Below are 72089 nucleotides of genomic sequence, written 5' to 3' on the forward strand. Positions count from 1 at the left end.
TCCCATTGGAGTGTGTGAGAGTAGCACCATAAGGGGTTGTTCACATAGGCATAGGATGGAAGTAGGTTTAAACTGTAACAATTGGTGTATTGGGCTCTCACCCTATTGGCGAGGGTTCAAATCATGATTGTGAGGGGATGGGGCATCTTGAGATTAAGGCCACATCTTGGCATTATTTTTTCCTGCACTAATCTGGAGATATCAAGGTTAGTTTTTACACATCGATGTCCAAAATACAGCGACAACTTTGATTTGATTATGGGCCATCGATCCCATTGTTTGCACCTTGTGGCACTTAAAGGGGAGAAGGGGAGTTTCAACCCCCCGGGCCCCAAGGTTCCAAGGTTGCATGCAACTTCTTGCCAGGCATATAGTGGGTGAAAAAATACACTGAAATGCAAGGAAATTGGAAAAATTTCAATGCCAGGGTGTTGGACCGACAAAAATTAGCTATGAAATGTTGCATGAAGTTACTGATCACATGGTTTAGCCTATTTGGAGTGTGGGGACTCATTGCCCTCAAGGAGAAGACTACCAAGTATTAATACAAAGAGTAGAACTTTGAAAACAAGAGCACATTGCTCTTGGACTTCAACCCTGTGCATAAGAAGGTGTATGTGCTCATCCACAATTACAACCCCATATGTGAGTCCTCCATCATTGTGCAATTCATTGATGAAACCTATCCTTTGTTGGATGACAAAGCATTTATTTTATCGAACCCATACAAGCATGCCTCGTTCAGAATACAATGAGCCTATGAGTTGCCGCACATTATAGATGCCATGGATTTAAAAGTTGGGTTGGCTGCTACTCCCTCTCTCTACCCCACCATCGCTAACCTTCCCCCTCATGTTGTTCCTCTCCCCCTCTCAACACCCCCGCCCCCCCGCTCATGCTGCTACAACCCCCCTCCTTCCTTTTTGTGTTGCCTACGCAATCCCTCTCCCTGCTTCACACTACCCCCATCATTAAAGATGAAGTTTATTGAGGGCCTACAAGATGTGTTGAAGTTTTAAGTGAAGGGTGTAGTTTGTGTTGATTATTTAGATGTTGTGGCAAAGGCAAAAAATTATGAGAAGTGTGATAAATTTAACCAAGGTTCATAACAATCAAGGGTGGCGCAATCGCCAATTTTTTTACCATTGAATCTTTGGCGAGCCCAACAACAAAAAATTGGTGATTGTGGCACCCTTGAGCGATGAGAGGCAATGAATGGCCATGAAACTTTGCAAGAGCGGGGGACGTACACTAATCCCTACCCTTGCAAAGTTTCATGAAATCAAAATCGATGGCGACGGTCAAAAAATATGATAATCAAGGGTGGCACAATCGCTAATTTTTTTTACCATTGAGTCCTTGGTGAGCCCAACAACAAAAAATTGGTGATAGTGACACCCTTGAGTGATGAGACGGCAATGAATGGCCATGAAACTTTGCAAGAGAGGGGGACGTATGCTAATCCCTACCCTTGCAAAGTTTCATGACCATCAAAATCAGTCTCGACGGTCAAAGATAACACGATTTCCAAATTTTTTGCCGTTGGGTCCATGGCGAGCCCAAAGGCAAAAAAAATTAGCAATTGTACCGCGCATGATCGACGAGACAACAACATATGGCCTTGAAAATTTATAGGGGTAGGAAAATCAAACTCCTCTCCATTGTTGCAAAGTTTCATGGCCATTGCAATTCGTCTTGATGGTCAAGGGTGGCACACTTGCTAATTCCTTGGCGAGTCCAATGACAAAAAATTGGCAATTGTGCCATCCTTGAGCAATGAGATGGCAATAGGTGGCCCTAAAACTTTGCAAGGGTAGGGAAAGCACACCAATCTCTACTCTTGCAAAGTTTCATGACCATCGCAATCCGTTTTGATGGTCAAGGGTGACACGATCACCACTTTTTTGCTGTTGGACCCTAGGCAAGCCCAACAACAAAACATTGGCAATTGTGTTGCGCATGATTGACGAGACGGCAATGTATGGCTTTGAAACTTTCCAGGAATAGGTAAAGCACATTCCTTCCTGCCTGTGCAAAGTTTCATGACCATCGCAATCCGTCTCGATGCAAGGAGGGCACAATCGCCTTTTTTTGCCATTGGACCCTTGGCAAGCCCAACGACAAAAAAATGGCTATTGTGTCTTCCTTGAGTGATGAGACGACAACGGATGTCCATGACTCTTTATAGAGTTGGGGGACGCATACTAATAGCCACTCCTACAAAGTTTCATAGCCATATAAATCCATTCAACGATCACAGATGTAACAATTGCCAAATTTTTTACCACTGGGTCCTTGGCGAGCCAAAGGCAAAAAATTGGCAATTGTGTTGTGCATGTTTGATGAGACGACAATTTATGGCCTTGAAACTTTGCAAGAGCAAGGAAAGCACATTCCTCCTACCCGTGCAAAGTTTCATGGCCATCGAAATCCGTCTCGATGCGGCACAATCACCAATTTTTTTATCGTCGAGCCCAACGAAAAAAATAGGCAATTTTACGGTCCTTGACCAATGAGACGACAACGGATGGCTATGAAACTTTGCAAAGGTAAAGAAAGCACACTAATATCTACCCCTACAAATCGCAATCCGTCTTGATGGTCAAGGGCGACACAATCATCAATTTTTTGTCATTGTACCCTTGGCGTCTAACAATTTTTTTTTGGAGATTGTGCCACTCTTGATCGAAGAGGCTATAACCGTTGGCCTTGAAACTTTGCAAGGAAAAAAAAAGCACACTAATGTCCACCCTTGCACAGTTTCATGGACTCCCAATCCATTTCGATTGTCAAGGACTTCACAATTGTTAATTTATTGTAAAAATTGGTGATTGTGTCATGCATGACCCATGAGACAACAACAGATAGTCATGAAACTTTGGTAGGATGGGAGAAGCGCATTCCTACCTGTCCCTGTAAATTTTCATGGCCATCCAAATCTGTCTTGACGGTCAAGGACGACACAATCTCACCAATTTTTTGTCGTTGGATCTTTGGCGAGTCCAACAACAAAAAATTAACAATTGTGTTGCCCTTGACCATTGAGACCTATTGCGATGGCCATGCAAGGGCGAAAAAAAGTACACTAATCCATACTCCCATAAAGTTTCATGGCCATCGTAATCCGTCTCAATGGTCAAGGACGACACAATTGCCAATTTTCTTGTTGTTAGGCCCTTAACAAGCCCAAAGGTGAAACATTTGCAATTGTGACGTGCATGACCGATGAGATAGAAACGGATGGCGATGAAATTTTGCAAGGGTAGGGAAAGCATACTTTTTCCTACCATCACAATTCGTGTAGACGGTTAGGGGCGTCACAAATGCCAATTTTTTTGCCGTTGGGAGGCCCAAAGGCAAAAAATTAACTATTGTGCCACACATGATTCGACAAGACGGCAATGGATGGCCTTGAAACTTTTGTAGGGGTGGAGAAAGAACAATCCTCCCTGTCTTTGCAAAGTTTCATGAACATGGCAATCCTTCTTGATGGTCAAGTGCGGCACAATCGCCATTTTGTTATTGTTGGGACCCTTGGCAAGCCCAACGTTTAGAAATTGGTGATTGTGCAGTCCTTGACCAATGAGACGGAAATCGATGGACATGAAACTTTGCAAGGGCAAGGAAAGTGTACTAATCCTCATCCCTGCAAATTTTCATAACCATCGCAATCCGTTTCGATGGTCAAGGACGTCACAATTGCCAATTTTTTGGTTGTTGGACCCTTGGCGACCCCAAAGGCAAAAAATTGGCGACTGTGCCGTGCATGACTGATGAGACGGCAATGAATAGCCATGAAACATTGCAGGCGTGGGAAAAGCACACTCTTCTCTACCTCTACAAAGTTTCATGGCCATTGCAATAAGTCTCGATGGTCAAGGACGGCACAATTCCCAATCTTTTGCCGTTGGCCCAATGGTTAAAAAAAAACAATTATGCCACCCTTGACCCCGATGAGATGGCAATGGATGACCTTGGAATTTTGCAGGAATGAGAAAAGTACACTAATCCTTGCCCTTACAAAGTTTCATGGCCATCGCAATCTGTTTCGGCAATAAAAGCACACACCTCCCCGTCTCTACAAAGTTTCATGGCCATTGCAATCCATTTCGATGGTCAAGACGACACAATTGCCAATTTTTGGCTGTTGGGTCCTTGGTAAGCCCAACGGCAAAAAATGACGATTGTGTCGTCCTTGATCAATGAGACGGCAATGGATGTTCATGAAACTTTGCAGGGGTAAGGGTAGTGGACTAATCCCCACTCCTGCAAAGTTTCATGACCATCGTAAACGGTCAAAGACGTCATAATTGTCAATTTATTTTTCCATTGGGTCTTTGGCGAGCCCATAGGCAAAAAATTGACGATTGTGCCGCGTATGACAGACAAGACCGCAATGGATGGTCATGAAACTTTGCAAGGGAAAGGAAAGAGAACTTTTGCATCACAATCCATCTTGATGGTCAAGGACGACACAATCACCAATTTTTTATCTTTGGATCCTTGAGGAGCCCCACGAAAAAAATTTGGCAATCGTGCGACGCATGATCCATGAGACGGCAGTGGATGGCCTTGAAACTTCCATTGTGTCTAACGTTGAAACTCAAGGTTGGTCTTTCTAGGATATCAATGCACTAATATTTTAAATGACAAGCTTACTTTTCATGTCTAGCCCTATTAATTGATTCACTAATGAAATTTTTACATGAAGTTCTCCATTGATTTTACCATTTTGGTCGACCAACCTCTTTGTACCTTGCTTATTACCCATTCGATGATCAAATTTCATTAAATGGAAAAAAAGCCCACGTCCTTTTTCATTACCCATTCTTGATGATCAAATATTATTGAATGGAAAAAAGCCAATGTCCTTTTTCCCTCTCTGCACCTTTCTTACTCCAATATTTGATAGCAAATGATCTCACCTTGGCGTCCTTTTGATCGAGTCAAGATGAATCTATTATGTCAAGAATTCAACCATCTAAAATTGCCCTCAATTCTACATGATAAATATAATTTTAAGTTCAACCATTATTTTTATTCATAAATAATATTCTATTTTGATCATTTTAATAGTTTTTTCATGCATTCTTACTTAGGCATATACAACATGTGTGTAAGTGTGTATATGTAAGGTCATAATAGGTTTATGCGTACACATCCATATTAGCCTTTGTTTTGTACACATATGTGTGTGTATATGATGTGGATACATTTCTACACTAGCACAAACACATGCATCAATATGCATCATGTTGGAAGTGCATCTACAAAGATAGGACAAGCTCAAGAGCACACAACACACGAAGCAATATTATTGAGTGTACTAATGAAAAGAGAAGACTTGCACAAGCAAGCTAGGAAAAAAATGTTATAGCAAGGGGAAAAAGTGTTCCTAGGCCCTAAATGTGTTCACACAAATCATTACTATTATATGGTAACAAGTATCCCATGGGAGTGATGCCATGAACATGCACTCATGTATCAGGAAGTGTCAAGATCAACAGAGTTGTCCTTTGTAGGCATATAAGCCAAGCTGCCTCTCATGCAGAGAGTCTCTCCCTGTCGTAATAATAATGCACCTTGATATGCTTTGTACTGAATTGGAATATTCAATTCCTTACAACCAACAAAGAAATCTATCAGTGAAGATTGTAGTCGCATATTGTTGTCCAATGCCCAAGTCAATCAAAATGCATATGAGCCATACGCATGCAATAGTAGTTGTGAAAGCTACCCTGCATTCAGCGTGACAAGTAGAAATGGCCTTGGTAGGATGCTTCTTGCTCAACCAAGGTCTGCATGAGCTACCAAGCAAACGGCGGCAATGATGTCCCTTGGGATGAAACAATATAAAGATGTATGGTACCACTCAAGTAGCAAAGATCTACTTAACTATCTTCCAATGTGTAGACCTTGGGCTATGCAAACATTTGCTCACCTACGAGACTACTTACTAAGCGTTTGGCCTTGTAATGTCTACATAAATGAGAGAACCAACATCCTATTGATGGAGATCGAGATCAAAGTAGTCTTTGGCATCAAGAAGACGAAGCTTCAAACTTGTCTCCATAAGCCATGTCAATGTACTTTCTTTTACACAAACGAAAACCTCCATCAACTTGCTTAAATTGTATGTCCAAATAATGATGCAAACGCCCCCAAATCTAACATTTCAGAAAAGGCATTCAAATCCATCCAATGAGCATGAGATGAGATGTCCTCTATGCATGAGATGTCCATGGCTGTTTACGTTGTCATAGATGCAAATCACGTCAATGTGGATGAATATAGGCTCTCAGTCAAACTCAACAAAGATCATGAGCCAAAGGAGGAGCAGATCTTTTGCGACCTACATGGAACTTGAGGAGACCGATCATCGTAATCTCACAAGACGCTCGTTGTGCAAGCTTCGACAACTACAGGTTAAGAGGAGCTTCAACATCCACCATTTGTCGTAGCGGTAGAGCATCGGCACAGGCACCTAAGACGTACGTGCATCAAGGTTCAGCTAGTGCCTCTACTGCAACGACCACCACTTCTTTCTAGGCCTAAAGAGCCTGAGTTTGATAATGAAGGAAACATCCTAAGTGGGAGATTATGGCCTTGCATTTACTCAAGCTGATTTTTGCAGTCAAAGCTCAAGCCCAAATAACAACCCCGGTTTGAGAGCGGTATGAAAACTTAAGTCTCTCTTTGTTTACATCTGAAGTCGATTCAAGAGTCAATTTTGGTCCTTGCCATTTGTCGGTAGCAACATGGCCCTTGGAGGTGGTGGTCCTTTTTGTTTTGCTCCCATGGCCATGGATTATCTTTCAAGAGTTATTATTTTTTGTGTCATCTTTACTCGCGTAATGCAATCATGATCTGAGGACACCCTTTACAAGTCTCCGGCTCACATAAATAACATCTAACAGAAGTTTCAATTACACCCACAAACAACAAGTGTCCAGTGTGCCCCTCTTACAAGAAATTAAAAGAAACAAAATAAGCCATCATAAACTTGCCACGTGGCACTAATCGACAAGCTTTATCCAACAGTCCACAAACGCTCCCAACAGTTTCATGCTTTTCCAAGGCCTCATGTAAGCCAAAAACAACTGCAGTACCTTTCTAACATACCTAAGATTGATGTCATTGTGTACCATAGAAGACAGACCCAAATATAAAACAGGATTCATGATTAGAATGGGGAAGAAATTGGCCCAAGCTTCCATCATTTAAAAATTTACATACAGGATACATGTTGACAAAAGCTTCTCCAGCTTTTCACAATTATACAAGCAGAATTTATCTGCGATAAGAGCGAACACTGCTTACTTTTCCCGAGCAGGCTAGGGCTAAAAGCTGTCTGCTTCATCTAATTCTGAATGGGCCATAATGCCCATGTTCATCCACTTTCAACCCTCAATTGGGAAAAAAGACAAGACTTTTTGAATCGTAATTTGCACGAGGAAGTGTATGTAGACCATCACAATTCTCTAACTCTCCAACTCCATCTGGTTGTGACCCTCTGTACTGGAGTTTATACCACCAATTCTGCTAACAATTCACACGTGGTTATCATCACAGAGCCTGAATTGTGTTGTTCAAGACCCACTTGAAATCGAGGCACAACACACTGGCTGAAGAGTGAAGAAGCCTTCATAGGATGCTTGCATAAAACACACCTTCCAGTGCAACCAATACCTGGTCCCAGGTTCCACAGAGGAAATAACATCTAATTCTCCATGCTCCACAAAGTCCAACTCGCTCTCTGCTGGATCCCTTTTAGAAGACTAAAGATGTTCCCACCAATGCCTATTTAGTAATAGCCTGTAGACCATGGTGCTAATGATATAAAAGGGGGTTCAGTGAGGCCATAACCTTGAACCTCGGAAACCCCTCTTCCAATCAGCGGCCATAATATCCTCTGTATCATGCCAAACAAATTCCATCTGAAAACACAAGGAAAACAATAAGAAAAAGCAATAGCAGGAGACTTAAATTTATGGACTTATGAGGTAACCAAATGCACCTGCCCAACGATCACTGTATCCCCCTCCGCAACCCCTCGTTCCTTCAAAGCTTTGTTTACTCCACTAGCAGTAAGAACGTGCTGAAACCGAGTGAGAGCCTCAAAATACCTGAGCAGCAGCAAGCTATTAGAAAAGCAGCAAGGATTGAACTAAACAAAATAGTCATGTGCCCTCAAAGTACTCACTCCCAGTTGGTCATTTGTGTGAACCGCTGAAGACCAGCTCCCTGCACTTGCCATGTTTTGGAAGCTTTGTCCTCGATGATCTCAAACTCTTCGATTGGTGCACTGCGCTGTCTTCTTATTTTCTCTGCAATTCCAAACTCACCAGAACCCTCTTTATCTGCAAGAACATGTGAAGGCCATAAGTGAGCAGATTTAAAATTAGAAGCTTCCTCACACTGTCCAGGAGTACATAATATGCAGTACAGAAACTACAGGCACACAAACGTACATAGGTGTCTGTAATTACTAGTTATATTTCCAGTCCATGGTCTCATATGCAGTATCCAGTGTGAGACCACAGTCTAATATACACAGTTTTTTGGTGCGACACCATACCTTGTGATACTGTACCACAATAGGCTAACATATTTGTCACTCAAAAAACAAAAGACCAGCTCTCAGATACATGATCAGAACTGTGGATTCCCAATTCTTCTGACCTGCGTCGTCTTCATAAGAGGAGCTTGGAAGCGATTGTAGAAGGGAGTATGCTTTGTTCACCACATCAGTTACACCCGCCTTTGTTACTGCACTTATGCAGATGGGTTCAATTCCTTTCTGCCTTAAATAGTCACGAAAATTCGGCCATCTTTCTGCCGCTTCAGGAATGTCCATCTTATTGAATGCCACAATGTATGGCTTTTCAGAGAGCAAAGGGTTGAAGAGCTGAAGCTCCAATCTTACTGCCTCGTATTCCTGCTCTGGCTGTTGGCTCATGCCATCTATCATATGCACCTGCATATAAAATCATAGATAATACGCATATCATGACAAAGAAGATACTCAAATTGAATATAGGTAAAGACCAGAACTCAGACTTAAGTCTTACAAGTTAGAACATTAAAGATTTGGCCATGGACATTGGAAACGGCAATGTTCAAAAAAAGAAGATCATGATTGCATTCGATTTCATTTCATAAGTAGAGAGTCGAGGCTCGAGAGATACAAGTGACAAACAGTAGTACAAAAAAGTAGTGCAACATTTCATAGTCTCATGGCCCATGGGTGCAAACTTCAAAGCATAAAGAGAGAGTCCTAAGTGCTCATATCACTCTCATCACCGGAGTTGTGGTCCGAGCTTGAGCTTGCCGTAGTTGCATCATCCTCATAGCTACTTGAAATTGTAGCTGATCTCTTCAAATAGCCGATTCCAGTATTAGAATTTACAGCTACTGATAAGTCGTCAGTTCAATCAGTGAAACTGAAATAGGTGGAAACTGGACTGAAATAGTTAACTGAACTGAAATAGTATACTGAAATGAGAAACAGACTAGATGACTGGAAAAGTGTTTACAGTTTCAGATTCAGATTCATAGTTTATGAATAACTAGTACAAGGTATAACAGACTGAAGCTCAATTGACTACATGATTACAAAGTGGAGTTACAGGCGAAGAGATTGTAGCTCAGGAACTGCTTAGGAGGCTAAAACCAAGAGAACCAAGAGTAAGAAGTCAAAAGACAAGCAGCCCAATTACAATGTAATGGGTTCTATTTATAGCCTCTAGAAGTTACTGTAATAACTGCCGTGTAATTACTACTGTGTGACCAATCCACTGTTCGACTTTCCGAGAGACAGTTTCCGCCCGCTAGAGCCGTCTTCGCCTTCTACATCCTTCCCTCCTTTCTTGAATTTTGGTATAACTCCAAAATTTCTGGGGAAAAAAAAAAATCCATCGTTTGATTCTTCTTTGGTGTTGAGGAACCCATTTGCCCGTTTGCTGAGTCGGCTGATGTTCCTCGGGAGTTGGCCGATGTTCCTCATGATAAAACTCCTCTGGAGGGGCTAGCTCTTCTGGTATTGCTAGCTTTATGCCATACTTCATGCTTGTTTAGTGCTTCACACCCCTACAATTGTGATTCCAAGGGTGCCCAGCCAAAGAAATTCCAGCGCCTTACTGGGAAAATCCACCATCTGATTCTGAGATGGAACTACGCAATATCCTTCCACTGAACCTGCTTCCTCTTGCCCTTCGTCTGTGTTGGTGTTTCAGAAGTCCCAATGCCAGCATTGTCCTTCTGGATAAGTCTGTAAATGGCCTCCTACTCAAGCTGATCCCGCCTTTCTGTGGTCATCTCCAATTCATAAGGCGTGAGAGAATGGTAGGTTTTGGTGTCGGGATCATACAGCATGCATTTTCCCTTTGTCAGACGGGTTCTGGCCAATTTATGACAATCCGAGGCTGTGTGGATCCATCCTTCTGAAAAAGGCTGATTTGTTTTAATCCTAGCTTCAAAGAGTATCTCAACCATTTCTCTGTACTGTGGTCCCAGACCTGGTTTAGCCGTAATATCCTTTTCAGGAATCTTAGAGGACTCCACAATAAGTTGCAACAGCCGATTTGTGATCTTGGTGAGACCTTTGAGCTGAATTTTCCATTGTCCCATACAGAGCTTGATCCTTTGCATTTCACCTTTCAGTTCCAAAACATCATTTAACTGGAGAGCATCATTGATCGACGATATACCTAGATGAATCCAGGATAAGCCCAGATTCACCCTTGAAGAAAAGTGCAAGGTATAGACCCATGGTAGTCACCCACAAGACGATATAACCATCAGCATCATTGATCAACGATTGCTAGGTTTTCCATTCTACAATGGATCGCTCATACCAATCTTGAAGATCATCAGTGATGTTATAGTATGTAAGCCGATTCACTGGTTTTGGATGTTGAGGATACAAAGCCGGAAAAACCTGGGCAGCTCAGTCTCTCTAGCAGGCAAGGCATACAGGAGAACTGGAGAATCAGGTATAAATTCTAAAAAATTTAGAACAGTCTGGTTCTCCTGCTGTATCATCTTCCTGGTGACTCTAACCAACTGAAACAATCTTCGAAGAGCAGTGGCCTGTTCCCCCTACTGTCATTCGAGTTTGCGGTCCCTTACTGCTGGAAGTCTGATCTTCAAGAATAGCTTGTACACTCTGGTCCAGGACTCCTCTGGCAATTTGCATTTGCAGTAGGACTTCTTTCAATTGATTCTGACCTCTTTCATACATTTATATGTAGGCATGTTCCCAAGCAGGAGCTCTAATTCAATAGCTAGGAAATGACAGTCTACAGTAGACTGCCGCTGCCAGTGTGCATTGACCAGCTTATCATCAAAGGTTAGTGCCCATTCAGGTACTCTCTCTAGCAACTGACTTCTGCTAGGATGCTCAGGCAGTTGGCACACCTCCTGATCATGGAAAACAGCTGATTTCCAATGTTGGACCATTTCTCTGGCGCCGACATATAGTCTTTGAAAGCGTTCCAAATCAGAAAGAAGAGCATCATTCTCCAGATACATCCTGGTTATCGGAGCTTGCTGATGTCTTAGCCTCTTGTTTAGTGTGATGAGCTCCAATGAATGTTGCTCATCACCTTTCAAAGTTTCAGTCACTGCTTTAGCTTTCCCTTTCACGTCTGTACTGTGCTATGACTGGTGTACTCGGGAGTCTTCAGTGTTGCCTGTTTGCTGATTCTCAGCCCCTTGATCTCCCGCCTGTTGATCCTTATACTAGTCTGGCTGGTCCGTGTTGGGCTGATTGCCTCCTGTGCAATGATCCACCAACACCAGATCTTGAAGGCGGAGATGGAGGAGAATCATCATCATCATCATGTTTATCTGCTGGTTCCTCCTCTCTCTCTTCATCCTTCTCTTCTTCTTTCTCACAATCCTCCCTGAGGTCATTCTGCTTATCAATATATTCCATAATAGCTTGATTTGCTAAAGCACTGTTATACTCAAAAATCTTATCCTGCAAATCACTCTGCATGGTTTCTATGAGCGCCTTCAGATTATCTATGTTGAAAATAGCATTGCCTGCTGGATCCAAAATATCAGCCAAATTATTGTATATGTATCTCTTTGTCAAAGAGGCTTTTAATGCAACGTGGCTGGTCAGCAGGGCATTAAAATCAACTCTCTTCATTCTCAACATAGTTTTAAATCTGTCAGCAGCTCTCTGAGCCTCAGCCTTTTCTTCACTCAATTGCATCATCTCAAACTCCATCTTTGACAGCTTACTTTCCAACGTCTGAATTGTCCAGGCTGAATGATTTTCAAGAATACTATGCCTCAAGGACTGTGCTCCTATATCCTGTTTTAACTTCACGACTTGTTGCTCACTGTATTGGGACAAATGATGGATGCCTCAGCTTCCACTAATGAAGTTCAAGTTGTAATTTGGTCACTTCATCAGTGGACACTGAGGCATCCATCATTTGTCCCAAGGCATGGACAATCGTATTCCAGGATGACTCGATTAGCATTGAGCAACCATCATTGACCGTTGCTGGGTCAGAAGCAACTGGCTCATAAACTATAACAGGAGCCATATATGGTAGTGTGGTATAGGTTTGTACAGGAGTAATCATCCTTTGAGAAGATGAGTTTGTAGTTGTTGTAATCTGCCCTTTTTGGTTAAGGCCAAAGCCATTTCACTGAAAGGGACAGTAGAATTACCTAGTGGACTAGCAGGTACCGGATCTTTTCCCTTATCAGTGTGGGTTGCCAACTGCTGAGCACTGGTCTTGTCAGGCTGGTCTTTTTCAGCACTCGTGGCTGCTGAACTCTGCTCAATTTGTTGGCTAGTCCCAACAGCAATCTTCACTATAGACTGGTCTGTTTGGCCAGTGAAGTCTGGTCTACTGGAGATTTTTCAATAGACACGGTGTTGACCTCACGTTCTAGCTGCTTTAAGAGAGCACTGCTCTTGGCCAATGTAGTTTTTGGTCTCTTAGAGCTGCTAGCTTCCTCCTGCGTGACCTTCCTCTGAGTAACAGGGAACAGGCGGAACAGGCCCCTCACGTTCCTGGAATGCGTTCCCGAAGGGGTCGGGCACTCGAAACGGAAACGCTGCCAATTCGGAACGCCAGCCCGAATGGTCACCGGAACGGCAGCCGGAACGGGCGGCCTGGCAGAACGTTTTTTTTCAAAAAAATCTGTCCGTTGGACAGAATTAAAAAAAAACAGACGGTTGAGTTTTTTGAACGCCTTGCAAGTTACATGGGTTTTGGGGGGAGATCTTCCCTATATAATAAGCCAAGGCCCTCAAGTCTCAAGGCAGTGAAGCAAGCCCCTCAACTTACCTTTCCTCTCTCAAGAGTCAAGGGCCAAGGCATTGGGCAAGGCACTCTCTCTCTCTCTCTCCCAAGGCGCTCTCTCTCCCTCCCTTGGGCCTCAAGGCTCAAGCTTTTGACACTTGCAAGTTGCCGCTCCACTTCTCCCTCAAGCTCCACCTCTCCATCTCTCCATCTCTCTCAACTCTAGACTCTCGAGTCATGATTCACTCATTCATCACCTCTCTCCCTCTCCCTTGGGCCTCAAGGCTCAAGCTTGAGATTCAAGACTCCACCTCTCCATCACTCTCCACCGCGCCATCATCCCCTCTCTCTCTCTCTCTCTCTCTCTCTCTCTCTCTCTCTCTCTCTCTCAAGATTCCTTCCTCTCTGGAGTCTCATCACTTATGGCGCAAACTTCCGCATCAAGTAAACGTGATCCCTTGGGTGCCAAGAAGAAGAAGGATGAAGCATCATGGTGGGATGAAGTGCATTCCCGAGTGTTGGGAAAGTCCGATGGTGCACGCGCATGGAAGTGCAAACTATGCGGCTTCGAAAGGCAATCCGGTACAACCAAAGTCCGTGCTCACCTCCTTAAGCTAGAGGGACAACAAGTAGCAATATGCAAGGAACGAGCAACAGTTGAAGGAATTTGAAGCCAAGGATGCCACCATCAAAGCCAACAAAGAAGAGAAAGAAGCGGCAAGGCCTAAACGTCCCGCAATTGACCCCAACAACTTGGTTTTTCCCTCTACTACACCTTCTTCAACGGTTGGTGGTGATAGCAATGCGACAACGACGGAGACGACGGCGACATCATTTCGATCGGCATTTTCAACGCCTAATACTACTTCGGTCTCCACCCCAAATCTCACCAACGTACCCTACATACCACTTGGGATCCAAAAAGGAAGGAGGATGTGGATGCAAGTGTTGCCCGCTTTTTCTATCACGATCACATCCCCTTCATAAAGGCTCGGTAAGACTTACTATCATTTTCAATTTTTCATACAATCAATCATCTCGATTCTCAATTCTCAATTAAATAGTAAATACTAATACCTTTGTGTGCAATGTCTAGGTCGGAGTACTTCAAGACCATGTGCATGAGGATAAGAGAGTATGGGGCATGCTACATGCCACCCTCTTCCGAGGCCCTCTGCACTACTCTACTCGATAGAGAGAAGGCCGTTGTGGAGATGGCAACCCTCAACATGAAGAGGCAATGGACGAAGTATGGCGTGACCCTCATTGTGGATGGATGGAGCGACACTAGGAGGAGGTCCATCCATGGCATTGTTGCCTATTCCAAAGGGGAGATGTATTTTGCCCACTCCCATGACGCCACGGAGACAGGAAAATCAGCAGATGTCCTTACGGGTGAGTGGGCCTCCGTCGGACCTTGTGATAGGTCTGGTCACCGATGGGGAGGCATCAAACACGGCCGTCGGAGCTATTTTGGAAGGCACTTATCCTCACATCACGGTGTCTTTTTGCATGGCACATTGCCTTGAAGGATTTCGGCAAACTACCTTGGATAGAGCCTCTCATTGCATCCACGTCCAAGGTGGTTGCTTTTATCAACAACCACAACATACTTCGAGCCGAGTTCTTGAAGCGGTCGGGGGGCAAAGTGCTTCTAAAGTATTGTGAGACCAGCTTCGCCTACAACTATCTAATGGTGAGCCGCTTTGTAGAGTGTCAAAGTGCAGTGCGGCAGCTCTTCATTAGTACAGAGTTTGCTCAGACTACCCATGCAAGTACAGTCGCAGGGATCATTTGTACAAGGAAGGTGGAGGATCCTGAGTTCTGGGAGTCCCTAAAGAGTATTGACAAAATGGTGAAACCAGTGATCCACTTGCTTAGAGTGATGGATGGTATGCAACTTTGCATTGGCAAGGTCTATGAAGCAATGGATCGCATGGTCGAGGCCCTTGAAGAGTATGAGCAGGACCCAGATAGGCTCAAAGAAATCAAAGAGCTTTGCAATAACAGGTGGAATGCCTATAGTTCACCTCTTCATGGTGCAGCTTTTGTGTTGGACCCAAAGTTCCAGGGTGCAGGGCAGGAGCATGATTCGGAGGTAAATACACATTGGAACACCATCTTGAAGAAGCTTCACCCTGAACGTGACATGCAACGCAAGATGAAGGATCGGCTTGTATTTTACAGGGATATGCGAGGATCATTTGAGACAGCCGATGCCCAAATTGATCGCACCAAGATTTCCTCCGTCTTGTGGTGGCAAGAAAATGGTTCAGATGGTCCCGACCTTTAGCGACTTACCGTCCGCATTCTCAGCCAAACGGTTAGCTCCTCTTGCTTAGAGCAATTGTGGAGTGTAAATAGCCATATTGCATCTAGAAAGAGGAACCGACTTGGAGTGGAGAAAGCAAATGACCTTGTTTTTGTCAGTGCAAACTTAAGAATCCTTTGTAAATCAGCATCCAAAGTGACAGATCCCTTTCTACAGTGGGAGATGGAGGTAGAGGCAGAGGTGCTTGGAGAGGCAGGAGGATCTACGCACGAGGATGAGCCTATGCAGGAGGATTGGGATGATATTCACGACGTCCAGGACTCCACTGCAAATTGGGAGGGGGGATGCTCTTCTGTCCCTACCTAGAGGTGAACTTCAGGCATGAGTCATGACTCATTGCTCATTGGTTTTTGATATTTGTTTCCTTTGTGGCCGCCGGCTTTTCCGTCTTTTTGTATTGCACTACCATATGAGTGATTGAGTCTTGACATGTCACCTATTGACTCTTACAATTGTTATTTAGCACTCTTAGCCTCTACATGTCTTTTTGTAGCGCCTTGGCTGGCCTTGTAAGCCATCTTTATAATCTATGATCTATCATCTTTTTCCTCCAAGCTTTTGTGTAGAGTATGGACTCTAGATTCTATTCTTCAACTCTGAGTTAATATTCTTTCTATGAAGAATCAAGATGCTTTTGTCAAGGATGATCCCAATACATGTATTGTGTGTGAAGAATGATCCCAATTCATGTATTGTATACTATTGCGCAATCGCGTGTAAGCCTTGGCCCTTAAAGACTAAAGAATCATTGCAGAGCATGCCTAAATAGGATTCTACTTGGACTAATGGGTGTGTGTGGCTCTCTACTAACATATAGGTTAAATCCAACCTAATTCAAGCATATTTTCAACTTACCGTTCCGGCCCCCGTTCCTGTTCCGCCCTTTTTTTTTTTTGGGGGGGGGGGGGGGGGGGGGGGGGGGCGTGTTCCAAAAACGTTCCGGAGGCCCCCGTTCCCGTTCCCGTTCCGGGTAACTTTGCTTCCTCTTCTAACCAGTAAGAGCCAACTAAGTGCTTGGGGTTTCTTCATCAGAGGATAAGTCAACATTGTTAGTCGCTGGGATCATTTTCTGACTCCACGCCATCTGTACTTGATGATGAGCATCTGGGGAAGTTGCCCACATCCAACCCTATGTGTCCGTGGACAAGCTACAGCACGACAAGGGTTCAGTCAGTCAAGTCACTCTAGATTAGAAGTGATCTGGCACTTTTGTGAGTCTATTCGTAGACCGTGCATGCCCAAACACTTAGTGTAGATGCATATCCTCTAGTTGCACATAGCATGATCATAAGCATTCCCATCAAAATCCTTCAGGGGAATTTAGCCTATTTTACCTATTTTTGACATTTTTCACTTGTTATTTTTAAGTGACTTTTGTTGGAAAGTAGGTAGGGCAATTTTGCTAAGTTTCTATATAAGCAAACCTAGACTAGCACTAATTGGTAGAAGAAGCAACAGGAGCCAAGCTCAGCAGGTAACTTCTCAACAAGAACTTGGTGGTATCCCCTCCAAGCAAAGGACTCAGCACCTTGGCATTTCCATCAAGGTGGTCATCGCCATACCTCCCAGATCCTAGCGTTTTGCATCAGCATCCTCGCCAATGAAGCAGCATCCCCTAGCGTTTTCACTCAGCATCAAAGTCCAATTGAACTTGCTGGTCTTCTTTGTGAGTTTATACAAAGGTAATGCCTGGGAAGCAAACTTGTGCACAAATCTTCTATAAAAATTGATATATCCCAAGAAAGAACTTAACTCTGATGCATTGCGAGGCGCTTTGGCCTGTTGGACACACTGAATCTTGTCGTTGGCCATTTCTATACCATTCCTGGACACTACATGTCCCAATAGCTGTCCTTTCCATACCAAAAATACAGATTTGAATGGGTTCAAACAGATCCGCTTTTCCTGACAGCACTGGAAAACCATTTCCAGAAAAAGTAAATGTTTTTCTTCTGTTGAATATACAGTGAAGTCATCCATAAATATGGCAAAGAATCGATGAAGAAATTCACTGAATATTTCCATCATACATCGTTGGAAAGTGACTGGTGCATTGTAGAGACCAAATGGCATAACCAGATACATAAATGCTCCCCACTCGGTAATAAAAGTGGTTTTACTCCGGTCCTCAGGAGCAATCTGTAATTGGTTATAGCCATTATAACCATCCATAAAGCTATACATCTCATAACCTGCAATTTCATCAAGCAACATGTCCGTGAAGGGTAATGGAAAGGGATCCTTAATGGTTTGAGCGTTCAGCTTCCTATAATCCACACATACTCTAAGCTTTCCATTCTTCTTGAGTACCACCACAATAGGAAATAACCAATCACTACTGGCTACTTCAATAATGAACCCAGACTTTAGAAGGTTATCAATCTCTTCCTTGACCTTCTTAGCATAATTTGGATTCATTCAGTATCGTTGCAGCCACACTGGTCTAGCATCTTGTTTCAATGGTATTCGATACTGACATACCTCTGGATCTACTTCTTTGAGATCAGTATGCTCCCATGCGACACATCTTTGTACTGCTCGAACATACGTCGGGCCTTCTCTTTCATCTCAGGATTCAGATGTTTATTGACCTTGATCAATCTAGGGTTTTCCTCAGAACCTAGATTCCATTCCTCTATTTCTTGATCATCCGGAAGCAACCAGATAGACCCACCACCCTTTCTTTTGGTTGACTCCTCAACATAATCCCAAGACAGTGCCTTGAGCTCTGAACTGTTATTCTGACTTTCAGTAACTTCTTCAGAGTGTGCTTGTTCAGAAACCACTGGTGTACTGGAATCAACTGGTTCTTCTGGCCTTCCAATCAGCTTAACTGGCCGTTCTCCAGAGTTTTGTTTAGTGAACTGGTCTGGAAATTGCTTCTTTTGCTTTCAGCCTGATCCTTGTCCAATAACACTGCGTTGAGATCTATCTCGGTTAATGAAAAAATATTCATTGCCGCTAGCATCCTCTCAATTTTCTTCACCTTATACTTCTGGCAAAGCTCTTCTAGTCGCCACTCCTTTCTCCAACTCCTAGAGTTGTTCGTCTGAATCTAAATTCTGCGACTGGCACCTTGTATTGTCAAAGTCTGGTTAGCATAGTCGTGAATAGCCTGTGTCGTTCGCAACCATGGGCGCCCCAGTAGCATCCCATATGCACCTTGCACATCTAATACTAGGAAGCTAGTTTTGAACTTTTCTTTGCCCACTCTTATCTGCATACTCTCTATCATACCAGTTGCTCGCACCACTCGATAGTCCGCCATTCGAACTTTGAAAGGTGCTGGTTTCAGATTTGTAATTCCTATCCTTTGCTGAAGATGTGCCCCCAAGATATTTACTCTTGCTCCTCCATCCAGTATGACACCAGATAGTGGCTCCCACTGTTTTCTAACCTTGTAATCTACCTGGATCACCGGCACTTCATCATCTCTGACAACAATCAAGTCAACTGCTTTGGCTTCCGCCTTAGCCTTCCTTCGCTGTCTGATGAATTTCACTGCTTCAGGCAAAGTTTTTCTAATGTCATCTAGCTCAACTGTGAGTTTCTGAATTCTGTCACAAATCTTGACATGAATTTCCTTCCTCTCATGATCAGAGTTGTTATCAGAACTTGAAGAATCATAACTTTCTGCAAAAAACCATTCCTTTGTTCTAGTGCCTTCAACTCCTCTATCAGTCCCTAATTCTTCCATCAGTCTCTGAACTGCAGTCAACATGGTCTCAGGAATCCCAAATCTTGACTAATCTGGTTGAGCTTTCTCAGAAGACTGAGCTGGTATCTTCTGAATGCCCTGAGCATAAGAAATCTCTGGCTGCTCTGGCAGCTTCTTGGCTAAATCCTCTGTGATTTTCGCCGCCAATTCTCTCTGCTCCTACCATTCATCAAAAACCTTTTCTTTACCCTTGGCCTTCCACACCTCTCTCTGCTGAGCCCATTTGCTACTTTCAGGACTGACAGGTTTCGCCGGCTTATTTGGGATTTCCTCAATGACCACCCCTTTGCTGCACGTAACTGCTCGTACAGGAACTGACTCTGGAGCTTTCGCCTTAGTAGCCGCAATAACATGTGTTTCTGGTCACCGAGCCGCAAAATGCCCATACTTATCATAAGTATAACAGTTCAGGCTTCAGTATTGGAAGTTACCACAACCTCGGCCCCGGCCAGTACCCGCTTGGTACCTACCGCGCCTAGTACCAGTACCACTAGTACCTGATTTCTCTTCTTGGGGTACATTGGTAGTCTCCACTCTAACTGGTTCAGCATTGGTAAATGCCACCACAGACAGATCTTTTTCCTTCTTGAAATGATGAATACGAATACCACAGTTGTTCCATAAATGGCCATAGGCTTTGCAGTAAGTACACTGTGGACATTCATTGGAAACATGATCTTTGGATTTACACTTTGAACACCAGGTTTCCATTCTTCTTATTGGTTGTCTGGTTTGGCTGATTTCAGCAATCTGCCGGGCCATCTCATCAATCTTTCTAGACCAAGACCCCTTCTTGGCTTTGTCTTTGCTCTTTTCATCTGAGCTACTTTCCGAGCTACTAGAGGTCTTACTGGAATCAGAATTCTCAGTAGAAGTACTGCTATTATTGGACCTCCTCTGCTTGTGACTCCTTTCCTTCTTTGCCTGTTGTTCCAGCTTCAAGGCTCGCTGCACCAAATCATTAAATTTCTTTGTTGGTGCGGGCACCTCCTATTCCCTAAGCTTTTTACTGTAGAAACCATTTAAAAACCATGCTCGCAACCTCTTTTCTGATAGTGGTTCCTGCAACTGCCTCGTCAGCTCCTTGATTTTCTCAACATAACTTCTGACTGATAATTTTCCTTGCTTTATCTTATCCAGTTGACAGAGGATATCCTCATCTCCTCTGTTATCCGAATATTCCAATCGGAAAGCTTTGAGCAGTTTGTTGTATAATCTGAGTTGGCAAGCTTGGTAATGGTAGTACCATTTCCTTGCTGCATCCTTTAGTGTCTGAGGAAAGTATTCCCCCCAGTCATCTTCATCAATGTTTTTCAACTCAGCATACTGTTCAAAGGCTTGGATATGAACATCCGGATCATCTTTCTTTGCACCTTTGAACACTGGAAAAGAAATTTTCAATGAAGAGGTGTAATCGTGTCGATCAGCATCGTTTCTGCCTCTTCTGACCTTAGGAACCTGACTCCTCCTTGAAGATTTCTTGTGATGGTCTGCATCTGCATCCCAATCAATTTCTTCATCAATCTGTCTCCTCCCTGACTTTTCTACTGGAACTGTGGCGACTATCTTTACTGCCTTTGGCTCCTTCATCCCTATGTGTGGTCCGAGAACTCCTAGCCTTGTGTTCTTCCCTCTTAGCCCTTCTTCTTCTGGACTGATTGGAGTGTTGAGAGTCCTTGGCCTCATCAGCATGACTGTGCTCCTCCTGAGCCTTAGTCTCAGTCACCGGTTCATTCTTAGGATCAAAATCTCTTTCTAATTCCTTAGGGATAGGGTCAACACGGTAGGTTGGTTTACAACCACGACTGGTTTTGGGTGCCATCACTTCAGCTGAAAATTCAAACTGGGAGAAGAGTTTTCCGGTCAACGAGCAAACAGCTCTAACAACCGTGATCGCCAAAATGGAATTGGAGCCGATCTCTTCAGATAGTTGATTCCAGTGTTCAAATTTACAGCTACTGGTAAGTCGTCAGTTCAGTCAGTGAAACTAAAATAGAAGGTGGAAACTGGACTGAAATAGTTAACTGAACTGAAATAGTATACTGGAATGAGAAACAGACTGGATGACTGGAAAAGTGTTTACAATTTCAGAGTCAGATTCATAGTTTATGAATAACCAATACAAGGTATAACAAACTGAAGCTCAATTGACTACAGTAGTAATGATTACAAAGTGGAGTTACAAGCGAAGAGATTGTATCTCAGGAACTGCTTAGGAGGCTAAAACCAAGAGAACTAAGAGTAAGAAGTCAAAAGACAAGCAACCCAATTACAATGTAATGGGTCCTATTTATAGCCTCTAGAAGTTACTGTAGTAACTACCGTGTAATTATTGTTGTGTGACCAATCCACTGTTCGACTTTCCAGGAGACAATTTCTGCCTGTTGGAGCCGTCTTCGCCTTCTACACTACTTGAATCAGATGCACTAGATGCAAGACCATAATCTCCCTCACTAAGGATGTTGCCCTCATCATCAAACTCTAGCTCTCTAGGATCCGTAGGCCTAGAAATAGGCACATTCTTCAAAGTGGTGTCCACCATAGTAGATCCGCTAGATATTAATGATGCCCCTCTTCTTGCGATCACTCCATCCATCGGTGAGAACAGAGCATCCATACTTTTCCCATCCGACACGCACGGGGTCAAGAGACTTGTCGATTCGCACTCTCTCTTCATCAAGCTTCTTGGTGCGCATGTCATGGTATGACACTCCTGTCCACCCCTCCCATGGACCAACCGCGGCAATAGCCTCACCATGCGTTCCCAACAGTCCGTGCGAAGAATACGGAAAGAGAGATTGCACTCAATGATGGTGCATGCAATCTCTATCTCTGCTTGCCGTTGCCTCTCTTTGAGGAAAGACAAAGGACCGGAAGTTACACCCACCGCTTGTGCAAGAGTAGCTTGCTTTGGAGGCCGCCCACCACGCTACCTCCGTTGGTGGAGGCCATGGGAACGGCGCCGGATGCAACGAACATTGATGGAGAAGCATCCTCTCCCAAATCCGAGACATCATGGTCGGGCGGCACCACCTCTTCTGATGCCTTTGCAACCCCCTTCGCGTCTTCAAGGGGAGATACTTTGCTTTGCACTCTTGGAGAATGTCCTCGGGGATATTCGGAAAAGGGCCCACTTGCCCTCCCCATCTTAGTCAAGTGGATGATAAGGCGGGTGGCGCTTGAGGTCATGGTCTTGAAGCAATGTTTGCAATACCATTTGCAAACATTTTGCTTACTCTTCACCCTTTCAAAGTAGCGGCAATGCTTCGCGAAGGCTTCATGAAGAGCGGACGGTATTATGGAGAGCTTTGAAGTTGAGAGTGATGGAGAGGGCTTGAAGGAGAAGAAGGTAGAGTGATGGAGAATAGAGATGAAGGGAGCTTGAAGGAATAATGGAGAGCTTGAGATGAAGGGAGCTTGAACCCTTGATGGAGTATGGGGCTTGAAGCCTTGGCCCTTGATGAATGGAGAGAACTTGAGTAGGGGGTTTGATGAATGAGAGAGCTTGAGGGAGATACCGAGAAGAAGAGAGGGTGGGCAACCTTATATAGGTTTTAAGGGGAGAGGGAGAGGAGGGTTAAAGAGAGATGTATCATGTGGAGAGAGAGAGAGAGAGAGAGAGAGAGAGAGAGAGAGAGAGAGAGAGAGAGAGAGATCATGTGCCATGGCCATGTGGCTTTGTGTGTGTGTGTGTTTGAGGGGGGGGGGATGTGGGGGGACGAGAGAGAGAGAGAGAGAGAGAGAGAGAGAGGCTTTGCATATGCATAATGCACTATGGGCCTATGATGCCCCAAGCCCCAATGTTCATAAACTGCAGCCTGTTTGGCGCTCAAAGTTCAAATGGTTTAAAAATTCCTCCAACGGTCAATTTTTTTCGAACAGACGGGTCTCCCAGAGGACGTACGAAACGTTCCTTACGTGGTAGGAAGACAACCCTGCTCCCTAATGTCTACATCCAGCAGACATGGGTTGTACTCTTGTGCAATCAGAGGGTATATAACTACTCTAAAGTGCCTGGACATGCACCTCCTACGTACAGGCTCACAAGGGTGCGAGAACACTTCCTAGGCTGTCCTAAACCCTAGAAACAGGAGTTATAGTTTTTCCACATGCACATAGGGTTAGATGTGCACATGACATTCCCCCCTTTTCAAGGTGAGGTACTAGTACCGAGCTACATGGCTTCCTTGTAGCCTACCAACAACTCAAGATAAGCTGTGAAGAAATCTTTGTTGACCCCCTCTGCTGTGTACGTGCCGCGGTACTTGAACTTCAAAAAAGGACTGCACTTTGGACCGCCCTCAAAACGATGCAGAATAATCTGCTTCAGTCCATGTCTTCAACTTCGTCTACGATCTCAGGTTCATCTTCAAGAATCTCCGGCCAGATATCTCCCTAAAACAACTGTAACCACAATTTCATAGACATGTCTGTTATTTTTCTGGTGATTGGAAAAGGACTATGCTTCCTAAATAATTGTGGATGGAATGCAGATGAAAAATGTGACAGAGTGCCAAGCCTTTCAATGAATACATGCTAAAACTGTCATCTAGACTTGACTTTTCTTCCTAAAACTATCGACTTTGGCAAACTATAAAACGAATACAAATGCTTGATGGGCAATCGTGCTAATGCTCTTGCGGTGATTGTGTCTTGCCAAGCAATGAGCATGCAAACTTTAGTGACACGATCTATAATGGTGAAACGTTGTATATTCTTTGAATGAAAACTTTCTATCCTTTCTAGAGTGCGGTTCATGCTTCTGCGCTCATCCGTGAGTGAATCATGTGCATCGTGCAATATGATTTTCTTATGAGAAGGTAAACACACAAAGACGGTGACAAAAATACAAGAGATCATGAGACTCCAAAAATGCATACGGACTCTTCATGTGAACAAAAGATACTTCCTGATCCTGAATGAGTATTATGGATCTCAACTCAAAAGCCAAGATCTCTCCTTTGTGACTAATTGTATATGCAATTGGGTTAGGTTTACTAGGAACATAGTCAATCAAACCGCCAAATTGCTCACAAGACTAGAACCATCTCGCTTGACGGTCACTTCAAGGTGTACTCGTTACATAGTGTAGCCACTTGAAGGCTTGATGATCCTTACTAAAAATGGTATCTCTATCATGCAAAAAATGCTTCTCAGATTGTAGAGAATGAATGACAAAGAGAAGTTTTGTTTCATGCAATGACTGATTCTTTTCTGAACTGTGGGATTGTGTAAAGAGAAGTTCGTTTCATGCAATGATTGATTCTTTTCTGAACTGTGGGATTGTGTACTGAGCCCTGAGCTTGTCTTAGAGGTCGACCCAACTGAAAGAGGGGTACGCCAGCCGAGGCATGCTCAAGATGCTCCGCCAAATGTGCCTCTTGCCAAGCTTGATACCAATTAATGGCATCGTTTGAGAGATACAGGTAGCTGTAAAAACTTTATTGTTATTGTTTTTCTTGTTAGTCGCAAAATAATCATTAAATTGACGCAACCAAGAATGAATCACAGAAGCATCCATCTTACCATCATACTTACTGAAAGTCAACTTCTCAATGACTGGAGTCGTTGTCTCTACCTGCGCTACGTGATGACTTGCCGGCCTCCTTGTGTTACGTGACACATCCAACCCTATGTGTCCGTGGACCAGCTACATCATGATCAGGGTTCAGTTATTCAAGTCAGTCTAGAATAGGAAGTGATCTGGCACTTTTGTGAGTCTATTCGTAGACCGTGCATGCCCAGTCACTTACTGTAGATGCATATCCTCTGGTTGCACACAGCATGATCATAAGCATTCCCATTAGAATCCATCAAAATCCTTCGGGGGAATTTTCCAGTGCATTTAGCCTATTTTACCTATTTTTGACATTTTTCACTTATTATTTTTAAGTGACTTTTGTTGGAAAGTAGGTAGGGCAAATTGAGTAAGTTTGTATATAAGCAAACCTAGGCTAGCACTGATTGGCAGAAGAGGCAGCAAGAGCACCTTGCTCAACAGGCAACTTCTCAGTAGAACCCAAGAGGCCTAGCGTTTTTGCTCCACAGCAACCACCTAGCGTTTTTGGACTAGATCAGCCAGCGTTTTTGCACTTGCAGATTCCGGCGACAGCAGAACATCAGATCAGCCTAGCGTTTTGCATTTGCAGGACAATCGGCTGCAGCAGAGCAGATTTTCAGCCCTAGCGTTTTTGGTTTGCAGATCAGCCCCGGCGTTTTGCAGATTCTCCGCGACCAAACCTCAAGAAACCCCAGCGTTTACAGTTTTCAGCCCTTAGACATCGCAGAAGAAGTCTCGAACCTCGCAAATCTCACCTTCCCGCAGCAGTTCCTCACCGCACGGTCAGTTTCCGTAAGGTTTACAGTTTCGGCCCGGAAAACGCAAATTTCAGCATCTGCGTTTTCTGCGCGTCGTCCTCGCATCGTCGCCATCGACATCGTCACCGACATAGAGTCAGAATTCAGTAGATAAAGATTTGCAGATTTCAGCCAATTGCGTTTTTGGACAGCAGTACAAAAGCAGCAGATTTCAGCCAATTGCGTTTTTGGACAGCAGTACAAAAGCATCAGATTTCAGCCCTTAGATCGGTCTCGTCATCCCCGTCATCGTCATCAATCTAGCCTAGACTTGCATCAGTCACATGCATCCACTTTGTACTAGTTTGTGCAATCAATAGTAGACCACTCTCGCCGACGAGAGTGGGGCCTTCGGAGGAGGGTTTACAACGTCTCTGGCATAGTATTCTCTTCTCTCTCTATCTCTCAGTCTCATACACTTTCACGCACAGTGTCCATTCACTTTGTTTGTGTTTATTGCACTCTCTCATTAAGAACGGAAGGCTCTCCCTTCCATAAGAACAAAAGGAACCTTGAGCACAGTTCAGAGCACTCATCTTGAGCAAAGTTCAACATTTATTCCGCTGCACCTTACATTGGTATCAGAGCTTTGGCAGTGTTCTATATCACTCAAGGAAAGAACCACAAGAACCATAGAATTTTTTTTTGCTTGTTGAGGTCGCACGAACCCAAGTTCACTTGGGCGTGTCGATTCCTGATCGTGTTTTTGAAGAGTGACAGGAAACCCAAGAAAGAAGAGCTTGTCCAACCTCCCCTTGTGCCTCTTTTCACTCATTGAGAGCGGACCGTGCACTTAGCGGCTGGCCAATTGACGTGAGGTGGGAAAAAGCAACCTTGGTGTGAGCGCAAGGCCGCCAAGGGGTGCGCCCGCGGAAAAGAGCAGAACTCGGGTGAAGAGAAGATCCTTTTCAAACACAGATTGCAAGCAAAAGAAGAACCTCAAGACCCGCCGCAAGAATTTCAAGAACTCAAGAACCCCAAGAACCCAAGTTCCTCGTGAACTTAAGAACCCGAGACCACAAGAACCCACTACTTCAGAATAGTCGTCACTCAAAGCGGAATGGATACTTCGCTTAGAGGTGATGAGCATGAGAGAGGCGAAGAAGAATTTTCCCCAACAGGAGGTTTTTCCAACCCTCCCCCTTCCTCATCTACGTCAAGGATTCAGCTAACTCCTATGGAGGCTTTGGACCAGATGTTTATGGAAAGAAAGTTAGAACGCGAAGCAAGAAGAGCAGAAAGAAAAGCAAAAATGGAGCACGAATACCAAGAAAGAATGGCAGCCATAGCGCGTGAGAGCGAGCAAGCACGCTTGGAAGCCAAAGAAAGACAAGCCAAATTTGATCGCGAGAAGAAAGCAAGAAAGGCAATGAACGACCGACACATGGAAGAGATGTTGTGACTTTCTCAAGTACAGGCGTACTTTGCACAGAATCACGAAAAGACTCAAGTACAGACGTACTTTGTCATGATGAGTTGCATGAAGATGATGTGATTGCTCACAAGGATGATGTGTTAGTTGATACTCTCTCTAGTGAAGCTAACCTAATTGCAGATTCGATCAATCACGAAGAACCGATCTTGGCTCTTGAGCCTAGATCCAAAGAACCCCCTCAAGAGGAACCAATCTTGGCTCTCGAGCCTAGGTTCAAAGAACCCTTACAAGAAGTATTATGTGTTCGCATAATTAGTACGCATGCATTATACGAGTGTTTCATTCGTGATCATTTACTGTATTTTCGCCATCATTTTTATGTGATCCCTTTTCCTAGGCATGACATATTGTACGTTGAGCACGTTTCACTCATGAATGAGCACGAATGTATGCGGATTGTTCAAGAAAAGCTGATAAGTATGCATTTAAGAAAGTCACATCACTGTAACAGGGAACCGGGGGAACACAACCCAAACGTTCCGAAACGGCGTTCTGGACAAGTCCCGTTCCCGAAACGGAGATGGGAACGGAACGCTGTTCCCGAACGGAGTGTAACCGGAACGGTGTTCCGGAATGGGCGGAACATGAGGCGGAATGGTGAAACGGGTAAAAGGAGACATTTGGGTGAAAAAAAGTGGGCTTTTGGGGATAGATTTGGGGTTGTTCGGGAAACATATTTGGTGCAGTTTGAGCGCAGGTTAGGGGACAGTTTTGGGGTTGTTTAGGAGTTTATTTGGGACTAAGCTTAATGGAGGTAATTCAATCCTTACTCTAGGTTGACCGTTCCAGCCCCGTTCCCGTTCCGGCCCCCCCTCCTCCTCCTCGTTCTCGTCCCGTTCCTAACCCTCCCGTTTCCGTTCCACGTTCCCGTTCCGGGTAACTATGAGTCACATTCCATGTCTCTTCCTTGGCACGACAGAGTTGTAGAAAGAGCACATGAAAGTATCAGCACCAAGCATAGGCATTTCCGTTGTGAATTGCCACAGTTGATTGCTTTAGATCAGAAGAGAGAGATTCGATCTCATTGTTTGCATGTATGTGGTGAACGATTTGGCACTCCGTCTATTGGTTCATCTACATTGCATGCCCAATCTATTAGGAATAGGTATGTTCATGGTTTTGCGTTGGAAATGGTTTCAGGAATTTTCAGCCATGGAGATTCTTGAAGAAGAAAGAAGCATGACTCTCGACAAAGTTGAAGCATTGAAGGAGCCACAGAAGACTGTGTCGCTTTTGGCGCGGCCCAAAGAAGCAAGCGTTGCAGACCTTTATGAAGTTCAAGTACCGCATGACCCACACATCAGAGTGGGCCGACGAAGAGTCCCTTCCAGGTTTCTAGATGCTATTGGCGATCTCCCTCGATGCCATACAGTTCGGTACCAGTACCTCACTTTGAAAAGGAGGGGATGTCACGTGACACATCCAACCCTATATGTCCGTGGACAAGCTACAACATGATCAGGGTTCAGTTAGTCAAGTCAGTCTAAAATAGGAAGTGATCTGGCACTTTTGTGAGTCTATTTGTAGACCGTGCATGCCCAGTCACTTAGTGTAGATGCATATTGTCACCAGCGTGTGACTACTATCTATCCTTTTTGTTGATTTCTTTCTTATTATCTATTTACTTTCACTTTTTGGAAACACCCCTCGGGAAATCTAACTGCCCTGCATTACATAGCTAGTGTGGAACTGTCCAGAGGGAGTCCAGGCCTGAGGGCAAGAGAGCACTAAGGTTGGACAAGGACTATGGTTAGCCAAGTGGGGTCATTGACTAGCCAAAGTGGAATCCTTTGCTACAGAGGCTACATTTCAGTTCTGGATGTGGCCGCAGTGTACAAAGAGGGTCGGATGACCTAGAAAGATACAATGGCAGCATCTCCTAAAATTTAGGGAACTGCTATTTTGGGACCTGAAAATGTGTTGACGTCATTGCCTCCGGAATGACAAGGGGAACATTTTCTTACTCTGCCGTGAAGTCAACTGGGCAACCGATTGGGATATTTTTAGACGGCAACCCCGAAACGGGAAAATGCTTATAAATGTGCCAAGTGGCACCTTCTGGTGCACTTGCCTCATGCAACAAGAAGTGGCGCTGAATTTGAAGGAGGGAGAGCCTCATTTTTCAGATTTGTCACAGGTTAAGAGCTATGGAGTGCTTGCTTTCCCTCTTATGCACAGTGCGGTGCCAGGAGTGATGCCCTACACGCTACGCACTGCCCTCTCTCTCCCCTTTGGCAGTATGTTATGCCCCTCTAGTGGGCTCCTCATTTGCCCAATGTACAGTTGTGTGGGTTCATGCGCGATTGCCGAGGCAAGAGCCTCTTGTACAGGTACTCGATTAGCTAGCGGCTAATCCCCCCGCAGGTACAGGTGAATTCGGAGAGGTTTCACGCCAGAAATCTCGTCCGATTCAAAGGGCAAGTAGCCCTACAGGTGCGGGAGCTCGAGGACTTGCTACGGATGCGACCGACACGCGAAACGGAGCCCGAAACAGTAAATTACAGCCTGCTGTGTATTTTTGCAGGTTTAGGGTTTTGGCCCTAAACGGACCCTAATACCCCCAGGAAGTTCGGGGACGCAAGGGGACCGCTGTACAGGTGATCTGGCGCATTTTCAGGGCTGAAAACAGAGAATTCAGCGTGCTGCAGATTCTTGCCAGGTTTTGCAAAGTGCCCGTATGCGTCGGGAAAGTCGGCCAATGCGTGGAAATACTGACTGTGAAGGGTTCTAGTACACTTATGCTGCCGAAATCGGGCGGGAACAGTGGAAATTCAGCCGAGTTTGTGCGGGGCAGCTTGTAGGGAACCTCAGCGTTTATTCCCTCTTTTGAACAATAAAGAAATACCGAAAGGGGCGCCTAAGTTAGGGGCCAATCTGGTGTCTGTCTACTCATACAGGTGCAATCTAGCAGCCTATATCCCTCTCCCCTTTGTTGTGTCTTGAAAGTACAGGTAAAATAGACGACTAATAATGGGTGAAAGCTAAATCAAGGTTTGAAGTAAAGTCTACCGCCCTTTTTGGATTGAACAGGCCGGTTTCACATATCCTCTGGTTGCACACAGCATGATCATAAGCATTCCCATCAGAATCCATCAAAATCCTTTAGGGAAATTTTCTAGTGCATTTAGCCTATTTTACCTATTTTTGACATTTTTCACTTATTATTTTTAAGTGACTTTTGTTGGAAAGTAGGTAGGGCAAATTGAGTAAGTTTGTATATAAGCAAACCTAAACTAGCACTAATTGGCAAAAGAGGCAGCAAGAGCACCTTGCTCAACAGGCAACTTCTCAGTAAAACCCAAGAGGCCTAGCGTTTTCGCTCCACAGCAACCACCTAGCTTTTTTGGACCAGATCAGCCAGCGTTTTTGCACTTGCAGATTCCGGCAATAGCAGAACATCAGATCAGCCTAGCATTTTGCATTTGAAGGACAACCGGCTGCAGCAGAGCAGATTTTCAGCCCTAGCGTTTTGGTTTGCAGATCAGCCCCAGCGTTTTGCAGATTCTCCGCGACGAAACCCCAGCCTTTTCAGTTTTCAGCCCTTAGCCATCGCAGAAGAAGTCCCGAACCTCGCAGATCTCACCTTCCCGTAGCAGTTCCTCGCCGCACGGTCAGTTTCTGCAAGGTTTACAATTTCGGCCCGGAAAACGCAGACTTCAGCATCTACGTTTTCAACGCGTCGTGGTCGCCATCGACATCGTCACCGACATAGAGTCAGAATTCAGCAGATAAAGATTTGCAGATTTCAGCCAATTGCGTTTTTGGACAGCAGTACAAAAGCAGCAGATTTCAGCCAATTGCGTTTTTGGACAGCAGTACAAAAGCATCAGATTTCAGCCCTTAGATCGGTCTCATCATCCCCATCGTCGTCATCAATCTAGCCTAGACTTGCATCAGTCACATGCATCCACTTTGTACCAGTTTGTGCAATCAATAGTAGACCACTCTCGCCAACGAGAGTGGGGCCTTCGGAGGAGGGTTTACGTCTCTGGTGTTGTATTCTCTTCTCTCTCTATCTCTCAGTCTCATACACTTTCACGCACAGTGTCCATTCACTTTGTTTGTGTTCATTGCACTCTCTCATTAAGAACGGAAGGCTCTCCCTTCCATAAGAACAAAAGGAACCTTGAGCACAGTTCAGAGCACTCATCTTGAGCAAAGTTCAACATTTATTCCGCTGCACCTAACACCTTGAGTGGCTCACTCTGCGGGGGGTACCCGTAGGATCAACTCTTTCATGCATTGGTCCCAATGCGCCTCTCGCTCTAGCTCCATAACCGCCCGCTGCTCTTCAGTTGCTATGCGTTGAGCTTCGCGTGCTTGCTCACGCTCTAGCTCCATAGTTGCCCTCTTTTCTTCAGCAGCTATGCGTTGAGCTTCGCATGCTTGCTCACACTCGAGCTCCATAGCTACCCTCCATTCTTCACATTCTTTGTCCATGGCGGTGCGCTAAGCCTCTTGTTGTAGCATCATCTCCATCATAGACTTGATCAAAGTCTCTGTAGGAGTTGGTTCATTCCGTGGCGTAGATGGGAATGGAGGAGGATCTGGAAACGGACCTTCTGGTGTAGGGACTTCTTCTCCTCCAATTCCACTCTCATCACCTTCACGCAAAGTATCCATTCCGCTTCTGGTGATGACCATGCACTGAGTACTTGGGTACTTGGAAACCTTGAGGTACTTCGGTACTTGGGGTTCTTGGGGTACTTGGGATTCTTGGTACTTAGTATTGCTTGCAATCTGCGTTTAAAAAGGCTTTTCTCTTACCCAAGCTCAACTCCTTCCTCCGCGTGCACCCCTTGGCGGCCTTGCGCTCGTTCCCACCTCACGTCGATTGGCCTCCCGCAATGTGCAAGGTCCGCTCTCAATGAGTGGAAAAGAGGAATGAGGGGAGGCTGGACAAGCCCTTCTTTCCTGGGTTACCTGTCACTCTTCAAAAACACAAATTAGAAAGATCAAGACCCCCACGTGATCCATCTCAACGTCCAAGGCAACAAGCATGGCTCTGATACCACTTGATGCACTCACAATGCGTGAGCGGAGAGCAGCAACTCCTGACCCATGTGCAAACATTACAGCTTCCACCCCAAATACAACTGCATCTAGATTAAGAACCCAAGCCATGTTTTGGGAGCTTGGCCTTGCAGCAGGGTGTGGATCACCACTTTGCCTTCATATTCATACTAATTACCGGTTTGGTTTATGCTGGCAAAAAGGAGCATTGGAATGGTGTTACATTTAGATAAATGGAACAAAAGGAAAATTGAATACAAAGGTGAAGAAAATTCAGTGTCAAGGCTGCCTCTTCAGGGGTATGTCAAATTCAAATTTTATGGGAGCATTCCCCTTGAAGAAAGAGGAAGCCTTCCTAATCTTGAAGGCCTCTATGAGATTCCCCCCAGAAAAGCTATGTAAAATTGTTGTATGAAGGCTAAGGGCTTCTGTTTATCCTGGGACTGTGAAAGGCGTCACCTTGAGAGTCCAGCCATTGATGGATATGGAATCAGAATACACAATTCATAACATGACACAACAGAAAAAGAGAAAACTCAACTCATACACAACATAATAGAGAAAGAAAGAATGAGGTAGAATGAGAGGGGGAATGATGAGAAATATACAGACAGAGTTCATCTCACAAAGCACTGGCCCCTCAATAGGCGCAACTGGCAGTATTTCTTTTTGTAGTAAATATTCAGCATAAATACAATGAACCTCTCATGAAGAGATGGCGCCTGCACCCGCAAAGCTGAGAATGGGGAAGGAGTTCAAACCATCTACTCACTACTTTTTATATGCAAAAGAAGATTCACACCCTCTATGATTTCCTCTACCTCTTACTTGGTTTCATATTTGAGATAGCCAAGGAGTGCTTGATGTTGACCTGACATCCTTGTTTGAGGTGAGGCTTTATGAGTTAGAACCCTTTGTGGGATATGGCTGCCTTCATCAGTCACAAAATCAAGTCACGACCAAATGTTTTAAGTTCAAACCCGAAAAGACCTTGTTGCCATTCCCCGTGTAAATAATGTAGCACTAAGCTTGCAATACATCGGTAAACGAATGAAAGGTCCAATTTTCCCCGAATAAGCAGTATGTTATCATTCAATATTCATTAAAAGTTCATATAAACTTGCAAAAAGCCAATGAAAGCAGAATGTGTCTGAGACTACTCAAAGAAAAGGTGTGGAAGACCACAATCTAGGGACCATAGTTACTCTAACCAAATTTTTAAAAACCTATTGCACACGCATAAGAAATGGCTAAGAAAGAAAGTATCTGCATGCATGGCTGACGGCAAGCAGTGCATTGACCAGCACAGAAAAGCATACCAAGACTCGACATCGCTCTGTGTGACGCAAGAATTCATGGCCAAGACCAATGCCTAAGTGTGCACCTTCAAGTAGTCCAGGCAAATCAGCAACCACCATTGTCGATTCAAATCCTATAGGTACAACTCCCAAGTTAGGCAGAAGCGTAGTGAATGGATAAGCACCAATTGCAGGTTGTGCTGCACTAATCACACTCAAAAGAGTGCTTTTTCCAGCATTGGGAACTCCGATAATCCCTACATCTGCAACAAGTTTCAGTTCTAGCTCCAGCCACCTACAAGAAGGTACTGATTTTTCAGAAAGATTAAGTGATTATTGATCCCAATTTAAAGCAAGCAACAAATACATCTCAGTGGTTGGTTACAAAGAGAAATTGCAGCCTGGAGCATAAACACTTGAGATAGTTAGAGTAGACACAGAGAAAACTAGCAGCCTACAAAAGCCATCCTTGTTCATTCCCACTAAGCAAAAATCAGTGCATGCACCATTTAACGGACACTTACCACTTGTTGAGCTGATACAATGGATATGCGAATGATGACAGACATACATACCATACCTTCAGGAGTACTAACCACTTCAAGTGCTCAAACCGCTACATGGCATGCCAAACATAGTGAAAACAGGCTAACTCATGCGAAGTTTTTTGTTTAAGCCCACAAAACTGGTAATGATAAGAATTAACGCAGACTTGCGAGCTTATACTTTAAAACCCCTTAACCACATCATGCACTCTACAGCCTCCCTTTTTTTCACATATCTAGCAGCTATAAATATACACAAGGTGCTTTCTTCTAGCTTACCTGGGACAAGCAAGCCTAAGTTCGTCCAAAGTTTCAACACAAAGGTGAGTTCCAAGAGCAAAATTGACAAACAGATGCCCAATGGATGTAAACACGAGACCTTTCACCATTGCAAGGCTCCCTATGCCAACGGTCAACCACCCACACAAGCATTTCCTATACCATTTTCTCATTTTTCCAGCCACAATACTGTCACATTAGCACACTGTGGTTATTACAAGCCTAAAACAATGTCAATTTCCAGAAGAACAAGTTCCCAAAATATAAATATAATTATTTTTTTTTAAAGTGTATTTTTTTATAAAAAAACTAGCAATGCTTACATTTCTGCACCCTCCTCTCCATTCTCTGCAAGCTGAGGAGTCTTATTGCGACCAGTCTTAAAGGCAGTGTTGCCCCTGCCTCCTCGACCACCTGAAAGAAGTAATTCACACTGACCAGGCCTTGTTAGCTCAAGCAGAACCTCTCCTGGACCAGAGATACCATCACCCGCCTCCCTTATAACAGTGCCTAGGGGAACATCAATGATACAATCTGTACCAGCTGCTCCATCTTGGCTTTTGCCCATTCCATGGCTGCCTCTTCCTGCACGAAAGTGTACAGACTTTCTGAAGCAAAGAAGAGAATTCAAAGAGGGGTCTGATCTGACATACACATGGCCACCTCTACCACCACTTCCCCCAGAGGGGCCCCCAAAAGGCACATACTTCTCTCTTCTGAATGCGACAACTCCATTGCCTCCATTGCCTGCCTTGACATATACCTTTGCCTTGTCAAAAGATCTCATCACAGCAGGAATCCCTCTTTTCGGCTGTTTTTTCTCGTCTTCTTCATCATATTCATCAAGCATATTGTGCCTTCTATTGCCTGATTTCCTAGATATAAATGCAACCTCATCTTCATCGTTATCTGATACATCTTCAGTGTCATCCTCTGATAGCAAGGATCCATTCAAGGAAATTCTCTTTACAGAGACTGACTTCCTCTTGGCTTCTTTTTCAAAGTGTGCAAGTGCTGCATCTGCTTCCAAATAAGCTTCATCATATTCATCTATGTCACTGTCATCCGCACTTAACACTTCCACTTCTTCATCCACGTCCTCGTCATCACTATCCTCACGAAGGTCAGAGCTCAAAGCATTGACTTCAACCCACTCAAATTCTGCATCGGAGGCAGCATCATCCTTCTCTTCAACAGTGTCATTCTCCCCTTCATCATCTTCCAGCTCATAAGAAGCAGCATCCGACACAAGAGGAGCATCATAGGTAGAGTCCACATCAGCATCTGGGTCAGCTTCCTCTTCTGGCATAACAATTTGAGGCTCATATGCAGCCAAGGTGAACCATGATAGTGGGTCTGTAGTTGGCTGTGCAGACGGGTTAAAGGAAGGTTTCTGAGTAACCTTTTGTTGGGAGAGCTGAAGCTCAAGCTTCTGCTTTTGCTCAATTAGTGTATCTTGCTCATCAGTAAGAGGCTGGAGGGCTGTGAGGGTGGAAGCACCACCCCCTATACCCAGTGAAAAATCATCTTCGGGAATATCCCGCCTCGTGGGCTTGGCGGGGGTTATAACTTTGGGCTTTGCGGAGGCCTTCTTCTTGCGCTTGCTGCTGCAGGAGATGGAGAAAAGGAAGCGGGCGGAGCTTGTCAATGCTGGGCGAGAAGCTGCAGTTGGCAACGAGACAAGGGAATGCGGCGTGGACATTGCCATCCTGCTCCGGAGTCCTGGCACTTGATAGGACTTTGAATTCGGTGAAATATCTTATCAAATAACTGGTTGACCCAAAGTAGTCTTTTATTAGCAGTTGCTAACCTCGGCACTATTTGACACGGGGTCTTAATGATCCCAAAGCTGTGGCATGCGCTATCGAGGTGCGGAGGAAGGGTGTAAACAAAACTCAATGGCGACGGCGGCCAAAGATTCAAACCCATCACCTTGAGGTTGGCAGCCTAATGAGCTAACCACGTAGGTGCATGAAGCTTGTTGACACCCATGTGAATTCACATTATTATAAAGTTGGTCATTGTTTACCCCCCTCATGCCTTTGTTTACTTTTTATGCCCGTGTTTATTTTTTATGTCCTTGTTTACTTTTTTCACAACCGACGTTTGTGCGCGTCTCTAGTTTCGTGCCCGCACTTCTCTGCCATTGATCCCACAGCCTTGGCTTCAATAATATCATGAGTTAGATAGTGCTACGAGGAGTTGCTAATGCAATGTTTCTATGTTTTGCTATAAGAATGTGGCCATGAATTTCGATCACAAATAAAAATTAAGAAAATTTACCAAAATATCCCTCTAATTTGTCTTGAAGGTGATGACGTAGTGCTCAGGTGGCACATGTCTGTTTGTGTCATTGATCCAAGAGACTCTATTGGGCTCGATGGTGATTGGTTGGAGGATGTCACTGAGCTTGGCGATTGCATCTTCTAGTGTGTCCTCGGCAGTGCACCAAGGTGATAAAAGTCCCTCAATTCTCACTTTGAGGCTGAAAGATTCTCGTACTTGGCGTTCTTGAAAGGCACCTGTATTACGGTGTAGATCTTCTTTGTGATTCCATGCGTTACCTTGTGGAATTTCTTTTGAACAATTGTGACCTCGGCGAGGAAGGCTTCAACCTCTTGTGCCTTTGCAAGCAGGGTTTTGACTCTCCGCTTCTTGTGAGCTCTTGAGCTTGTGTAGTCGTTGCTTGAGGGCTGCGTTCTCCTGTTTGCGGACTTGGATCTGAGTCTCAAGAGCCTTGACTCTTGCTTCTTGGTGGACGGAGGGATTCTTTCGAGGGGGGCAACGGCCACAATAAGGAAGCTCGGTGGGCAAGATGCTAGTGTGCCAAAGGTAGACATGCCACTTGTTGTCAGTTGTGGGGCTTGTTGAGGGCGTGTTGCAATTCTGTTGTGTGTGTGTGTGTGTGTGTGTGTGTGTGTGTGTGTGTGTGTGTGTGTGTGTGTGTGTGAGAGAGAGAGAGAGAGAGAACAATCTTCTAGATTTCCAATTTGGGAAGAGCATGGCCTCCACACGTCGCGTGCTTTCCCCATTTTCTCCTCTAAATCTCTCCGAGCATCTGCTCATGATTCCCTCATTTAGAATAAACTTCAGTCGGTACCCCTACTGGCAGGAGAGAAATGAAACGAGGGCTTTTCTCTTGCCGTGCCTGTAAGGTATGGGCTTTGTCCTAGAGTCACTAGAGTGTGAGTGAATGAGAGAAGAGGTGGAATTATCCCACATGTAAAGGTGTGAGGTTGTAGAGCTCCTTAAAGCTCCTTTCATGAACAAACAACCATTCTAAGTTTTGCATTACATGTCTCTTGTCTCTTGATGAGCTTGTGATGGGTTAGCCAACTACTCAAGATTGTATTTATGAGTCCAAGTTAATCTATTTTGGCACCTAATTTTCTTGAGTAACAATATAGCATACACACACTCACTTGGGTGCATAATGTTTGTCTGTAGACTATCATCCACCTTAGCTAGCATGATCACATTCCCATCAAGTTGGTATTAGAGCTATGGTATGCTAGCTAGGTTTATTGATATGCATTTGCGCGCTACTGTCATTAGAATCTCCATTAGAGCGATTAGTATTTCTTAATCATTGTTACGATCCATTGGCATTTTCCAATGTATCTCTGACTAATTAGGCCCTAATCTAGCTATGTGTGGGCATGTCCTTGGCACACCCAAGAGGCCACTACCCTCCATGGCTAGGCTTGATTAGGGAGAGGATTAGTATTCGTTTTTGCGTTTGCATTTAGAACATACTTTGGTGTCAATTTTGTCATAAAATCTAATATCTAACCAACCCAAATGATTTTCTCATATTAAAGTGATCATTTAATGTGGGAGAATAAACGAGAACAAGTGTTAGAATATAGACACGTGCTTATGGATCTATCTCAACATGGGGCCAAGGTTAAAGGGGTCCAAATGAGAGATGGTCTGTCAAAGAGCAAGGCTAGCTAATGGAGCTTAAAGACCTTAGGATTAGCTTCATTAAAGACCTCCAAAGGTTAGTATTACAAGTCCTTTGACCTTAGGCAAGCTAGGGATGTGCTTGTGGGTGGGAACCCATCCCAAGCTTGAGGTGCTTGTCATGTTTGCTGACTAAGGTGCTTGAGGTGCTTGTCGTGCTTGTTGACTAAGGTGCTTGAGATGCTTGTTGTGCTTGAGGTGGGAACCTTCCCCAAGCTTGAGGGGCTTAAGGTGTTTCAAAGGTCAACAAGGATCCCTACATGAGAGGGGGCGAGCCCTACAAGTAGGGGCAAGAGAGAGAACACACACACCCTCACACAAGGCAAGCCTAGTCCAAAGAGGCAACAAGGACACATGTCAAGTTCCTCTTCATGTTTCCCTCATAAGGTGCCTAAAGCCTATTGGTTGGCCTCTCAAGGGGTCCAATGATAATTTAGCTAATTTAATTAATTGTTTATGCATTTATCAAGTCCTCTCTCTTAAAGGTTAAAGGGGGACACTTGTCCTAAGGCTAGCATGGTTGCTTGATATGCACTCTGCATGTGATTGGCTAGGCTTGTAGGGGTCCAATCAACTTCCAGCATGAGCTTCAAGGGGGGGTCGACCAAGGAAGCTAGGGGCTAGCTTGGGGGGTATACTCTTCCACACACACACACACACACACACACACACACACACACACACACACACACATTGTATGAAATGCAAAGTGCAAGAGCTCCATCTCCTTCTCCAAGCTTGTTGAGAAGTTGAGAGCCTACACCAACACTCTTGGTTATGGAATGCAAATCCAACCAAGAGCCATGCTTCAATGCTTAAGCTTTCCATCTTCTTCATTATCATTATTATGCTATTATGCTATGCTATGCAAGAATAGTGATGATAAGTGAGGAACTATCTCTTTCTCGTATGTTACTTCTTCTTCCTCTTCCCTACCCTCATTCCCTGCTAGCTCTCCACCTTCAAAGGTGTTTGAGGCCTTGGGACTGAGGCCGGGAATGGTTAATGCTTTTACAAAGTTTATGTTATGCTCGTGATGCATGAATCTTTCCATATTCATTGCATCACCTAGGTCACAAGGAACACAAAGATTGTATTGTACCAAGTCTCTCTTGATGGGAGCCCGTTCCACATAAATATGTTCCTCAATTGTTTTCAGTTTCTCTAATTATCTCTCTTGCAAAAGTATTGTTTATGCCAAGTTAATTAAGTATAATGGTTATATTGCTACCACTAATTAAGTTCACCTTCTATGTTCTCAAAGTAGTCTCATAGAAATGCTCACTCTAATTCTCTTAGTTCCGCTATTCTCAAAGTTCATAGGCCATTTCCATTACAGATTTCCTAGTAATTTGCATTTTCAATTAATCCATCTATTTGCTCATTATTCCAAATCATTGCTTGTGTGTGGGACTCGACGAGAGCTCTTCGTAGAGCCTTCAAGCTTTGTAGTCTGAGCTCGAGAGCTCCTTCAATCCTATCACCATTTTTTGTTGTTATGAGGTGTGTGTGTGTGTGTGTGTGTGTATGGAGCTCTGTTAAGTCGAGTCTCTATTCGCTATTTTTAGCTTTCATCACACAAGAAAGCCTTGAGGCCTTGTGGCTCAGAGCATTGACCCTAATTCGGGGTAGGGGACGTGGTCCTGTGCTCAAGTTGGGTAATCTAAGTTAAGACAAGGTGGGCGGACCTGAGCCGGCAATTAAATCGGGCTTTTTTTAAGAATGGCGGGTCCGTAAGCGTTCCTTCTCTCGGAGAGCGCACATCACCAAACCGAACATAAGGCGATATAAAATCTGCCTTTGGGCTTGCTTTCGGGTCTGTAAAGAACTATTTTCCCATAGTATGTGCTCTGGTACTCTGGAGCCACACCTTCCCCCCACCCAAGGCGAGAGATCCCATGCTCTTCCCCTCTTACTCCTCTTAAAACCTCATAATAAGGGTGCATTCTCGAGAGCTGAAGAGCTCGAAATTGCTCACTGTTTAGGAAGAGTATCCACAGGTAGCAAGGCATCAAAAGTTTACAAAGCATTTGAAAGCTTTTTAACGAGCTTCGACAAGGCAAGCATCCATCAAGTGAAGAAGAAGTGCCCTCATCATTCCATTTGTGAAGAGGGGCTTCACTGTCGGTGAAGAGGAGCTTCACAAAAGGAATTCTCCCTCTCTCTCTCTCTCTCTCTCTCTCTCTCTCTCTCTCTCTCCATCAACTCTATTTTTTTTGCAGCCAAGCACCATTTGCAATATATGTCATAATCTACATTTATGGAGATTATTTTCTAGTTGTGCTCATGTAAAGAGGTAGCCACTGGCTATGAGAGTCTCCTCCTCTATTGGCACAATGAGTGAGAAGGGTGTAGAGATATTTAATGGGGAAGGGTTTCATTATGGGGAGTGGTCAAAGTGCCACTAGATGATCAAGAGGGAGTGCATACTAGGGCATTTAGTGCACAAGCTATAGAAAAGGATGAACAAGCACTTGGGATCATCATCATTGCACTTTGACAACTACGTCCACTTCATTGATGAATGTACAAGTGCACATAAAGCATGGGTTGTTCTTGAAGAAAACTTTTGGGCTAGAGCTAAAAGAAGTAAAGTAAGCCTTAAAAGTAAACTTTACAAAACCACAATGTATGTAGAGGACATAAACTCGCATAAGAAGTGTGTAAAATATAGTTTACTTATTTAGAAGTGGAAAGATATAGTACAAATGTGTAATATCGATGTATTTTACCACAAGGGACAGCCCAAATCAGCTCCTACAAAGAGGGGTCGACCCGTGAATCTAGGAGAGTGGGTTGGAGCCTTGTACAGCTCATTTGGATGCTTGTACACCTCATTCACCTCGCATGGTAGTCACATATAAAGTGCCACAGAGGCTAATGACTAGACTATAGAAGATACACACCATATGTTAGCTCATATGTCAAAGACCACATACCCAACAAACCTCCCCTTGGAATTTGGACTAGTGAACATACTACGTAGAAATATCTCTCCTCTCAAACAATGAATCACCTAAAACCAAGCGATCTAACTATTTAAAAAAGACTCAATGATGAGGCCAAGGATCGCTCATATGCTCCACAGTACATCAATATCATTGTAATGGCTTTGCATGGTGTGAACATGAAGATTGATCATCACTTTCTCATTATCTTAGTCATCTTCTACAAGGTTAACTTGTTCTTTCTTTAACTTATTGTTGCTACTACTGTTGTGACCTCACTTTGAAACTTGGACAATGGATGTCCCTTCTTTCCATAATGCATACAATTTTGTTTTCTTTTTTTTGTAGCAATCTTTGGAGAAGTATCTAGGTCTACCACACTTGTAGCACTTAATTTTATTAGTTAAACTAGAATGATGAAGATGTAGATGAATATGCAACTAAAGCTGCTCCACTTGAACTTGAATTCTTCAATTGCTTTCTCTCTTCCTCATGCAACAAGAAAACAACATGTTGCAAAGTTGGTGTAGGGTCCTTCTCTTTCAAAATTGACATATATGGTCAAATGATGGAGGTAATCCTTCTTCAAGAACCTCACAATCAATGTATCTAAGGTGAGTGATAATACTCATTAGTCCTTAAAAAAGACTAGAAAAATCCTCCCTTTTGAAGGGCTGAAAGAAGATATTGGTGGTACAAAATGTGGTGTCCTTGACACAACAAACCTTTTGTGAATCTGTTGTTGAAAAAAAATGAATTATTGTGTAATCAATTTCCTTTTATTTTATATGTTTTATATGTATAACAAAGTAGTGGTCTTTTACTTCATGGCAACAAGAAAACTACCAGGTGGGGTCATTGGAGATATAGGGTGCTTTTTTGGAGGGGGGAGGGTGGGGAAGTGCAGGAAGCAGGCAAAAAACATACCTCTACCTGTGTGTGTGTGTGTGTGTGTGTGTGTGTGTGTGTGTGTGTGTGTGTGTGTGTGTGTGTGCACACCCATGGATTGTATGCCAATGGAAATATACATTAGAGACACCGTGCTCCTTGTCCTGGCAGTGCTAGCCATGGTCTGAGCAGCCTAAACCATAGCCATAGTACTCTCTCTCTCTCTCTCTCTCTCTCTCTCTCTCTCTCTCTCTCTCTCTCTGCGTGCGAGCTGCACATAGTTTTGCACACACCAATGGAGATAACGGTTTTAGAGATATTTTCATCTTTTGATGCCTACTACGAGCCAAGAATTGAACACAAAATGGATACTAATCCAAAATGAGCATTCCAGTCACTTCATCTCTCACAAACCTCGCTTACATGAGAGATTATTGGGCTGCAAAGAAGTGTCAAAAAAGAAGTAAGGAAAGGGTTCGCAACATCATTGGGAGAGCTTCAACATGAAAGTCAAGGAAGAATATTTGCCCAGCAGTGGCTTGATGTTGGCGCAACCAAACACGAGGTCTTTCGGCTAGCAAGAAAAAGGAGATCTTCCAAGAACTACTCCAGTATAATACATTTTCAAAGCTCCAGGTCACCGATGTTGAATTCGGTCTTGTGTTTGGCATCCACAATACACTTACACAGCTCAAAGTCCCTCATTTTGCAAACAAATTTTTAGTCAAGAAAACCTCTTTGAGCATGGTTTTAAATATTGCAACAACTGGCTCAACAATGAATCAGTCTAAAATTGCAACACTATTAGGTGCTCATCGTAGGAACATTGCAACGGCAATTTCTCGGCTACACATGAAAGATGAGGATGAAATGTTACCATCGTTTGCCTGTCAAAGATCGCTTCGTCGCACGACCCATGTAAATTTTTTAACAAGGGATATAGTCTATGCCTTTTGATCATCGGAGACTAGGGTCTCTCCTAATAAAAAGGACATTTGTAAATTCAAAATTGAAGAGAAGAGTGTTGTGAAACATCTAGTTCGTTTTCTAGATGACTGTCATGTACATCATATCAATTTTTGTTAATGTTGCCTCTTACTTGGGTTATGTATATCGTGAATAGGTTTGAATTTGGTATTATGCAGCCATGTACATAGTTTCAAGGGGAGAAATTCTACTTCTTATGGCAATATTCTTTGAGGCCAAGGAAGGTAGTAATCATTCCAAAGCTTTATTGAGGTCTAGGTATTGTTTGTTACATACCATACCCAATTGACATTTCAAAAAGACCTTCATTTCACAATGCCAGAAGTTTATCACCTAGGTACTTTTCAAAATCTAGAACCAAATAATGAGGAACTTTGCCTCAGCTAATAACCCTTTTGTATAGTACCCATAGCATCAATCTTGGTATTTTAGGATGGCTTGGTTACTATCCGCACAATACCAAGTCTCTTGGATTGGTATTATCATGTCTCTTTGTATGTTTATCAACTTTAGAGTGCCGAGAGTTCCCATCTTGACACTTTACAATGTTGTTGCTAGTATTTGCACAGTAACAAGTCACTGAGACTTGGAACTTTGGTACCTCATCAAATGATTCTTTGAAAATTAGAGCTGAACAACACTCAAAGCACCAGTATTGGTAGTGTAGGATGGCTTGAGTACTATCTCCTAGTACCAAGTCCATGGGACTGATATTATCATGTCTCTTTGTAGTATTCTTTGTTTGGTTATCTTAACTTTAGAGTGCCGAGAGTTCCCAACTTGACAATTTACAATGTTGTTGCTAGTATTTGCATAGTACCAAGTCATTGAGACTTTGGAACTTTGGTACTTCATCAAATGATTCTTCAAAACTAAGAGTTGAACAACACCCAAAGCACCAGTCTTGGTAGTGTAGGATAGCTTGAGTACTATCTCTTAGTACCAAGTCTGTGGGACTGGGGGTATTCTCGTGGTATTATCATGTCTCTTTGTAGTATTCTTTGTTTGGTTATCTTAACTTTAGAGTGCTGAGAGTTCCCAACTTGGCACTTTACAATGTTGTTGCTAGTATTTTCATAGTACCAAGTCATTTAGACTTAGAACTTTGGTAGTTCATCAAATGAATCTTTGAAACTTAGAGCTGAACAACCCCCAAAGCACCAATCTTGGTACTTTAGGATGGCTTGAGTACTATCTCTTAGTACGAAATGGGACCATGGATTTCATTGACGTGATCATGATTGTGTGATTACGTTAATAACTCTAGTAATTACACAAGAAAAAGACGTGATCACGCTAATTTTTAACGTGACCTTGATGATCTACAAAAACCCATAGAGCCGGTTAGCCCACCGGGTAAAAACATATTCCCTCAGGGCCAGCCGGGTTTTTTTATTTTCCCACCGGGCTCGCCGGGGGAAAGACATTGCCCGACAGGACCGCAGGGAAAATAAGAAAACCCGATGGGCGTAATTATATAAAGTAAACCTCATGCTTACCGTGGTGCTTGACTAGGAAAATCCATGGGGAGTGTATCCGAGCATCAGGTATAGTCATCTCCTTGTGAATTGACCTAAGGTTACAGAGTCGCATGTCCTTTTTTTGGGCCAAACGTGATTCTTAATTCTAACCACTTCTAAAAATATTTAGATCCTTCACCGAGCATAAAGGTACAAAACCAAAACAATTGAGAATTTGGAGAGTCATGCTCATTGCGACGAAGCCATTGGTCCATATGAGGGTTGAAGTTGATTTTAGAAGATTAGCATATGTAAACGATGAGTCAATAGTCAAGGGTCGGATGCCCTGTACTAGTGTATTGGGTATATAAAGATCCTTGAAGTCTTGCATTTTTCATCATCATACATTTGAGTTGATATACATTGTCATTGCACAATATAAGAGCTATAATCGTGAATTGGGTGAAAATAGCTTTTTTATATTGAATTGGATGCATAAGGGGACTACAATCCTTGACTGGGTACAATAATCCTCAATTGTGTGATTTTATTGAAGATTTCTTTTGTGTTGTTTCATGCATTGGTTCATACAGAGAGTGCATTATGTATTATGAAACATTGTTAGTGCATGACATGACCAATCATAGATATTATTTCTTTCGTGTGTGTTTTGCAAATAATTGACATAGTTTCAATGTAAAAGTTGATTATTCTTTGTAGCATTTGAAAATAGATGTGTCTTATTGTTTGCATATCGAAGAGGATATATAGATAATCATCATAATAATAGTTACATTGAAAAATTCATAGCATTGTCGTATTTATAATGCCATGCAGAGAGTGAATTGCAATGTGTATGTTTGCTCAGAACATATGTGATCGAAATGTGCATTGCAAATCTCATATTATGCAGATTTGAATACTTTCTTAGTGATTGGTTTTTTAATATAGATTGGAAAGAAGAAAAATGTTTTAAAATTGAACATCTAGTTATTATGCCTTCAGTTTTAAATTGAAAGCAATGGAGCAAAATGTTGGCACAAGTGGTACAAAGAAGCCAAAGGAAAAAAAAATCCTCTAGCAAAGAGTGGGATTATGATCACAACGTATGCGGTCGATATATGGAGTGGCAATGTAAATTTTTCTTCGCAACAAAATCAAGCGGTGCACCACGTATTAGGGACCATTTTTTGGGTAGCGTTAAAAAGAATTGTAGGAAATGTGAACATCCTCAGACACCTGCAATTGCAAAGCGTTTGAAAGAAGAGCTCGCCAAAAAGGGTGGCAAGACACATTAGATACATAGCTTTGTTATGGATGCAATTTAAGAGCAATCATAGCCAAATATTAACTCTGCTGATCTTGTGGTGACATCAACTAACCTTGGAGAACAGCCTGCGTAGAGAGAGGAAATGTCAAGCAGCGTTCCTTTTAAGTGTCACAATGAAGGTAGACTAGGGCAAATGAATCAAAAATCATTGCATCAAAGCTTTTGAATGCAATCTCTAGAAGAAGCACAAACTGCACTCGCCAAAGTGATTTTTTTCACTGGAAGTGCTCTGGTTATGGTAGACAACAATCATTGGAAGGTCGCTTGGAAAAAAATCGGTGAGTTTGGCCTAGGATTTTCAACTCCTTCTTATCCCACGATACAAAATGTTCTCTTGGACAAATGTTACATCGAAGTCAAAGAGCGTGTTGCCAAAATAATACTTGGGAACCTTTCACTTTCAAGATGCAGAATTGTGAGTGATGGTTGTTCAAATATTCAAAGAAGACCATTGATCAATGTAATGCTAGTTTGTCCAAGGGAAGAAACATTCATAAAGGCAATTGATAGTTTTGGTGCAATTAAAAGTGGCAAATACATTTATGAGGTCTTGATTAATGTAATTAAAGAAATCGAAGCTGAACATGTCGTTCAAATAGTCACGACAATGCAAAGAGCTGTAAAAATGCTAGCAAATTAATAAAGAACTGCTTTCCACACATTTTTGCCAATGGTTGTAATATGTATAGCTTAAACTTGGTGCTGAAGGATTGATACACTAGTGAAAAAACCACATGGTTCACCAAAATAATTGACACAGCATGCCAAGTTGTGAAATTAATCTTGAAACGACAAAGAGTACTCGATTTGTACAGAACGTGCATGTCAATGATGTTGAAACTTCCTGTTGAAATTCGATTTTGCGCACATTTTTATACATTGATCCTCAATAAGTGCGCTGTGATTGACACTTTTAATTGCACTGACTTTGACGAATGGCAGCTTTTGCAGAAAGAAAAAGTTAAAAAGAAAATTACATGTCTACGTGGCTCTACAAACAAGGCTGCTTGGTGGAGGAGTGTAATGGATGCATACCATGTAATGATGCCTGTTATGTTCGTGATTCGCAACCTTGATCAGAAGGCGCCAAAATATGGACAAAGTGTGGATAACATTGTGGTCAGTCCAAAAGAGTCTGTTACCATATACATGTGGTAGTGATGTGTGTGAACACACTAGGACGGCCAGGGCATTTTTTCCCTCTTTAGGAGGTTTTTTTCCCCATGCATTGTATATACGCCCATCACTCTAGGGCTATCTATCTTTCCATTACACACTAAGTAACACACTCTCTATTATGCACCTTGAGCTTCCTTCGTCTTCTCCAAGCTGTTTGCATTTCTCTGCAACCCTAATTCCAACAATTGGTATCAGAGCAGGTTGCATCCTCCTGGGCTTAGTCGCCAGCTGCTCCAACACACGGCTGCTTACTTTCTCCGATTTTAGTGAGCTTTGGCAAGCGTTCGCAGGTCGACAAAAATTTCAGGCTCATTTTGGCCTCCGTTTCCACTTCAGGCAGTACTACACATGCTATTTCATCATTTTGTGCACAATTTTTGTCAGTGTTGTTTTTTGCACAACAGGTGCCTTACAGTATTCTACGGTTTGTGCTATATAGCACTTGTTTTTCCCGCTTTGTTTCTCCTTTTTTTGGGCAGTTTTCACATCAAGTGCAACATTTACCATGGCTGACAACAACATAGATGTGTTCAAGGTGTTTGCTGTTGAGGACAGGTTGGATGGGGACAATTAACCTATGTGGGCTTACATGATGCAACAAGTTCTTGTGTCAAAGGGCGCCTAGAATATCGTGTAGGGCATGATGTACGTCCTGGTTCTGAGGATGTAGGCGATGTTGAGGATGTGGCAAGGCTTGCTGCTATTAGAGTTGTTTTGCCTACGGCAGAATAATCTCGTTGGATGTAAAGGATGCGCAAGCTCATGCATTGATTGTGTTGTCTGTGAAGCGCACCGTTGTTCCTCACATTCATTCAGCAAAATCTGCAAAACAGTCTTGGGATATATTGGCTGATCTTTATGCAAGTCGCAATGAGGCTAAAATGCTTTGCTGCGTAAAGAGCTTGAGTCGAAGATTATGCATGAGGAAGATGATATGGACATTTTCCTTGCTAGTGTCAAGGATATCAATGAGCAACTTATTTCTGCAGGTGAAGTCATTTTAGACAGTTCCCTTGTGTAGACTGTTCTTGATGCCTTACCAGATTCATACCAGACTTTTGCTAGTACTTGGAGACCGATGACCCAAGGAAATCCTAAAGTTGTCAAGTTTGATGCATTATGCACATTGCTGTTGCAAGAGTCACTTTCCAAAAAAAATAGGACTAGCCAGCGTGCAGTAAACAAGCTTTTATTGCTTCTCAAAGAAAGGGTGGTAACACCAATGCAGCCATTTCTTATGGTTCTGTTGCGAGTGGCAAAAATTCTGTTCCTAATGCTTCTGCTGGCAGTAATTCGTCTGGAAATTCTGGTGATAAGGGCAAAAAGAAGATGCGTTGCCATTATTGTAAAGCTAATGATCACTTGATCAAGCAGTGTCCTAAGTTTAAGGCCAAAGAGGCTAAGAAGAAAGAGGGTGGTTCCACTGCAAATGTTGGTTCCACTACAAATGCAGCCCCATTGTTGAGTCTTCTGTGAAAGGAGACTGTGATGCTGATGTTGATGCAGAATGGGCTTTTAGTGCAGAGTGCACTTACAATCCTACTGTCCATGATGCATGCTTGTCAGTTGTTGCAGATTCACATGTGTAGCATTTCGATAGTGGTTCTACAAAGCACATTACCTTACATCATGAATTGTTCACCTCTCTCGAGTATGTCCCTCATGAGAATTCAATCACTTGTGCCAACAATGCCTCTTATCCGGTTCAGGGAGTTGGAAAGATTGTACTTACTGCTGCAAATGGTAGTTCTTTCACACTTGTTGATGCACTTTATGTGCTTGGGATCAAGAAGAATCTTTTGTCTGTATCTGCACTTGCTAGACTTGGACTTGTAGTCAAATTTGTGGATGACAGATGTAAAATTCATGATCTCAGTTTTGGTGATGAAATTGTTGCATCTGGGCTTTTGTGCTGTGGGCTGTATAAGCTCACTTTGTATGACAAGTGTGGACAAAATTTTGCCAATGCAGTTGCAGATTCAAGGGCTATTTCAGATGCAAAACTTTGGCATGCACGTTTTGATCATCTGAATTTTGCGAGTTTGCTGCGTTTCCAGAAATCTGATATGGTTGCTTCTTTGCCACCTCTTGAAGCACCTATCAAACATGTCTGTGAAGGCTGTATTTTGGGTAAAATGCAGTGTTCTAAGTTTCCAAAGGATGGTTCAGTTAGGGCCACATGCAAGTTGCAGCTTGTGCATAGTGATGTTTGTGGGCCCATGCAAACTCCATCCTTGGGAAATTACATGTACCTCGTGACTTTCATTGATGATTACTCCAGGCATGCATGGGTATTTCCGCTTAAAGCGAAGTCTGAAGTTTTTATGTGCTTCAAACAATTTTTGGCTATGGCTGAAAATGTATCAAAATGTATCCCCCATTCCGATCGAGGGGGAGAGCATATGTCTCATGAATTTAATGCATTTCTGGCTAGTCGCGGGATAAAATGCCAATGTACAGTGCCTTATACACCTCAGCGAAATGGTGTTGCTGAGAGGAAAAACAGGTCACTTACGGAATGGCATGATGTATGGTCAAAAGTCAAGCTTTGCCGCATTCTTTTTGGCTTGCGGCCATCATGTGTGCCACTTATGTACTTAATAGGTGTCCTACGAAAGCTTTGCAGTCTATTACTCCATATGAAGCATGTCATGATAGAAAGTCTTCTATTGAGCACATGTGTGTTTTTGGCTGTTTGGCATATGCTTTGGTGCCACAAACACAACGCAAAAAATTGGATGATAAGATTGCCAAATGTACTTTTGTTGGTTATAGTGCTGAAATCAAAGGTTACAGGTTGTATCATCCACAAACAAAGCGTATTTTGGTTTCACGGGATTTAGTGTTTGTGGAAGATTCTGTTCAGCCCTTGCTGTCATGTACCCACATACAATAATGTAAGCTCACAAGACATTTATGACACTTTGTTGCCTCTTTTCAGTGGTGGAAATACGAATGTAAATTCCAATGAGGCAACTGTACAGCCTATGGGGGTTTCAAAAAATGTTATAGATCAGCCTATTACTGATGCAGATGTACATGATGTACTTGATGAGGAAAGGGCTAAAAATGAGCAAGCTAGAGGTATGCCAAAATGGCTAGTGCAATTGCGTGACAGTAAATTGGATGCACCTTTCTCTAGTCGTACTCGTTCATGCTCTCGCCATGCATCTTATGCATTAGATTGTTATGCTTTGGCTGTGTCTAGCTTACATGATGTTGAGGAACCTCTGTCTTTTGATGAAGCACAAAATTCAAAAAATTGGATGGCTGCCATGCAATCAGAATATGATGCACTTATAGAAAATGACACATGGACTTTATGTGATTTGCCTCCTGGCAAAAAGGCCATTGGTATGAAGTGGGTTTACAAGTTGAAACGCAAGCCGGATGGTGAGATCAATCGCCATAAGGCTCGACTTGTTGCAAAGGGTTATGCATAGCAAAAAGGCATAGATTATGAAGAGACTTTTGCTCCCACTTGTCGTATGACTACTGTGCATTTTCTATGTGCATTGGATGCTCATTTTGGTTGGGATGTACATCAATTAGACATTGTTACTGATTTCTTGAATGGTGACATATTTGAGGAAGTTTATGTAACGCAGCCTCGCGGTTTTGTCAAGAAAGAACACGAGGACAAAGTGTGCAGATGTAAGAAGGCTTTGCATGGTTTGAAGCAATCTCCTCGTGCTTGGTATGAGAAAGCTGACACTCATTTGGTCAAACAAGGCTTTTGTAACAGTCCAACAGAAAGCACATTGTATGTAAAGCGTGAGGGTGATGTACTTCTCATTGTGGTTCTTTATGTAGATGATTTGCAGATCACTGGACCAAATGAGAGACAAATTGAGGAATTTAAGGCTGATTTGAATGCTACTTTCAAGATGAAAGATTTGGGGTTGTTGCATCATTACTTGGGTATATAGTTTAAGCAGTGTGATGGTGGTATTGCCTCGTGTCAGAAAAGTTACATAGAGACATTACTATGTAAGTTTGGACTTGAGGATTGCAAACCTATTGCCACTCCCATGGAAACAAATTTGAAGTTGAGTCTACATGATATTGGTGATCCTGCTGATGTCACTCTTTACCAAACTGCTGTAAGATGCCTCATTTATGTATGCAGATATTCAGTTTGCAGTCTCACAGGTCAGCAGATTTATGCATAGCCCAAGGTCTAAGCATTGGCAGGCAGTTAAGAGGATTTTTTGGCTACCTTAGTGGCACTTTACATCTTGGCTTGTTTTATCCCAAGGGGGGATCATTGCCGCCAGACTTACATGCTTTTTTGGACTCAGATTGGGTTGGTTGTTTTGACATGGAGCGTCCACAAGTGGCTTTTGTTTCTTGCTTGGCAGTTCATGTATATCATGGTTGAGCAAGAAGCAACCTACTGTGGCCACTTTGAGTTGTGAAGCTGAGTACAGGGCAGTCTTCATAGCTACGATTGAGTGTGTATGGCTTAGACGCCTTATGGCTAATTTGGGTGTTGGACAGGACACTGCCAACACTATCTACACTGACAATCAGAGTGCATTGGCAGTTGCAAGGAACCCAGTTTTTCATGTTCACACAAAGCACATTGAGGTACATTACCACTATGTCAGGGAGAGGCTCTCAGCAGGAGAGATCAACTTGGATTATGTGCCAACACAAGACAACCTTGCAGATCTTTTCACAAAGGCATTGTCTCGTGAGAAGCTCAAAGCTTTCCGCAAAGCTTTGGGCTTACTCCCCTTTGTGGACTGATCATGTCCTTAGGGCATGGCATTTCCCTTTACTCATGTGCCAACTCTCATTCACCGCATCACTCTAGGGGGGATTTGTTATCATATACACGTGGTAGTGATGTGTATGAACACACTAGGACCGCCAAGGCATTTTTCCCTCTTTAGGAGGTTTTTCCCCCTGTGCATTATATATACACCCATCACTCTAGGGCTATCTATCTTTCCATTACACACTAAGTAACACACTCTCTATTGTGTGCCTTGAGCTTCCTTCGTCTTCTCCAAGCTATGTGCGTTTCTCTGCAACCATAATTCCAACAGAGTCTTGAAAATACTAAGGAGTTAAAAGAGTCTATAGTAGAGAAGAAGTGGTGACTAACATTCTTTGGCAAAAAACAAATAATTTATCCAAGTATTTTCATGCAAGATGGAAGAGCGCTCATAGTCCACTCCATAGTGTGGCTTACATGCTCGATTCAGAGTATCAGAATTTAGATCTAATGTCCAATACAGAGGTGGTCAACGATTTCTATCACGTGGTCAACACGTTCTACTCCAATGTTCATGACCAAATTGATTGTATCAAAGAAAAGAGTGCTTTTAGATTAAAAGAAGTTCCTTTTGTGAATGATTTTGTACAGTCAATGGCAAAAGAGCAACCTGCATGGAAGTGGCGGATGATGAATGGTGGAGAGCATTACTAGACCTTACGTCCCCTTGCAATGAAAACACAATGTGCAACAAACTCAAGTTCAAAGAGATGCTGGAGTATGTACAAGTATGTTCATAACACTATTCACAACAAATAGTTAGCAAATATAGCTGAAAAATTAGTGTATATGTTTTGCAACAAAAAGATATTGCATCACATCAAAAGTGCTAGCTACGACGAGGGAATGCCAATCTGGTTGTATGATTGTCAAAATGAAGATGAAGAAGAGTTCAATGTCTATGTATCTCAATGCACTATAGACGAAATAGAAGAGAATCCTATAATATATATGGAAGTTGAATTAGAAGAAGACCCACAACACTCGGACTCGGAACCAGATAACAACTTCACAGATTCAATATAGCTTGAGAGTAGAATGAAGATTGTGTCAAAAACCATTATGAAAGAGCTTGTATTCAATGTGTTTTGATCATATACAATGCTTCACAGTAGCAATTATACATAGTCTGTCGATCTCAATTGTTATGCTCACAACCAACATCTTCATCACCAAATAGATTTCTAATTGTGCTTGGGATATCTTTGCGGGCTTTCTTGAATTTATAGTCATTTGCCATGCCAAACATATAATATATTCCTTGTGGAATATCTTGTGAACAGATTACGCATCGGCTACTATTTTGCATTAAATGAACTAAATAGACGAGATGATAATAATGACCACATGTCAATTTATAGTATCCACTCTATCCATCAAAATTCTTGTAGCAAACTGGACATTGTGGAGATGAAGATGCATTCGAAACAGACGAGGGGACCAACTCTAGATGTTGGACAAGGTGACTAATGTGTGTCCTTGTACAGACGGAGGATTCACTCGCTGTGTCTGATTTTGAACATCTTGGCTTAAGTGATGAATACTTTTCTCCATCCAAACCTGTGATGGTTGGGGTGTTTGGGTGGCTATAGAAAGCCATGTTATTTTTGCATCTTTCTGTGCCAGCTATGTCGTGTAAATATCTTTCTCCTTTTCTAACTGTAGGTCGGCCTCTTCAATTATCAATGCCAACTCATCTCGGGTGAAAGTGACACAAGTCTCCCTGATATCATGGGTGGCAACAGTTGTCTCCTTTGACAAAAAGTCTATTGGTCGCTGTTGCACAAAATGAACATACAATATTTTGCAAAATATAACACACAATCTGTATAGCTTGCGAGTAGATTGTACTTGCTAAGTATCTTGTAGGATTGTAGGATTAGATTAGGATTTTGAGAATGATTGATGGACAAGACAAGTCTTAACATCAAGGATCAAGAAACCATAAAAACAAGAAAACAAGTGTTTGTGGACACCTTCGGAGGTGGGATCTCAAATCGTTGCTCACTCCAAAGGAATCATTTGTGAGTTGTTTATGTGAAGTTGCAAAATTTCAGGTCTACGGTTTGAAACAACACCAAAAACTGTCAACCATTGAATCCGGCTGGAGATTATGCTCATAAAAGTTGTATGAACCAGTGGGTAAGCATAAGGATGCATTTGAGGTAAATTTTCAAGAGTTTTCAAAAACTCAAATTATTTACATTTTCTTAAGAATTTAGGCCAAATTAAGTTTTGACTTGACTCAAAGGCTTAACATGTCACAAAAAGACTGGCCATTGAAAAATTTGCAAACACTGTTCATTTTAGGCCAAAAGTAAATAATCATGATTATTTACTTTTAGCTCAAAATTGATCAAGCTTGATACCAGAGACATCTTTTGTGAAGGCTCATAGAATTTGGATCACAAAATAGACCAAAAATATGATAAAACTGAAATCTGTACTGATTGTCGTGAGAAATTGTGTTTGCCTTTCTAAATCTTGCTCAAATTTAGTGAAAGTTGAGGCTTAGTTTCAAGTGTAGAACATGTGAGTACGCTCAGATGATAAAAAAATATGCTAAAATTTGACAGATGTAAATAATTACGATTATTTACTTTTGTCCTATTTTCAAACATTTTTGACCGACCAAGCATACCACAAGTTCTATCATGTTGTATTGAGCACTCACACCAAATTTGGTAAGATTGGATCTTTAAAGTGGAAAGTGTGGCCAATTTTGTAAAGTCAGTCTGCAGATACAAAACTGTTGATAAGTTGAGCATGGTTTATCCAAACTTGGTGAAACTTTGCTAGAGAGCTTAAGTTGAGTTGCTTTACCTGTTTGTATCAACAACTTGGTAAAAAAATGCTAAAAAATCTTAGAAGTAAATAATCGCGATTATTTACATCTGCTCCAAAATGAAATTTTTTGCACAACTGAGTATACCACAAGGTCAATCATATCAAGTTTGGTAAAAAAAGAATCACAAAAGTGAGACTTAAGCCAGATTCTTGAAAATTGAGTCTACGAACACGAAACAGTTGATAACTTGGACAAATCTTGTTCAAACTTAGTGAAACTTGTATAAAGACTACAACAAGGTGTCTATATGGCAAAACAAACCTAGAAAGTATAAAAGTTAAGAAAAATAAATAATCACAATTATTTACTTCTGAGCCCCAGAGACAAGATTTTGGAATTTTGAGCTTGTATAGTGTTAGAACAACATAATACAAGGTCACTAGTCAAGTTTGGGTTCCATCGGATCCAAATTAATATCTGTTAACTCAATTTCTAGGTTGCCGATTAGTCTTTTAGCTCTTTGCAAGGGTAGAATCTGGGATTCTCATTTGTTGACTCACTTAGCTCAAATTGAAGTGATATACATAGACCAATCACAATAGTTAGCAAAAATTGTACAGTCTTTGAGAGAAAACGAGTAACTTGCTTAAAAGTGACACAGGAACTAGGTTGCAGGCAAGGAATTGAGAGCTGGAAAGGCATTGAATTCAAGTCAAGTGGAAAAACGGATAACAATCTAATCCGTTGGTAAGTACTCTATCCAGGGCTTAACAAGTCTACATGAACCTTAGATCTGGCCGTATACTAGAAAATCAAGGCATATTTGGAGAGAACTCTAGTAGAGTATCCACCGAAGAGAGTGGAATCAAGGTGATCAATTGGGCACTATCTTTGAAGGAATCCCAGACACTTATTCCGACAACATTTGAAATGTCTTCCTATTCGACTCAGTCAGAAGTTGGAATGACAATGCAATATAAGCACATACTCACCTTTTATAAGACTAATGTCCATGGAGCTCAGGTTTACGTGGATCCTAATGAAGAGTATGCCATTCGCATTGATGACCATGACATAGAGTTTGAAGAGGAAATCAGAGCAAACAAACAAGGAAATATGTTTATGGATAAAAATGGGACTCAATATGTAAAAGTTGAAAATTTTGATGTGATAGACAAATGGAGGTTAGAAGTGAATACAATAATTTTGGATATGGCAGCAAAAGAAGGTCCACCGACTTTAGAATTCAAGGGATACAATCAAGTTGATCTGAAACCTTTTAAACGTCTTAGTACTGATAATCCTAAGATTGGAGTCTATTGTTGGGAGGATAGTAACGTCAAGGATCTTTATGGACCTCTCATGCCAAACCAGGGCAGTTAACACCCATGAAGATCATTTATATCTTCAAGATCAAGGACAAGGGTTCAATAGATCTACCATCTTATCTATTTAGGGATTGTTATAACAATAACTTTGTTATGATGAGTCATGAGGAGGTAGAACATACCAGATACCAAGGGTACTCTATAAGAGATAAGATATTGGGGCAAGGACCTAATCATATTCCAAGAGAGGAACTCCGCGAGCGATCTTTTGGGATCAATGCTAAACCCAAACCTACCTACCGAGTGACATTAGAGCCAGTGCAGGGCTAAATGAGTCACTATTTCCAACAGATTGGTTTGAAGGACTCGAGACACTACCAACTGCCAGAAGAGTTGGAGTTGAACCAAACAGACGTGTCAGACCAGCTGATTTTCAAAAATGGGTCTGAAAATTTAGTGGATATGGGGATCCATATAACCACTTAGCTAGCTTCAAGCAAGTGCAAAGAGAAGAACGTATATTTGACTTCCACACTCAATTTGAGGGATTTGGAATGACTTTAGAAAGAAAATCTTTGACATGGTTCCAAAACATTCCACCAAGTGCAATCATGGATTTAAATACATTAGCTCAGGGATTTGTAGCTGCATGTTCCAAAATTGGGATCAAACATAATATTGTAGCTCAAACCTATAGCTTCAAACAGAAATAAGGTGAGTCTGTTAGGGATTGTGCAACTAGGATGAAGCAATACATTGCACGATGCCCATAATTAGAAATACCAGCAGAAGAAAGGTTAGTGTCATCGTTTCTAGAAGGATTGCTAAACAAAGAACATCATGCTATACTGTATAGCAAGAAGCATACGACCCTAGAAGAGTATGTGTCAGATGCTATTGACTTTGGAGACAATTGTGATATTTTCAATGAAGAAGACGTCCCTAATAAGGATACTCAAAGTGAGAAAATAGCATCCACAAAACCAACACAAGTGGGAGCAGCTGCTGCATCACCACTTATAGCCATAGAAGACATGCTCAAAAGGATGAACAAAATTATGAATAATATGTAGAAAGCTCTTATGAGAGGACCGGGGCAAGGGATACCTCAACAGGGACAACCAATTAGGCCACAAAAATGGTGTGGTATCGAGGGTAAATGAAACAAACCATGAGACCAATGAGTGCTATTACCGACCAAAGTAGATGTAAATGTTCTATATATGCCTATGAGACCGCAAGGACAACCCATGTACAAATATCATCCTAATATGGCTCCATCACCAATGACCACAGACGATGGTATGTAAAGACCACAACCAGTGTTGGGTCAACAACCTCTATTTCCTGGACATAATGTAGTGCCTGTAAAGTACATGCATTCAGAAGGATTCATAGATGAACAAGCACTAGTGCCTGTTACACCTTATGTTGAGCCCAGTCCATCTATAGTAATGGTGGAGGGAGAGTGGTATAATTCACATCCACCTTCAATGGGAAGAGCATGTGACTTATGCTACACCAGAGCTTACACCGATGTACTTTTTAGCTAATCAAGATGTTAGAACTCCAATGATAAGACCCATGATTAAGCCAAAGACTGGAAACTGCCATAATTGTGGTGCAGACGATCATTGGAAAAATGAATGCTCATAACCCGACAAGAACATTAAGCCAATTGAAGATTTTTGTACACGTGGCAAGAAGGGAGGACACTTCCCTGAAGACTGTCCAAAAAATCTGTTAAACAAAGGAAAAGCTGTGATGAATGTAGTCCAAGTGATACCTAGTAGCTTTTCGGAAAGTGAACCTATTGTTCCAATCAAGGTGATCACTAGAGTCCAAGCTAAGAAAAAGAAACATAACTCCTCTGATGAATCAGAATACTAAAAATTCCTCGCAAAAGACCAAGAAAAGAAGGCGTCAAAGATATGAGATGAGAAAACAGAAACAAAAAGAGAAAATTGAGAAAAAACCAAAAACTATTCCAAGAAAAAGTGAAAGAAACTGGGAGGGAAATCAAGAAAACCACAATAAAATCTGGAGGATCAATTTTGGTAGACAATTTTTTTGAGCCAATCAATACAGCCTTGGAAGCTTTCCAGGCGAGACTTAAAGCAGGCCAAAATATGAAAAACAAATGGGAAAACTATCCTTCTCCAGATATGGAAGCAACTAAGCTTGAAGCTTATCAAAATTTGGTAAGAATTACTCAAGAAATGTTGGGAAAACAAAAACCCAAGCTTGAGGGTATAGCTAAACCTAAGGAGCTTGTGGTAGAAACCAATAAAGAGAAATCCAAAGTGGTGGTAGAACCCCACCTTGAAACTAAAGAGCCAAAACTCATAGTGCCTGACATTGAAGATTCTTTACATGGAATTCCGTTTGTAGAGGAAGACAAGCCATGATATTTTTGGAAAAAAGTAAGAGACATTAAAGATGGGAGCATAACTTTTAAATTAGCTCCTATAGAGGAAGTCTGGTTAGACAATTTACCTCATGATATGGACATTGGTATGCAATCCTTGTATGGGGATTGCGGCTCTGAAGCATCAGGAATGTCTAAACCATTGACTCTAAAAACACTACTCTCTTACTTAGGAGACAACGAAGATGAGTCCATAGTGTGTAAAACCACTCAGGTAAAAAGAGTGGAATAGATCTTGGAGGTAGAGAACATCTATTCAATCATGTCAACACCAATTCAATGTACTCTTACCTTGGAAGGACTATTAAAAACCATACCATATTTATGGAATGATTTACAAAAAACTCTAGAGAAGTTGGGGATAACAGGGCTAATAGCAAAAGACGTGGGTAAATTGAAACATGAATTGCATAACAAGGAGATTAGATTCGTCCCTATGAACAAAGTTGGGGAATACTACAAAGGGGAAGAAAGAAACACAACCCTTTTGGTGAGATATAATGATCATGTAGAAACCATGGCAATACTGAACAGTGGGGTTGGCATAGCCATAGCCACAAAAGCAGTATGGGAATCATGGGAGAAACCAACCATTAAATAAACTCGAATGAAATTACAATTGGACTGATGGACACATAGAAAAACCCCTAGGACTGCTTGAAAAAGTGATAATTCATGTGGAATTGATTATCAACATAATTTTGCGATAGTAGACTTTGGAAAGAAACTTAATTATGAAATCATCTTGGGAAGGCCATTCATGTGACAAGTACAACTCATTCAAGATTGGGGAAACAAATACCTGTACTTGAAGCAAGTGGGATCAGTTACAAGGGTTAATTTGAAAGATCACACTTATAGAGATGTCATGAAAACACCCATTCAAGAATTTGACTCAGTCTCTTCTACTCAATCAAAGTTTCCATCTTGGTTAAACAAAGATGCACCTATTTGGATGTGTGGAGCCTCGAAAAACGTGAGTTTAAAACAAGAAGAATGTATCTTAAAAAGGGATTGCACAGATGAAGCATATATACCTGAACCCTTTCCAGAGCATTTGTTTGAGCCATTTGAATGTACTCAAATGTTGGCAACAATGGATGTGTGTGTGAATACGTCTATGCCTACTCAATTTTGCAATGAGGATGGTTATGGCATAATTCCCATGCAAATGATCTCAACCATTGACATTAAAGATAAAGTTTAGGAGCCCAAGGACTTACTGAAAGCTCAACAAGTCTTTTCAGACCTCTATTATGATGGTACTGATGACTAGTTTGAAGAACATTCAGCCACATCCGATGATTCTGGATCAGAAAAAGAACGCGTGAGAGACCAACTACTCCTAAAAGGAGGAGATGAATTTCTTTTTGACTTTCCAAACCAAAAAAGAAGAAGATAGAAATGGTATAGAAGAAAAAGAGAAACAAAAAACTTGGAATCTAAACCTATGCCATCAGTTTCTAGCAGAACACAGTTTTTGATGCAGATAGATGCACATGATTGTGTCAAAGACAAAATCACGGGTGGATATCCTTCAGACAACAAACAAGGAACATCAAAAACATCAAGGAAAATGAGAAAGGAAACTCAATCAAAACCTAAGCATCAGGATGATGAATCATCTATGACACGAGTTGAACGAAAGAAAAAATATCAAGAGTTAAAGAAAACTCTAAAGGAGATGTATACCACTGAAATACAAACAATCGAGGAAGAGAGTAAAGATGTAATGAGTGTTCCATATCATTACAAACAATCGAGGAAGAGAGTAAAGATGTAATGAGTGTTCCATATCATTACAAGAAATATACTCTACAAGACCGAAAGATCATAGTAGAACAACATGTAAGGGAACTAAGAAAACAGGGTGAGTCATCTGAAGGACCTGAAAACGCAAAGAAAAAAGATTTAGCTGAACTAGAAGAAGAACCCAGAGCTGCCTACATTGCGACGACTTGACTGAAGAAGAAGAAGAGCTTTTGCTAAGCTTACTGAAAGAATATTAAGACATCTTTTCTTGGTCTTATAAAGATCTCGGAGTTTATCCAAAAATTTGTCAACACACCATACCTATGAGAGATGATACAAAACCAAGTAGACAACAGCCATATACTTATAATGAAACATTTACCAAAAAGATCAAAGAAGAGATAGAAAAGCTTAAGGAAGCTGAATTCATTTATGAAACTGAACACACAGATTGGGTGTCTTCAATTGTGGTGGTATCCAGGAAAAATGGAAAATCAAGTGTATGTGTCAATCTCAAAAAAGTGAATGTAGCCACCATTAGAGATACTACCCTTTTCCAATCACTGAGCATGTTTTAGAACGAGTTGTAGGAATAGAAGCTTACAACTTTTTAGATGGATTTTCATGGTACAAGCAACTTTTGGTTGATCCCAAAGATCAACATAACACTCCCTTTGCAACTGAGTGGGGTATTTTTGCCTATAGGGTTATGCAATTTAATTAACTAATGCTCCTGCCACCTTTCAATGATTGATGAGCCATGCTTTCAAAGAATATCTTAGGAATTTCTTGGAAGTATATATGGATGATTTATGTGTACATTCATCAATCTGAGCTGATAATTTTGAACGTCTCAAAAAGGTATTTGAAAAATGTAGACTTTATAGTATTTGCTTAAATTCGAAAAGTGCACATTTATGGACAGACGAGGAAAAATTATTGGACATATAGTGTCTAAAAACGGCATAGCGATCGATATGGATAAAATTCATGTTATTGCTAAATTGCCTAGACCAACAACAATCAAAGGGGTTCAAGCTTTCATGGCACATTGTGGATATTATAGACGATTCATTTATATGTAATGCTATAATCACAAAACCCATGTATGGCCTGATTACACGCTTTGTATGGACTGATGAGTGTGAAGAATCCTTCATGGAGCTTAAACATGCTCTCACTTTAGCCCCAATATTGAAAGCACCAGATTGGAGTAAGATATTCCATATACATGTTGATACTTCCAATTTTGCCATTGGGTGTATATTAGCTCAACCAAGAGATAGAAAATTGATTTTTCCATTTCTTATGCTAGTAGACAGCTGAATGTGGCAGAGAAAAACTATACAACCATCGAAAGATAAGGGTTAGGGATGATCTATGCCGTAAAAAAGTATAGAGATGACCTATTAGCCAACAAATTTGTGTTCTTTGTGGACCACCAAGCTTTATTATATTTGGTCAACAAGCCATGCAACACAGGGAGAATAGTGAGATGGTTCATCATTCTTTTGGAATTTGATTTCATTGTAGTTGTAAAAAAAGGGACCACACACCAAAGAGCAGATCATTTATCAAGGATTATTTCAGGAGAACCACCGAAAGGGGTAGACGATGATCTACCAAATGCATATCTATTCTCTCATGGAAATGATACCTCGTTGGTCAAAAAATATGGTTTCATTGATGACTATAGCTCAAGTGGATTCTCAAATATCACTTCCTATTACACCAGGATTAATTGGGCAATCAGCTATGTATCAATTACTAGTTGGAAGGCTGTACAATAGAAATTGAGATGAAATATTTCTTTTGTGTATTAATCCTGAGGAGAAAGCCCAATACCTAAATCAAGCACACATGACCATTGTAGGACTTCACTTTGCAGAAGACCAAACTATGCAATGGATCATAAGACTTGGAGTATTTTGGCCAACCATGAGGAGTGATATTCACTCATTTGTGAAAAATTGTCTTCAATGCCAGAAACAAACACCCATACTTCATGTGATATTATTTCAAATTTCACTCGTTCCTAAGTGGAGTAACTATATAGGTACTTACTTATCAAGCAGAACATATCCAGAGGATATAAGTAAATGCCGCCAAAGAGCTATTGAAACTGAAGCAAGAGACTATGCTCTTATTGGAAACCAATTGACAACCTAAGGATACTCAAAGTGAGAAAACAACATCCACAAAACAAAAGTGGGAGCAGCTGCTGCAGTACCACTTACAACCATAGAAGACATGCTCAAAAGGATGAACAAAATGATGAATAATATGCAGAAAGCTCCTATGAGAGGACCGGGGCAAGGGATAACTCAACAAGGACAACCAATAAGACCGCAAAAATGGTGTGCTATAGAGAGTGACGATGATTGATGAATAAATCAATCTTTTGACTATGATTAGCTAGTATATAATTTCATAAGAACACTTAAAAACAACAATATCGAACAATTCAAACATTTACATATGAAATACTCTTCACGGCCGTGTTATCAACCAAGTATTTCATATACTTAATACTTAACAAAATAAACTGCTTATGCACATATAAATCTTATGGCGTTCGTATGGCTAGATCAACGACCTTAACACCAATTTATGCAAAAAAGAGATGCTTCTAACGAACGACACTGAATTAGTCGCATTACCGATCGAGCACTGTCCAAATCTAAAGTGCAATAATGGCTTGCATACGAGCATCATATAGCCACGTTACCAATTGGTGTCCGTATGTTTTTTTGGAAAGGGGAAGGAAAGTTGAATCACCATCAGAATACTAAAATCACCGCGTTACCGATGTAGTACCCAACAGTGAGCCAATACTTACCACAAGGACACCATAATCCCCGCGTCACCAAAGTGATGCCATCGTGGTAAGCACTATTCCGTAGAACAGCTTACGCACACACTCACATTGTGTAGTAAGGGACCTTATGACTGCCGTGCAATACGACAAAAGACATGCTACCACACAATGCATACTACCACACAATGCATACACACATACACACAACACATACCGGAGTCATGTGGTCAGGTACTCCACTATTGCTGTGCATTGAGACACAGAGCATCTGTTACCATATACATGTGGTAGTGATGTGTGTGAACACACTAGGACCGTCGGGGCATTTTTTCCCTCTTTAGGAGGGTTTTTCCCCCGTGCATTGTATATACGCCCATAACTCTAGGGCTATCTATCTTTCCATTGTACACTAGGTAATACACTCTCTATTGTGTGTCTTGAGCTTCCTTCGTCTTCTCCAAGATGTGTGCATTTCTCTGCAACCCTAATTCCAACAATTGGTATCAGAGCAGGTTGCGTCCTCCCAGGCTTAGTCGCCAGCAACTCCAGCACACGCCTGCTCATTTTCTCCGATTTCAGTGAGCTTTCTTATTCGGGCTCATTTCGGCCTCCCTTTCCACTACAAGCAGTACTGCACATGCTATTTCGTCATTTTGTGCAAAATTTCTGTCAGTGCCATTTTTTGCATAACAGGTGCCTTACAGTCTTCTACAGTTTGTGCTATATAGCACGTGTTTTTCTCGCTTCGTTTTTCCTCTTTTCGGGCAGTTTTCACATCAGGTGCAGCATTTACCATTGCTGACAACAACACAGATGTGCTCAAGATGTTTGCTGCTGAGGACAGATTGGATGGGGACATGCTACCACACAATGCATACACACATACACACAACACATACCGGAGTCATGTGGTCAGGTACTCCACTATTGCTGTGCATTGAGACACAGAGCATCTGTTACCGTATACATGTGGTAGTGATGTGTGTGAACACACTAGGACCGTCGGGGCATTTTTTCCCTCTTTAGGAGGGTTTTTCCCCCGTGCATTGTATATACACCCATAACTCTAGGGCTATCTATCTTTCCATTGCACACTAGGTAATACACTCTCTATTGTGTGTCTTGAGCTTCCTTCGTCTTCTCCAAGCTGTGTGCATTTCTCTGCAACCCTAATTCCAACAATTGGTATCAGAGCAGGTTGCGTCCTCCCGGGCTTAGTCGCCAGCAACTCCAGCACACGCCTGCTCATTTTCTCCGATTTCAGTGAGCTTTCTTATTCGGGCTCATTTCGGCCTCCCTTTCCACTACAAGCAGTACTGCACATGCTATTTCGTCATTTTGTGCAAAATTTCTGTCAGTGCCATTTTTTGCATAACAGGTGCCTTACAGTCTTCTACAGTTTGTGCTATATAGCACGTGTTTTTCTCGCTTCGTTTTTCCTCTTTTCGGGCAGTTTTCACATCAGGTGCAGCATTTACCATTGCTGACAACAACACAGATGTGCTCAAGATGTTTGTTGCTGAGGACAGATTGGATGGGGACATGCTACCACACAATGCATACACACATACACACAACACATACCGGAGTCATGTGGTCAGGTACTCCACTATTGCTGTGCATTGAGACACAGAGCATCTGTTACCATATACATGTGGTAGTGATGTGTGTGAACACACTAGGACCGTCGGGGCATTTTTTCCCTCTTTAGGAGGGTTTTTCCCCCGTGCATTGTATATACGCCCATAACTCTAGGGCTATCTATCTTTCCATTGCACACTAGGTAATACACTCTCTATTGTGTGTCTTGAGCTTCCTTCGTCTTCTCCAAGCTGTGTGCATTTCTCTGCAACCCTCCAACAATTGGTATCAGAGCAGGTTGCGTCCTCCCGGGCTTAGTCGCCAGCAACTCCAGCACACGCCTGCTCATTTTCTCCGATTTCAGTGAGCTTTCTTATTCGGGCTCATTTCGGCCTCCCTTTCCACTACAAGTAATACTACACATGCTATTTCGTCATTTTGTGCAAAATTTCTGTCAGTGCCATTTTTTGCATAACAGGTGCCTTACAGTCTTCTACAGTTTGTGCTATATAGCACGTGTTTTTCTCGCTTCGTTTTTCCTCTTTTCGGGCAGTTTTCACATCAGGTGCAACATTTACCATTGTTGACAACAACACAGATGTGCTCAATATGTTTGCTGCTGAGGACAGATTGGATGGGGACAATTACCCTATGTGGGCTTACATGATGCAACATGTTCTTGTGTCAAAGGGCGTCTAGAATATTGTGTAGGGCATTGATGTACATCCTCGTTCTGAGGATGTAGGCGATGTTGAGGATGTGGCAGGTCTTGCTGCAAGGATTGCTGGTATTAAATTTGTTTTGCCTACGATAGAACAATCTCATTGGGATGTAAAGGATGCACAGGCTCATGCATCGATTGTGTTGTCTGTGAAGCGCACCATTGTTCCTCACATTCATTCAGGAAAATCTGCAAAACAGGCTTGGGATATTTTGGCTGGTCTTTATGCAAGCTGCAATGAGGCTAAAATTGCTTTGCTGTGTAAAGAGTTGGAATCGAAGATTATGCATGAGGAAGATGATATGGACACTTTCCTTGTTGGTGTCAAGGATATCAATGAGCAACTTATTTCTGCAGGTGAAGTCATTTTAGACAGTTCCCTTGTGCAGACTGTTCTTGATGCCTTACCAAATTCTTACCAGACTTTTGCTAGTACTTGGAGTATAACCCAAGGAAATCCTGAAGTTGTCAAGTTTGATGCATTATGCACATTGCTATTGCAAGAGTCACTTTCCAGAAAAAACAGGACTAGACAATGTGCAATTGAACATGCTTTTATTGCTTTCACAGAAAGGGTGGTAACAGCAATGCAGCCACTCCTTACGATTCTGCTACGAGTGGCAAAACTTATGTTCCCAATGCTTCTGCTAGCAGCACTTCGTCTGAAAATTCTAGTGATAAGGGCAAAAAGAAGATGCGTTACCAGTATTGTAAAGCTAATGATCACTTGCTCAAGCAGTGTCCTAAGTTAAAGGCCAAAGAGGCGGAGAAGAAAGAGGGTGGTTCCACTGCAAATGCTGGTTCCACTACCAATGCAGCACGTGTTGAGTCTTCTGTGAAAGGAGATTGTGATGCTGATGTTGATGCAGAATGGGCTTTTAGTACAGAGTGCACTTACAATCCTACTGCCCATGATGCATGCATGTCAATTACTGCATATTCACATGTGTGGTATTTCGATAGTGGTGCTACAAAGCACATTACCTCACATCGTGCATTGTTCACCTCTCTCGAGTCTGTCCCTCATGGGAATTCAGTCACTTGTGCCAACAATGCCTCTTATCCGATTTAGGGAGTTGGAAAGATTGTTCTTTTCACTGCAAATGGCAGTTCTTTCACACTTGTTGATGCACTTTATGTACCTGGGATCAAGAAGAATCTTTTGTCTGTATCTGCCCTTGCTAGACTTAGACTTGTAGTCGAATTTGTGGATGAAGAATATACAGTTCATGATCTCAATTTTGGTAATGAAATTGTTGCATCTGGGCTTTTGTGCGTGGGCTGTATAAGCTCACAAGTGTGGAAAAATTTTTGCAAATGTAGTTACAGATTCAAGGGCTATTTCAAATGCAAAACTTTGGCACGCACGTTTTGGTTATCTGAATTTTTCCAGTTTGCTGCGTTTGCAGAAATCTGATATGGTTGCTTCTTTGCTGCCTCTTGAAGCACCTTTCAAACATGTTTGTGAAGGCTGTTTTTTGGGTAAGATGCAGCATTCGAAGTTTTCAAAGGATGGTTCAGTTAGGGCCACATGCAGGTTGCAGCTTGTGCATAGTGATGTTTGTGGGCCCATGCAAACTCCGTCCTTTGGCAATTACCTTTACTTCATAACTTTCATTGATGATTACTCCAAGCATGCATGGGTTTTTCCGCGTAAAGCGAAGTCCGAAGTTTTCATGTGCTTCAAACAATTTTTGGCTATGGCTATGACTGAAGATGTCTCGAAATGTGCTATGGGCACCCTCCGTTCTGATTGAGGGGGGGAGTATATGTCTCATGAATTTAATGCATTTCTGGCTAGTCATGGGATAAAACACCAATGTACAATGCCTTCTACACCTCAACAAACTGGTGTTGCTGAGAGGAAAAACAGGTCACCTACGGAAATGGCACGATGTATGGACAAAAGTCAAGCTTTGCCGCATTCTTTTTGGCTTGAGACCATCATGTGTGCCACTTATGTACTAAACAAGTGTCCTACGAAAGCTTTGCAGTCTATTACTCCATATGAAGCATGGCATGATAGAAAGCCTTCTATTGAGCACACGAGTGTTTTTGGCTGTTTGGCATATGCTTTGGTGCCACAAACACAACACAGAAAATTGGATGATAAGGCTGTCAAATGTATTTTTGTTGTTTATAGTATTGAAAGCAAAGGTTACAGGTTGTATCATCCGCAAACAAAGTGTATTTTGGTTTCACGGGATGTATTGTTTGTGGAAGATTTTGTTCAGCCCTTGCTGCCATGTACTAGAGACAGTAATGTAAGCTCACAGGAAATTTATGACACTTTGTTGCCTCTTTTTAGTGGTGGAAATACGAATATAAATTCCAATGAGGCAAATGTACAACCTCTGGGACTTTCAGAAAATGTTATAGATCAGCCTTTTACTAGTGCAGATGTACATGATGTACTTGATGAGGAAAGGACTGAAAACATTTTTTCCCTCTTTAGGAGGTTTTCCCCCCTTGTGCATTTTATATATACCCATCACTCTAGGGCTATCTATCTTTCCATTGCACACTAAGTAATACACTCTCTATTGTGTGCCTTGAGCTTCCTTCATCTTCTCCAACCTGTGTGCATTTCTCTGCAACCCTAATTCCAACAGCATGTTGTCGGGGGATATGTGCTCGAAATGTGAGCCAGGTCAGTAGCGGGCTGCTAGCTGTGGGAGAAGAGTAGAAGAAAAGATGCACCACACTGCAAAATTATCAAGAAACCTCTTTGAAACAGGATCAAAGTGCTAAATTAATTGATTTTTATGATGCAGACAAAATCCGATGCACGTTAGCCAAGGCGGTGCTGTTAACAGCACCATCGACTTAATTAACTGCAAATTAAGGAGTTTAAGCTCCCGTTTACAAAATCTAGGCCAAATTAGTTTAGCCTGCAATGATTCAAAATGTCCGTTGGTGATCGGTATTGAAGAATATAAGACTAAGCATGTTGAACTGCCGCAAAAAGTTTCCCTGTGTTACTAATTCTGCTTCTTCCTACTTATTTTCTCGATCACGAATGGCTTCCTCTCCACAAGAGAGAGAAAGAATCTCGCTTTGTTGAGCTTTAACCCCTTTTTACTTGCTGCCTTTGACTCCTTGCTCATCTCTCCCCTCTCCCCGAGCACTTTGCTTCTCAAGCACAAGAGAGAGATAGATCCCTTTTGCTTTGCCTTATTATTTTCTTCTTTGGTAGTCGAGATTGAGAGAAAGAAAGAGCGAGCTTTCTCTTTCCTTGGTTTGCTTGCCAACACGAGAGCGAGGGAGAGCGGGAGAAGGCCCTCCCCTTTGCTTCTTGCTTGCCGTGCCTTGATTCTTCATAACCCCTCAATTGCTCCTCGTCTCCCTTACATGCTCCTTTCTCGATTGTGGCCGAGAGAGGGAGAAAGATTCCCCTTTGCCGAGGCTTTGCTTTGCTTCTCTAATCCTAGAGAGAGAACTTCTCTAATCCAAGAGAGAGAGAGAGAGAGAGAGAGAGAGAGAGAGAGAGAGCTTCTCTAATCCAAGAGAGAAAGAGAGAGAGAGCTTCCCTAATCCGAGAGAGAGCTTCTCTAATCTGAGAGAGAGAGAGAGAGCTTCTCTTGCTTGTCCTTCTCCGACACAAGAGCGAAAGAACATGTATCTTGCTTTCCCCGCTCCCTTGCCGGTTCGTTCCTTATCTCCACCTTGCTCCTTCTCATAACCAAAAAAAAAACCTAATAATAGCCTCCCCCTCCCTTAGCAACGACGGCGCGATCGTTGCTAGGGAGTATAGGAATTGGCCCTTGCTAACGTGGCAGGCAATAGTTGGGGATGCTCCGAAGCCGGCATGAATGGAGCCAACTTTGAGCGCCTCTGCATGGGGAGTCTTTTTTGCTTCATAGCCGGGCTCGTTCGAGCAACACAGCTACCAGCGCGAGTAAATCTCCCCCATTCTCGTTGCCTGCGCGCTGCTGTCCGCCATGCCCTCCTCCTTTTTCCTTTTCTTTTCCCACACAAAAAACCTTAATGAGCATAATGGGCGGCCTTAAAGCTTCATTGGCCGGGCTTTGATGGGCTAATGGCCCTTGGTGGATATGGGCAGCCTCTTTTGGGCCCTTTAAACCTTCATTAAGGCACCACATTAAGAATACATACCATCCAAGGCATCGCCAAGCTCAACAACTTTCTCCAACAGCTCCATCCAACAATCTCATCAGGAATTCTCTCACCTTGGGTAAATCTTGCAATCAATTCGCTCCATGAGGGGACATTTTGGACAGAGAGCTCATCAAAAACATTTTGTGCTTCGTAACTAACAACATACATAACCACATTTGGCATACATGCCGGCGTCAAGGCTCTCATTAGCCCTAAACTGACAATATCATCATGATCTCATTTTCCCATCAGTGCCTCCTGCCCTTGAGATGCAAGTACAGGTGTTTGGCTTTGGAGAAGAAAGGCATTCCTTTTGCACTCGGTTGTTGATTGCTTGTATTAGCTTCTCAAATAATGCCAAAATTATCCAGCTCAGCAGTGCCGACAATTGTCACCGGCCTAAAGCCATATTATCTGATCAAGTCGAACTTCGCCTGATGAGCCGTAAATCCCTGTAGACCTCTCAAGCTGCATAGATCGCATACAAACCCTGCTGAGGAGGCCAAAATTCCCAGATGGTACTTCGACCGAGCGGACCGGACTGGTACGAAATCGGCCCCTGGTGAATCTTTAACGGCCAATATCTTAGCAATCAAAACTCTGATCACTGATCTGAAAAGATCGATGCGCTCCACAAATTGATCACCTCAAGCCTGTGCATTCACTTCATTTTTGTCCCCTCACATGTAGTTGCCCAATCCAGTACAGATCTGCAATCGACTTAAACTCGACCACGATCTGCTTGTCAACTCACTTCTATCGTTTTAAATGATGTTCATTGCTTCAGAGAATATTTTCCAATCTGATGTCAATCCCAGTTCTCTTGCCAGGTCCTCCAATAGTTGCACCAAATTCTTTTGAAGTCGTGGATCGACAGCTTGAATAAACAATTCCACCTTCTGATCCTTCAAAGAATGTTGTTTTGCTGATGAAGCGACTGATCAAACTTCTTTTCAAACTCTCGTAACAGTTCTCGTGCAGATAAATTTTTACCCTTCTTCTGCACCCACTTCATAAAACTTGTCTGGTCACCCTTTGAGAATCTTCCAGAAAATATTCCTCTTGCAGCGCCTTCTTAAAGTCCTGCCAATTTGATTCCTGAGCCGCCTGAATTTCTTTAATCCAGGCCCTAAGTTCCAACACTGCAATCATATGAAATCCTTCCACTGAGTCCTGGCCTTCAATTCCATTATCTTCCATAGACTGCTCATAAAAATTGCAAAATTTTGAAATATCTCGGCCGTAAAACCGTTGCAACTTCTCTGTAACACTTTGCCGAGCTTTACGAATCCGCTCTTGCAGATTATGTTGTTGCTGGGCAGCCTGTTGCACATGTACGCTACAAACTACTGCATCATTTGCTGCATGGCTGCCTCTTGTGGTGTAGACATAGGCTTCCACTATTTTTCTACCCCGGCTCAGGTTTCACGTTGGGTTCACCAGGTGTCGGGGGATATGTGCTTGAAATGTGAGCCGACTCAGCATGGCTGCTAGCTGTGGGAGAAGAGTAGAAGAAAAGATGCACCACACTACAAAATTATCAAGGAACCTCTTTGAAACAGGATCAAAGTGCTAAATTAATTGATTTTTATGATGCCGACAAAATCCGACGCAGGTTAGCCAAGGTGGTGCTGTTAACAGCATTGACGACTTAATTAATTGCAAATTAAGGAGTTTAAGCTCCTGTTTACAAAATCTAGGCCAAATTACTTTAGCCTGCAATGATTCAAAATGTCCGCTGGGGATCGGTATTGAAGAATATAAGACTAAGCATGTTGAACTGCCGCAAAAAGTTTCCCTGTGTTACTAATTCTGCTTCTTCCTACTTATTTTCTCGATCACGAATGGCTTCCTCTCCGCAAGAGAGAGAAAGAATCTCGCTTTGTTGAGCTTTAACCCCTTTTTACTTGCTGCCTTCAACTCCTTGCTCGTCTCTCCCCTCTTCCCGAGCACTTTTCTTCTCAAGCACAAGAGAGAGATAGATCCCTTTTGCTTTGCCTTATTCTTTTCTTCTTTGGTAGCTGAGATCGAGAGAAAGAAAGAGCGAGCTTTCGCTCTCCTTGGTTTGCTTCCAACACAAGAGCGAGAGAGAGCGGGAGAAGGCCCTCCCCTTTGCTTCTTGCTTGCCTTGCCTTGCATCTTCGTAACCCCTCAATTGCTCCTCGTCTCCCTTACATGCTCCTCTCTTGATTATGGCCAAGAGAGGGAGAAAGATTCCCCTTTGCCGAGGCTTTGCTTTGCTTCTCTAATCCGAGAGAGAGAGCTTCTCTAATCTGAGAGAGAGAGAGAGAGAGAGCTTCTCTAATCCCAGAGAGAGAGGGCTTCTCTTGCTTGTCCTTCTCCAACATGAGAGCGAGAGAACTTGTATCTTGCTTTCCCCCCTCCCTTGCCTGTTCGTTCCTTATCTCCTCCTTGCTCCTTCTCGTCACCCCTTTTTTTGCTCCAAAAACAAAAAAAACCTAATAATAGCCTCCCCCTCCTTTAGCAACGACGACACCGTCGTTGCTAGGGAGTTGTGCGTGTTTATCGCACGTGTCAATTCAAGGGACTTGCTGATACACTATGTGCGAGCCACAAATGGCTCCAAGCATGCAACTAGCTTAAACTAGTAAGCTCAAAGATGGCGATGGTGTGTCACTCACCACTCTACGCTTGCTGTCATGGAGGATTCCTCGCCGTGAAGAAGAAGGAGCTGCCACTGCGTCACGCTCAACTGCTTCGCCGCCGCCTTGTGCCGTCGTCGCAATGCTCGATCGCACACATAC

General features: G+C 42.5%; 1 protein-coding gene across 1 annotated transcript; it reads right to left on the reverse strand.

Moving 5' to 3' along the window:
- Positions 1 to 7164: 7164 nt before the first annotated feature.
- Positions 7165 to 36004, reverse strand: LOC147439995 (GTP-binding protein OBGC, chloroplastic-like). Its single transcript, XM_086485695.1, has 8 exons — positions 34572 to 36004; positions 33446 to 33719; positions 8683 to 8977; positions 8204 to 8360; positions 8018 to 8126; positions 7867 to 7937; positions 7690 to 7767; positions 7165 to 7539 (listed from the first exon to the last, which is right to left on the reverse strand). Exons 1-8 carry the CDS (start codon positions 35954 to 35956, stop codon positions 7482 to 7484), a joined length of 2427 nt encoding a protein of 808 aa, XP_086341821.1. The 5' UTR covers positions 35957 to 36004; the 3' UTR covers positions 7165 to 7481.
- Between the last annotated feature and the right edge of the window lie 36085 nt (positions 36005 to 72089).

Source organism: Adiantum capillus-veneris, chromosome 16 (genome assembly GCF_014529385.1).
Source record: "Adiantum capillus-veneris isolate H3 chromosome 16, ASM1452938v2, whole genome shotgun sequence".
Lineage (NCBI taxonomy): Eukaryota > Viridiplantae > Streptophyta > Polypodiopsida > Polypodiales > Pteridaceae > Adiantum > Adiantum capillus-veneris.

Excerpts from the sequence above, each read along its gene's own strand:
- LOC147439995 (XM_086485695.1), bottom strand. The coding sequence starts at position 35,956 with ATGGCAATGTCCACGCCGCATTCCCTTGTCTCGTTGCCAACTGCAGCT. Across the intron at positions 33,720-34,571 it reads GGAGAGGAGGGTGCAGAAAT|GTGGCTGGAGCTAGAACTGA; the intron begins GTAAGCATTGCT and ends ACCTTCTTGTAG. Across the intron at positions 7,768-7,866 it reads AGGGGTTTCCGAGGTTCAAG|GGATCCAGCAGAGAGCGAGT; the intron begins GTTATGGCCTCA and ends GTCTTCTAAAAG.